At 37.9% G+C, this 72,089-nt stretch overlaps 1 protein-coding gene across 1 annotated transcript; it reads left to right on the top strand.

Annotated features, from left to right (window-relative positions):
* The first annotated feature begins 48,137 nt into the window (after positions 1-48,137).
* LOC6598133 (lachesin) lies at positions 48,138-59,892 on the top strand. The gene is made up of 9 exons (XM_026987547.1): positions 48,138-48,405; positions 49,882-50,000; positions 50,843-51,028; positions 51,231-51,426; positions 53,712-53,843; positions 57,073-57,192; positions 57,253-57,426; positions 58,566-58,829; positions 59,521-59,892. Exons 1-9 carry the CDS (start codon positions 48,300-48,302, stop codon positions 59,721-59,723), a joined length of 1,500 nt encoding a protein of 499 aa, XP_026843348.1. The 5' UTR covers positions 48,138-48,299; the 3' UTR covers positions 59,724-59,892.
* The last annotated feature ends 12,197 nt before the right edge of the window (positions 59,893-72,089 follow it).

Raw genomic sequence — 72,089 nt, 5'->3', positions numbered from 1 at the left:
AAAATTGTGGATGGCACAGATTTTCGCCCTTAGTGGGGGCGGAAGTGGGCGGGGCAAAGTTTTGAAATATTTTTGTAGCAGTGACATATCACAGAAGTCTGGATCCAAAACATCGTTGCTCTGGCTCTTATAGTCTTTGAGCATTAGGCGCTGAAGGGGACGGACAGACGGACAGACGGACGGACGGACAGACGGACAGACGGACGGACGGACAGACAGACATGGCTCAATCGACTCGGCTATTGATGCTGATCAAGAATATATATACTTTATGGGGTCGGAAACGATTCCTTCTGGACGTTACACACATCCACTTTTACCACAAATCTAATATACCCCAATACTCATTTTGAGTATCGGGTATAAAAATAAATGGTTGAGTGAGATGACCTTAACTACATAATTCAGAGCAGGATCATTGGAACAATGCATTCACTAAAATCTATTGACTTTGTTCTTTGTTCAAATCAAAACCTACTCAAAGGAGGATTCGAAGGTGAGGAAGTTCTCATTCCCAGGATTCCGAAAATCCCAACAGATACGCCGTTCGAGTTTAAAAGGCTTCAATTTCCGATACGTCTTGCATTCGCCATGACTTTTAACAAATCACAAGCCTATTTTCGAAAGTATGTGATCTAAATCTGGAAAATCAATGTTTTTCACATGGGATATTATATTTGGCATGTTCACGGGTCGGGAGATCATCTGCGTTGTTTATTTTGGCGTCTGATAAAAAAACAAAAAATGTTTTATATCACAAGGTGCTTGACTAAATAAAAAAAACGAGGGGGAACGTTTTGAGTTGCTGCGGACACCGCAACTCTACAGTTATACCCGATACTAAGTCAGCATGACTATCCTCCGGCAGACACCGCTAATATTAAACGACACGACAAAGAGTGCGTGCGAGAGAGACAGAAAATCAGTCTGAGCGTGACGTCGGGCGCTGCGTAGCCAGTGCAAATTGATTTGTTCCCTTTGGCTATAAAAATGAACTGATCTGATCCAGATTCAGCAATCTGATAGATATAGTCATTATCTATGATTCTGTGGTTCTATGATAGTGAGATCTAACAGGAGTGCGGATACCAAATTTGGTTACTCTAGCGTTAATAGTCCCTGAAATTTGTGAAAATCCCCAGATTTTCGTCCTTTGCGGGGGCGGACGGGAGTGTGGCGAAATTTTGAAACAAACTCGTCTCGGTCCGATATCTTAGGAGTGTGGATACCAAATTTGGTTGCTCTAGCTTTTATAGTCTCTGAGATCTAGGCGCTAATGTTTTACTCTAAGCAAAGCCGCCTATGCTACGTGTGTGTTAGAGTGAGACAGAGCGAGAAAGAGTGAAATTGTTTTCGTGATTCTGGCTGTAATAATTATACGATCTGGTTCAGATTTTGCACTCTAGAAGATATAGTCATCTTCTACGATTCTGCGTTTTTAGTTTTCTCGTATCGTCGAAATTGTGGATGCCACAGATTTTCGCCCTTTGTGGGGGCGGAAGTGGGCGGGGCAAAGTTTTGAAATATGTTTGGAGCAGTGACATATCACAGAAGTCTGGATCCAAAACATCGTTGCTCTAGCTCTTATAGTCTTTGAGCATTAGGCGCTGAAGGGGACGGACAGACGGACGGACGGACAGACAGACAGGGCTTAATCGACTCGGCTATTGATGCTGATCAAGAATATATATACTTTATAGGGTCGGAAACGATTCCTTCTGGACGTTACAAACATCCACTTTTACCACAAATCTAATATACCCCAATACTCATTTTGAGTATCGGGTATAAAAAGAAAAGGATAGCAACAATTTGTTTGAGACGGCAGACCATGCCAGCATAGAAAACATGGCAGAGAAAATCGAAGACACAGAACAAAGAAGACACGCTACAACATACAATCAAATAGTGGAGAGAGATATGACGCCGCGATTTGCGATCAGTTTTCGCGATGTGGAAGAGAGCATTCGAAGTTTCGACGGCACTAATACTATTCCAGTCGAAGTGTGGATAACAGAATACGAGGAACAGGCGACACTAATGAAATGGAATGATTTCCAAAGGTTTTTGTTCGCCAAAAAAGCTCTAAAAGGAATCGCGAACATTTTTTGTATTGAGTGAAAGACGTTTGAATTCATGGAATTCCCTCAAGCAGGCATTATTGTCAGAATTTAAGTCGAATGTAACCAGCAAGCAAATTCATGAGCAACTCGCGCAAACGAAACGAGGCAACAATGAGTGTGTATTCGAATATTTCTACAAAATGAAAGACATTGCATCACGAGGAAGTATTGCAGACGACACATTTATCCAATATTTAATTGACGGCATAGATGGAAAAGGTGTGAATAAGACAATTTTGTACGGTGCAACAAATATAAATCAGTTTAAAGACAAATTAAAGTGCTATAAAACAATTATGGAAAAAGAAAATCAAATGGAAAAAGAGAAGTCGAAGCGCAATGAAATCAATAGAAAAGAAACCGACAAAAAAGTCAGAGCATGAACAAAGATGATAAGAAAGAAGTGAAATGTTATAATGGCGGTGGTCGAAAGTGTTTCAAATGCAATCAATTCGGGCATATTTCTAAAGATTGTAGAATTGAAAATGTGGAGATAATGTTTTTTAATGCGTGACATCCAAATTGCAAGTGTGGCTTGCCTGCCCTTTACATTGCCGCTCCGATCGCTAAGCGCAGCTTCGCTCGGCCGACGTCGGTAGGCAGACGCAAAGCGGAGATAGCGAAGAGCGAGCTGGCAGAGAGCGTTTAGCAGGGCAAGCAAGCGCAAAGCTTTAACAAACAAATGAGTGACATAGACATAAGTAACAAACAAAATAAGCGGCTGAGGGCCAAGAATTAGGTGCTATTTGGCAAGCAGCTAATCGGCTGGGTTCTGCTCCGAACATTCACCCCCCGTTGGAAGGCAAAGGCTTTCAACAGATCCATCCTGAAGGGGCAGAACCGCTATTTTTCCAACGGCCCTCTTGAAGATGCTTGCTTGGGCGGCTACGCTGGGATGCTCGTCGAACGCACCAATCGGCGCTTCTTTACGAAGGCGGCTTGTCGTGATTACGTCTTGATCATCGGGAACCTCTGTAATTGCATAGAATGGCAGGTAATTTGGCAATGTAGAAATTGTTGAAAGTTGAATTTCATTTAGCGTGGATATGTAGGTTTTTAATATATCGAAAAGTTCGCGCTGCAGTTCCTGATTCTCCGATCGCAGTTTTTCCACTTGCACCTGGCACTCGAGCAGCTGCTTCCTGCATTGCTGCTCTAAGTTTTGGTACTCCAGCGTTGTGGCCCGAAAATCGTCATTAGAGATGGAGGAGGAATTTTCAAAAGCGGCTAAAACTGCACGCTTATTCTCCGAGCTACCAATGCTTCCTGACACTATCCAACCAAGTTTTGTCTCCTGCAATGTTGGCAATTGGTCTGATAGTCGAATCTGTCCGACGCACATTAAATCGAAGAACAAACCACAACCTATCAACAGATCGATACGTTGGGGCTTGGAGAAATTAGGATCAGCTAGTTTTAGATTATTCGGCATGGGCCAATCCTTTGCGTCTAGGCCGAAGTTAGGCTGCATTTCCGTAATTGAGTTGGTGACAATTGCAGCGAAGGCAGCTCGATAGCTTGCGTCCTGGGATTGTACAACTATATGTACAGACTTGCTCGAAAGTAGAATGGAATCTCCGATACCGGAGATGTTAACATGAGACGAGCGGTGATCCAACTGCAACTGATTAGCAAGTCTAGATGTTACAAAGTTTGCCTGTGATGCAGAATCCAAAATGGCACAACATGGGATAAGTGCTCCATAACGATCTGTTACATGGACGCGGGCAGTAGGTAGCAACACGTTCTGGCTAGGCTGAGACTTCTGGATCGAGGGGGGAGGGCTAGAACATCCGCTTGCTAGAAGCACAGTCGCGGCCTCTTGCTGGACCGATTCCTCGGCCGGTGAAGAGGAAGATGAAGCACCAGTTCCCGATGGAATGTGGAGTAGCGTGTGATGTTTGGCCTGGCAATGCCTGCAAAGTCCTGACCTGCACCTTTGCAATTCATGGCCTTTGTTGAGGCAGTTCAAACACAAGCGGCTCTTCTTTGCTTCTTTGTATCGCTCAAACGCAGAGAGATTCAGGAATGCCTGACATCTAGATATGTAATGTTCGGAGGAATTGCAATGGTTACATGTGGGGTTAGGATGGTTGTTACTGGAGGTGATGAGGGTGACAGGTTTACTTTCTCCCACCTGCTGGCTAGGAATTGTTACCATAGCCGATCCCAAATTTTCCAGCATCCGACATCTTGCTTCTAAGAATGAGGCCATGCTTGACCACCGAGGCAATCCTGACGTCGGCAAGTTCTCTTCCCATTTCTCCTTGGTCTTGTGGTCCAATTTCGTGCCTATGATGAAGATCAGCAACCCATCGGAAATCTCCTGCGGGGTCGCCAAGGTCTGAAGTGCACGCAAGTGCGAATTGATTTTGTCGCTGAGAGCGCGCAAGCCGATAGTTGAGCCCTTCTCCACCCCTTGCAGCCCGAAAATAGCCTTGACGTGTGCCTGAAAATGTAACAGTTTATTATCGAATCGCAACATTAGTAAATTCAACGCCTTGTCGTAATTCTCCTCAGAAAGTTCCAAGGAACGAATCGTATCCAGCGCAGCACCATCTAGACATCGACGAAGATATTGGAATTTTTCGATGATTTGGATACGATGGTCTTTGTGCACCATTGTCGAGAACATCGAGTGGAATTCTGGCCAATCCATGTAGTTCCCACCGAATAGCGGAAGCTGCAACTCGGGCATTCGAGAACGGCCTATACTATTATAGGCGAACAACGACGAATTCCCCTCGAGAGTATGCCGAGCCGTTGAATTGGCAACATTTACCGTGCGAGCAGCCATCAACTCCCGCGACAGCCTGGACCTAACCTTGACATAAACATTCGAAAAGTCCAGCCGGGCATCATGGGCTAACTGCAGGAAATCCAGCCTTTCAAGGCTCGTTTGAGCGGCATCGAAATCCGCATTCATTCGCTCGATTCGCTCTAAGCGAGCTTGAAGTTCTGCCTCATCTAACTCGGCAAGCTCTTCCTTGGTGAGAAAGAAAGAAAGTATAAACGTGGGAACCGAAAGCAAAGGGATTACAGCTAATGCCTTTAGCTGTGCGGCTGTGCGAGCTGTCCGATTCCGCTTTGTACTCTGTTTGTGTGCATTAGTGAGTTCGCTGCACTGCACTGACCGAATTGTCGCGACAGAGAAATTAATAGCAATGCGTGAAAGTAGGTGTATGTAAGTATGTTTTAGCACCGAATTGTGCTTAACCGCCGAAAATTTGTTAAGGCTAACGAATGTCGATCGCGAATGATTATTAATTAACACTGCAACTCAGAGATCACGTCGCGGTCACCAAATTTTATGTGGAGATAATGTTTTTTAATGCGTGACATCCAAATTGCAAGTGTGGCCTTCCTGCCCTTTACATTGCCGCTCCGATCGCTAAGCGCAGCTTCGCTCGGCCGACGTCGGTAGGCAGACGCAAAGCGGAGATAGCGAAGAGCGAGCTGGCAGAGAGCGTTTAGCAGGGCAAGCAAGCGCAAAGCTTTAACAAACAAATGAGTGACATAGATATAAGTAACAAACAAAATAAGCGTCTGAGGGCCAAGAATTAGGTGCTATTTGGCAAGCAGCTAATCGGCTGGGTTCTGCTCCGAACAGAAAAGTAGATTGCAGCCAAAACCCGATATGGCACACAAAGAAGTCGCATTTGAAAATAAAAAGTGTATCGCGCTATTTGATACGGGCAGCAAGTTCAACGTTATGCGGGAAGACTTTAATCGCGAGATTGGCAAGCCCAAATTGGAAAGCTTATCGTTCCTATTGGATTTTGCGATTTAACTCCAATAGGATAAAACCTGTTAGACATTTTAAGAACAAAATTCTAATTGACGATGACGAATTCTTGTTCGATTTTTATGTAGTACCAACCAGACTTATCGACGTGAAGCTAATTATTGGAGAAGAACTGTGTTTACTGGCGGAAATCGTTTTTAATAGAAACGGACTTAAAGTGCGCAATATGTCGACCGGTGACGAACTAAATATAATGAAAATTTGTACGGAAATTGACAATGACGTGATTGACATTAATGAAGCAGCAAGTGAATCTGCCAAAAAAGAAGTGATCTAATTGACAATTATGTGCCAAACAAATCAGAAACAAGAAATGTAGAGATGCGTATCGTATTAAATGATGAGTCTCCTATATTTTCGCGTCCGCGCAGATTGGAGTTTACGGAAACGCGTATCGTCGATGAACTGATTGAAGAGTGGCTTAAAAATTACATTATCGAAGAATCTACATCGGAGTTTACAAGTCCAATAGTCCTCATTAAAAAGCGAGACGGTTCGGCAAGGGTTTGTGTTGATTACAGAAGGATCAATAAGGTAACTGTCAAAGATAATTTTCCTTTGCCGCTTATTAAAGATCAACTAGACAGATTGCAAGAGGCCAAGATATTCAGCACGATTGATCTTAAGAATGCGTTTTTTCATGTGCCGGTTTCTGAATCTCGTCGGAAGTACACGTCGTTGGTAACTCAGCGAGGCCAATTTTTGAGAGTTCCGTTTGGATTTTCAAATTCACCAGGAGTTTTTCAGCGGCACGTCAAATCGATATTTCGACATCTGTCCAACAAAGGTATTGCTTTACCCTACGTTGATGACGTGATTATTCCAGCACAGACAGAACAAGAAGCTAGGAAGAATCTAAAGGAAGTTATCGAAACATGCAAAGATTTTGGCCTAGAATTGACCATAAAAAAATGCCACTTTCTGAAGACCCGTATTCAATTTCAACAGAAAAAAAAGATGCTGTATCAAAGTTTAAAATGCCAAAATCACTCAAACAAGTAGAGAGTTTCTTGGGACTGCCTGGGTATTTTAGAAAGTTTATCCCGAATTATACAGGCATTGCTAGACCTTTAACGGAGTTGACAAAGTACAAGACAAAATATAAATTTGATGTATATGAAGAGAATTCCGTTAATATCTTAAAAAAACTTCTGACGGAGAACCCAGTATTGAATATACATAATCAGACTTAAGATACAGAAGTACACACAGATGCATCAATTGATGGTTTTAGTGCAGTTCTATTACAGAAATAGTCGACGGCCAGTCGATGGACAGCTACACCCGGTCTATTATATGTCCAAAAAGACTACTGATGCACAGCGGAAATATAGCAGTTACGAATTAGAGATTTTGGCAGTATTAGAAGCGTTAACCAAGTTTAGAGTATATCTCTTAGGCATTCATTTTAAACTGATAACAGACTGCAATGCTTTTAAAAAGACGCTGGAGAAACAGAACTTATGCACTTTGGTGGCGCGATGGATTTTGTTTCTGCCGGAGTACCATTATGCTGTGGAACATCGGTCAGGAACTAGAATGAAGCATGTCGATGCTCTCAGCCGCTACCCAACAATGACATGGAGAAACAAATTATTAGCCGTACACATGATAGAGGTCATTTTGCAGCAAAGAAGACGAAGGATTTGATTTGCAGAGAATCCTACATACCAAATGTCGAAGAGAAGATCAATAAATATATTGAATGCTGCATTCTATGTATTTTGATGAACCGAAAGAGAGGCAAGCAGGAAGGGCTACTACACCCACTACAGAAAGAAGACGTTCCATTATACACTTATCATATTGACTTTTTGGGACCTCTGGAGTCGACGCACAAGAACTAAAACATATCTTTGCAGTTATAGACTCATTCACGAAGTATTGCTGGCTGTATCCCACGAAATTGACTACCGCAAATGAGGTCATTGCGAAGCTTAGCAGTTAAAGTATTACATTTGGTAATCCAGCGTTTATAATCTCGGATAAGGGCTCACCTTTTACCTCGCAAGACTTTGTTAAGTATTGTGACGACGAAGGGATTAAGCTTGTGAAAACGACGACAGGACTACCGAGAGTAAATGATCAAGTTGAGAGACTGAAGCAATCATAATTTCAGTGCTCTCAAAACTGAGTATCGACGACCCCACGAAATGGTACAGACATGTCAGCAAAGTTCAACAAGCTGTAAAGTCAACACTTACAAGAAGCATTGATACGAAACCCTTTGAAATGCTAGTTGGAGTTAAGATACGGACAAAAGAAGACCTCCAGATACGACAAATGATCAACAAAGAAGCAGCAACAATATTTAACGACGAACGCAGCGATCTAAGAGCAAAGGCAAAGGCTCAAATTGTGAAGCTTCAGAACGAAAATAAAAAGACGTATAATCTTCGACGAAAACCTGCAAGACGATATAATATTGGTGACTTGGTTGCCATCAAACGTACACAGTTTGGTAGTGGCCTGAAATTTAAAGCAAAGTTTTTGGGACCCTACCAAGTTGTTGGAATCAAACATAACAATGCGTATGATGTTCAGAAAGCCGGAAACTGCGATGGCCCAAAGAATACCTCATCGTGCGCGAAGTACATGAAGCCATGGTCCATTGGCAACGACGACGCATTCGGGTCGAATGCTTAATCAGAATGGCCGAATGTGGGTTGGTGTACCACACAAAATACCAAATGAAGATAAGATCCCTAGACGACGAGCAACGATGATCCCATCACTAACGAGGGGGAACGTTGTGAGTTGCTGCGGACACCGCAACTCTACAGTTATACCTGATACTAAGTCAGTATGGCTCTCCTCCGGCAGACGCCGCTAATATTAAACGACACGACAAAGAGTGCGTGCGAGAGAGACAGAAAATCAGTCTGAGCGTGACGTCGGGCGCTGCGTAGCCAGTGCAAATTGATTTATTCCTTTTGGCTATAAAAACGATCTGATCTGATCCAGACTCAGCAATCTGATAGATATGGTCATTCTCTATGATTCTGCGTTTTTAGTTTTCTCGAATCTGTAATATTGTGGATGCAACAGATTTTCGTCCTTTGTGGGGGCGGATGGGGGTGGGGCGGAATTCTGAGATATACGTTTTATAGTGACATCTTAAAGGAGTGTGTGTACCAAATTTGGTTACTCTAGCCTTAATAGTCTCTGAGATTTGTGGATGCCTCAGATTTTCGTCCTTTGCGGGGGCGGAAGGGGATGTGGCGAAATTTTGACACAAAACAGTCAAGGTCCGATATCACAGGAGTGTGGATACCAAATTTGGTTGCTCTGGCTCTTATAGGTTCTGAGATCCTTGAACTCATATTTTGCAATTGGCAAAACCGACAATGAAACCTGTGTGTTAGAGAGAGACAGAGCGAGAAAGAATGAAATTGTTTTATTGATTCTGGCTATAATAATTATAATAATTATATTCGCTTCTAGCTCTTGCTTAAGCCGGTTGTGTTTTTTTCTTGCTCCCGCATTCTCCGCCCTTTGCCTAAATATCATACAACATTATTGTGACTTTGTTTTGATATATTATCGCATCTCTTTAATTTGATTCTACTTTGTGTTAACCACCAGTGTTTTGTTTGTAAACAAGTGTTTAATATAAATTCAATATTGCAATCGTAACGCATCGGACTCGTGCAGGCAATTTGTTATTGTTTTTTTGCTCAGTCTGCTTTTCGTTATCGCTTCTTCGGTGTGCACTGTTCTCGCGCATCAGCGTTTGCATCGCCCACACTCTCTCGTGAGCATAAGCGGGCTGCTCGCATTGTTGCTATCACTCTCTCTGGATTGCCTATACTCTCCCTCACTGTGGACTTTTCTTTTGTGTCTCTAATTTGGTGAGTTTACTGCTCGTTTTCTGGACTTCGTTGGATCATCTGCTTTGAATTATTGCTGTTGTAGCTGATTGTCTGGCTCGCTCTGCTGTCTGCTCTCCTACTTTACCTGCGATCTCACTCCGTTCTTTTATTATTCGTGCACAGTGATTCTATTGCTGTCAATAATGGCAATCGTTTGTAGTGCAAAGAAATGTGAATTCGGTGGTGTTATCATTGGTGATTCATTTCTTAGCTGCTGGCTGTGCGACAATTTTGCCCACATAAAATGTGCTGGTGGTGGAAATTTTGGCCGGCTGAATGATCTGATCTCGAAACGCATGGGCCTGTCTTGGTCATGTCTGGCTTGTCGGGAGATTGAGGCCGAAATGCGCATATTTATGAGACAGACTCGAACTGTGTTTCTGGATGTCCGGAAACAATTTGTGGCTCTCAACGAGAATTTTCTTGCCCTTGAATCACAGTTTCTTGGGCTCAAACTCTTGAGCGAATCGCCTAGACGGAAAATTCCGCATCATGATACCAATCTCTTGCAACCTAATCCGGTTGGTACGCCTGCCTCCCACCTTCATCCATCGGCAGCATTTCCGTGTAGTCATGTCACGCCGTTGTCTGTAAATCCGCCAACGGTGGCTCCGGAGTTCTTTACACCGAGCAATGCGGCCGTCACTTCTGACGCGGTGAGTGCTCCTAGTGCGGGTGTGCTGGTTGCTGACGACGTCTTGCCAATTCCTGCTCCAATTCCTGCCCCATTTCCTACTCCGATTCCTGCTACAACCATTGCTGCCAATTCCTCTGCCCTTGGACCGAGATCTGTTTTAGGAGTGGCTCCACCATCTCGATCTCGCTCGGGACTTCAACTTAGAGCAGTGGTCCCTCGGAAAGCAATATTTGTTTCTCGTCTTATTCCTGAGGCTACAACAGAGGATGTTAAACAACATCTTTCCTCTAAACTTAACACTTCGCCTGTTGATATAGTTGTGACTAAATTTACATTTAAACATAAGCGCAACATATCATCATTTAAAATTCTTCTCCCTGATTCTTTACTATCCCGTTCTCTAGAACCGTCAATATGGCCTGAGCATACAATTGTGCATGAGTTCCTTCTCAAAGATTCAAACTCGAATCCAAGAATTACCGAACATGCTCCAAAAAACTGATGTACTATTTTTCCATGCACTATCAGAACGTTCGCAGTTTGCTGGGAAAATTGCGTCAAATTCATACTAATAGCGCGTCCTTTGATTTCGATGCCATCGCGTTTACCGAAACCTGGCTTAACTCCTCTGTCAATGATCATGAAATTTTCATTGATAGTTACACTATTTATAGAATGGACCGCCCATCTTTTGCAGGTGGGGTTCTGATTGCAGTTAAATCTGTTTTCTCATCTGAGTTATTCCCATTTAATAACATTCACGGAATTGAATTTGTTGCAGTCAAAGTTCGTGTTGGCTCCGCATTTTTCTATTTAACCTGCTCTTACATTCCTCCCAGGTCTGATGCTGAGCTTTACTTACACCACCTCTCAGCAATTAATATTGTTGTTTCTGCATTAGGGTGCAATGATCGAATTATTGTCATGGGGGACTTTAACCTCCCATTTCTTTCTTGGCTGCTTTGTGATGACGCTAACCTGTTGTTTCCCAATTGTCATAACGACTTTATCAATGGGCTAACGGATATTTCCCTTGTCCAAATTAATGCCGTTAAAAACATCAGGGACAGACTTCTTGACCTCGTTTTTGTTAACGATGGTTCTCTTGCTACGGTATCTAGAGCAAGCCCAATATCTCTCCCTGAAGATCCTTACCATCCAACTTTGTTGATATCACTGGAGTGTACACAATCTGGAGGTGCTGACAGTTCCATGGCTCCTTGTCACATAAAGTGTTTTCGCAAAACAAACTTTATCGATTTAGATCTACATCTCTCGCGTGTTGATTGGTCGTTTCTTTATTCATTACCGAACATAGATGCAACTGTTAACTCGTTTTATAGTTCTATTTACTCCGCCCTAAATACGTTTGTTCCAGATATCACTGTACCTGTATCGTCCAAGCCTCCCTGGTTCTCCAAGTATTTGTCATACTTAAAAAATAATAAATCCCGGCTCTATAAAAAGTACCATAAGTCGGGCTCCACGTTGACCTTAGCTCTATACTCCTCCGCTCGCTCTCTATTCCTTGCCGTCAATAGTCAGTGTTATAATCATTACCTTTCACAATGTGGTAGAAACTTTCGTAGTGATCCTAAAAAATTATATTCGTTCGTTAACTCTAAGCGCAAGTCAAATGGTTTTCCTCCGTCCCTTCATTACCAGAACAAAACAGAAGCTTCTGCTGTTGGTATTGCAAATTTATTCGCTAACTTTTTTCAAACAACGTACTCGTCTCATATTTACAACGCATCCACTCCGTATCCGTACCAGATACCTCAAGCTAACAGCATTTTTCTGCCCTTTTTCGAGGAAAGCGTTATTCTGGAAGGTTTGTCATCTATGGACATGTCGTTTTCTGCGGGTCCAGATAAGGTACCAAGTTGCATCTTAAAACACTGTGCCCAGTCCCTTTGCAAACCCTTGACCTTTCTCTTCAACCTCTCCTTGGAACAGTCTTGTCTCCCAGTAATTTGGAATGAGTCCTATATCATTCCGCTTCACAAAAAAGGTTCAATATCAAACATTGAAAACTATCGTGGTATCGCAAAGCTTTCCGCCATCCCGAAGCTTCTTGAGTTCCTAATCACCCGGCAACTGCAACATCTTTGTTGCAGCTTGATATCTCCGTCGCAACACGGTTTTTTCAGACATCGTTCAACATCGACTAACCTTCTTGAGTTTTCTAACCTAATCCACCGTGGTTTTCAAATTGGTTCGCAGACGGATGTAGTTTTTACTGACTTCAGCAAGGCATTCGATTCTGTGAACCATGCTCTGCTTATTCACAAGCTCTCTTTATTAGGGTTCCCAACGAATCTTCTAGATTGGATTTTGTCCTATCTCTCTAACCGTACTCAACGTGTTTTGTTTTCTAACGTGTTGTCAAATACTGTAAATGTTACTTCAGGTGTGCCACAGGGAAGTCATCTGGGCCCGCTTCTGTTCATTTTATTTGTGAATGACCTTCCTCAAGTTATAACATACTCTACTACACTAATGTATGCTGATGATGTCAAAATCTGTCTTTCTTACTCTGATTGGTATTTGCACACACGCCTTCAACTTGATCTAAGTGAACTACTATTGTGGTGTTCAACTAATCTTCTTTTTCTGAACCTTTCCAAATGCAAACTTATGACATTTTACCGTCGCGCTCCTCATTTTGTCCCATATGTTCTAGGAAATCATGTCCTTGAGCGAATTTCGAGTTCAAATGACCTTGGAGTCCTTTTTGATCATAAGATGTGTTTTAACACCCATATAGCTGCAACTGGAAATAAAGCTAAGGGTGTTTTAGCGTTCATCAAGCGTTGGTCCAAGGAGTTTGACGACCCGTACGTTACGAAACAACTGTACATCTCGTTAGTACGTCCTATATTGGAGTATTGTTCTTGTGTGTGGAGCCCGCAGTATAAAGTACAGCAGGCTGTTATTGAATCCGTGCAAAAGCAATTTTTATACCCGATACTCAAAATGAGTATTGGGGTATATTAGATTTGTGGTAAAAGTGGATGTGTGTAACGTCCAGAAGGAATCGTTTCCGACCCTATAAAGTATATATATTCTTGATCAGCATCAATAGCCGAGTCGATTGAGCCCTGTCTGTCTGTCCGTCCGTCCGTCTGTCCGTCTGTCCGTCCCCTTCAGCGCCTAATGCTCAAAGACTATAAGAGCTAGAGCAACGATGTTTTGGATCCAGACTTCTGTGATATGTCACTGCTCCAAAAATATTTCAAAACTTTGCCCCGCCCACTTCCGCCCCCACAAAGGGCGAAAATCTGTGGCATCCACAATTTCGACGATACGAGAAAACTAAAAACGCCGAATCGTAAATGATGACTATATCTTATAGAATGCAAAGTCTGAACCAGATCGTATAATTATTATAGCCAGAATCACGAAAACAATTTCACTCTTTCTCGTTCTGTCTCTCTCTAACACACAGGTTTCATGGTCGGTTTTGCCAATTGCAAAATATGAGTTCAAGGATCTCAGAACCTATAAAAGTCAGAGCAACCAAATTTGGTATCCACACTCCTGTGATATCGGACCTTGACCGTTTCCTGTCCAAATTTCGCCACACCCCCTTCCGCCCCCGCAAAGGACGAAAATCTGAGGCAACCACAAATCTCAGAGACTATTAAGGCTACAGTAACCAAATTTGGTGCACACACTCCTTTAAGATGTCACTATAAAACGTATATCTCAGAATTTCGCCCCACCCCCATCCGCCCCCACAAAGGACGAAAATCTGTTGCATCCACAATATTGCAGATTTGAGAAAACCAAAAACGGAGAATCATAGATAATGACCATATCTATTAGATTGCTGAATCTGGATCAGATCAGATCATTTTTATAGCCAAAGGAAACAAATCAATCTGCACTGGCTACGCAGCGCCCGACGTCACGCTCAGACTGATTTTCTGTCTCTCTCGCACGCACTCTTTGTCGTGTCGTTAAATATTAGCGGCGTCTGCCGAAGGAGAGCCATACTGACTTAGTATCGGGTATAACCGTAGAGTTGCGGTGTCCGCAGCAACTCACAACGTTCCCCCTCGTTAATTTTTGCACTTCGGAACTTTAACTGGGACTCAGGTAGAATCTTGCCACCCTACCGGTCTAGGCTAAATCTTATTGACCTGCCGTCGTTGCACCATCGCAGAATATACAATGGCGTAATGTTCGTGCACAAGCTCCTTCTTGGGACTGTTGACTCCCAAACTCTCTTAGGTCAGATTGACTTGGCCGTTCCATCTAGACCTACCCGTACTTTTAGGCCTATCCGTCTACCCATATGTAGGTCTAATTATGCTGATCATGAACCTTTTAGGGTTTTATGCCATAATTATAACTCCCTCTGTCAAACCCTATCCCCTGAACTGTCTCTTAAACTAATTGCATGCAATATTTATAATCATTTAAATTTAGTTAACTTTTAACTTATCTTTTTCGGCCTTTAGTAACTAAGTACCATTATTAACAGATAATTGTTAATTTAATAAATAAATAAATAAAATCTGGTTCAGATTTTGCACTCTAGAAGATATGGTCATCCTCTACGATTCTGCGTTTTTGGTTTTATCGTATCTTTAAAAATGTGGATGCCACAGATTTTCGTCCTTTGTGGGGGCGGAAGTGGGCGGGGCGAAGTTTTGAAATATTTTTGTAGCAGTGACATATCACAGAAGTCTGGATCCAAAACATCGTTGCTCTAGCTCTTATAATCTTTGAGCACTAGGCGCTGAAGGGGACGGACAGACGGACAGACAGACATGGCTCAATCGACTCGGCTATTGATGCTGATCAAGAATATATATACTTTATGGGGTCGGAAACGATTCCTTCTGGACGTTACACACATCCACTTTTACCACAAATCGCTGCGTAGCCACTGCAAATTGATTGTGTGTTTTTAGTTTTCTTGTATCTTTAATATTGTGAATGCCACAGATTGTCGTACTTTGTGTGGGCGGAAGGGGGTGGGGTATAATTTTGAAATACACTGAAATACAAAAATTTAAACTTTGAGTGCTTATATCTCCTAAACTAAAACTATCTTGAAAATTCGATTGGAAAATTCTCTATTAGATGCGTACATTAAATTTATCTAAAGCACTCATACAATATTTTGACTATTTCGGCTTAGTCCCCACTGTGCCGCGCCAAAGACATCAGCGACCACGCTGCCCTACGGTTTCGGCACGCAGACGATTCATATTTTGTTTTTGTATTCTTTCTCTCGAGACACACCGACTCGACGCTGACCGAGGCATTGACGAAGCCGAGTAGCATTTCGGAGGCGAAGGTAGCGTAAAAGAGAATTGAAGTAATAGCCCCGCGCGCCCGTACCATGAAGCGTCAAACGAAAATTGCAAAAATTTGTTCCTCATGCAACATCTTGGTATTGTATAGTCTTTGGAGATACAGAGCGAGAGAAAATTAAAATGTTTTCTTGATTCTGGCTATAATAATAACACGATCTGGGTCTGCAGATGCAGTCTGCAGTCTTAAAGGTCTCGTCATTTTCGACGATTCTGCATTTTTGGTTTTCTCTTATCTGTGAAATTGTGGATGCACAATTTTTGTTCTTTGTGGTGCCGGAAATGGGCTGGGCGATGTTTTAAAATATACTTGTAAGAGTGACGTATCACAGAAGTCTGGATACAAAATGTTGTTGCTCTAGCTCTTATAGTCCTTGAGAACTAGGCGCTCATATGGACAGACAGACGAAGAGACAGACATGACTCAATCGACTCGGCTATTGATCAAGAATATATATATTTTTTGGGGTCGGGGTTGCAGTACCGCGAACTCTACAAGCTCAAAGTGTTCTCAACTAATCAACAGACTGAGAGTCTGTACCCCGGCCACCCCAAAACTTACGATATGCCTGTGCTTCAATTTCAAAATACTGATGTGAATGCTTCTCAAAAATAGTGCGCTACCAAGTACATCAGTAGTAAGTACCAAGTATCAGTAGGCTAGTACATCATCTTAAATAAAGCTCTCTGGCGAATCATTGGTTTCCAAATTGATCAAACGATGTTCGTTTGCGTATCACATTTGGAAACACCATGTTTTTCCCACGGACACTTATTCTTGATATCTTCTTGCGTGGGCAAACCATCGCTTACAGGCAGACAGAGAAGGCGAGAGAGAGTGAGAGAGGGAGGATAGCATGCAGCAGTCAGCATGCCGCAGTCCTCGGGTTTGATACCAATTCCAGCGCTTAAATTAGTATCAGGTATAAAGATAGAGCCGCAGCTCACAACGTTCTAGCTCGTTTTTTCACAATTTTATAAGAATAGGCTCGTATAACTCTTATTTGGTATACTTATGGGTATATTAGAATTGAGTAGATGTAAATAAGTAACAGTCAGAAGAAAAGATTCTGAGCCCATAAATTTTTCATACTATTGATCAGCATTAATAGCCGAGTCGATATAGCCCCGTAACATATGTATGTCCGTCTTGTTTAACGTCCAGATCTCAGAGACTATACAATTACAGTAACCGTAAACATAATATATATACTCCTGCGATAACACACTGTTAGAAGTGTATTTAAAAATTCGAACGAGAACACAACCACAATATCTCTTCCACAGTTATATTATGACGAAAGGTCAACAGTTTGATTATGTATACATATTTATCAATCAATATATATAATGTGTCAAGAGTGGCGACCAAATACAAATTTTTCAATTTGTTATGCTCAAGACAAACCTCTGAGAGTCCGCCATATACACAAAAAATCTTTCTTTTTTAATTAATTAGAAAAAGTCGGTTTGGTTGGGAGCGTAAATAAAAAGTTATATTTTGTTGCCTAGTGTAATCAACTCAATAGTTCCTATTTTTGTAATTACACGTTTGTTCATAACCTACAAAAATTTGGTAGAAATCAGACCACTATATCATATAGCTGTCATAGTTAAGAAATATTGATGGTAGATATCAGCAATAATTTTTTTTCGCTCAGAAGTTATGATTTTGGCAAGCTGAAATGATTGAAGGCCGCACTGTCGTTACATTCGAACGCTTGCTCGTTATCTGAAAATATCATAGATCAGCTGCATATATCAACTCGCCAAAAATATTTACAGATAGTCGCTTCACCTCTTTTATCGTAAAATAAACATACATAAAATAAACATTAACCCTTCGTGTGCTTAATTGAAAATCCTCTCGCTTATATAACAGTTCCGAAAAAGTTTAATAGCTTCACAATGGGACCTATGTACTTCCCCTTCTTCTTGTTAAATACATTTGGATGAACATGCGCTTATAAAAGTTCTAAAGTCACGATTTCAAAAAACTTTCGAGTACTCAAAGCGGTCGCTGTCTACCTTAGGCTTATAACTTTACATTATGCCAAGAAAAGCCACTTAAAATTCAAAAAACGTTGAAAAATAAGTATTCTCTTTATGGGAACGCCTTTGCTTTGCACTTAAAGCAATCGGCTCGTAGTAGCTAAACTACATTCCGAGTGACTTCAATCATACAATCGACTACGAAGCTTTCCCTAATATTATTTCGGACTTTTCAGTGTCACTGTCACACATGCTGGCAGGAGACATAAATATTAATATTTTGAGAGAAAACAATTGGATTTTTTGTTAATGGATTTTATCTTATTATTAGGTTTCTTTACCAGCTTTTTCTAATCATGACGTTTAGAAACTATAAAATACTTACTTTAGAGAACTAAGTCTAAGTTGAGCTAGGATAATTTGTATAACAGAAGCCTGAATATAAAAAGAATTTCTGATCTATATTATTAACACAAGAAACGAGGGGGAACGTTGTGAGTTACTGCTGCGACAGCAACTCTACATTTATACCTGATACATAGTCGCAGATTACCCGCCCCCACAGATTTTCGTCCTTTGCGGGGGCGGAAGGGGATAGGGATTTTAATTGTAACGAGAGGGAACGTTGTGAGTTGCTACGGAGACCGCAACTCTACATTTATACCCGATACTTAGTCAGTATGGGTCTCCTCCTGATTTGTTCCTTTTGGCTATAAAAATGATCTGATGTGATCCAGATTCAGCAATCTGACAGATATGGTCATTATCTATGATTCTGCGTTTCTAGTTTTCTCGTATCCTCAATATTGTGGATGCAACAGATTTTCGTACTTTGTGGGGGCGGAAGTGGGCGGGGCAAAGTTTTGAAATATTCTTGTAGCAGTGACATATCACAGAAGTCTGGATCCAAAACATCGTTGCTCTAGCTCTTATAGTCTTTGAGCACTAGGAGCTAATAGGGAAGGACAGGCGGACAGACAGACAGGGCTCAATCGGTTCGGCTATTGATGCTGATCAAGAATATATATACTTCATGGGGTCGGAAACGATTCCTTCTGGACTTTACACACATCAATTTTCACCACAAATCTAATATACCCCAATACTCATTTTGAGTATCGGGTATAAAGACCCGATATAAGTTTTCCACCGCTCTGCCATGTTTTGATAGCCACTAAGACAAAAAATGAAATTAGAATGAGTTTGAATTTTACTATGGAACACTTTTATTGCCGAATGCAAATCTACTTCAATTCCGGGAAGAATGATAAAAACATGAAAGGGCTCCAGCTTTTATCTAAAAAAATATTAAATATTGCAGCCAGCTCGGCTACAAGCGAGAGGGTGTTTTCTAGTTCTGGACAAATATTATCTATATATAACGAGGGGGAACGTTGTGAGTTGCTGCGGAGACCGCAACTCTACATTTATACAAGATAAGATTTCTCCGTTGTTTTAATTTAGAGGCAATTTTTAGAGACCGTGGCTCTGAACCTCCAATTTCCAAATTCGAAGTATGCGATGCTCCGCTTTTGATGACTAGATAAGAACAAGTCGAAGCAATGGAATATAAGCAGTAAGAAAGTTACGTACATATGTGTGTACGCGTGTATGCACTGAGAGCGTAATTAGAAGAACGAGTTACAACACAATTTAAGAGAAGTCGGATGCAAGATATAAGAAAGATTATTGAAATTTCTTATAAGCTCTTGACGGCTGCTGCAACCGGCTGCGACCCAGAAACCTTATTTGCCACTTCAGGTACTGTAGATTGCACAAAATTCCGGCTTAGATCATCAAGACCGACGTCCACCTGCGGAGGTAAGTAATATTATATAGTTTCCATCTGTCGTAAGCGATATTTTGAGAATTCATTACCAATTGTATATTGTTGCAAAAACAGTCTTGTCATAGTCAATATTTTAAAAGTCCCTGTAGTATATATATTAGTATAAATATTAAGTCATGTCTAGAGAATATTGGCAAAGTTAGCCGAAAGTTGGTCATAAAATAAAATATTTTGACGATCACTAACAAAAACCAAAAGAAACTTCAAGCAGGGTAGTACTAGTACTTCGTGAAACATTATTTGGGTAATCAGAGTTGATAACGTGCGGCCTGCACTTCTTTTTTCTAGTTACATATAAGTACTCTATTAGCCTCTCATTGGTCAGGTTGGAACTAACATAAATTGCCAAAACATTCAAATTTGCAAAAATTTACCTAAAACCTTCCTAAAAGAATATTCCAGGGAATGTCCATTGAACATTAAAAATGTAATATGAAGCGGAAATCTACGGCTTGAAGATACGAGAATATGAAAAACGCAGAATCATTGGAAATTACTTAGATATGGTAGATTGCCCAATCTGTATCAGATCATATAACTGCTTATGGCCAGAATAAACCAAGAAAATGTGTGTGACTACGATGCCTCCATTCACACGCCTATTCTCTCTCTCTCTCTCTCTCTCACTTTTCCTCGTAAAGTGTGCGACTCAAGACAGATGATATCCAGTCTGGTGATGGTATTAATAAACTTATACAGTGGGAGCAAAAGTGAGTACATACTCATAATCACTGACTTTAGCCTCCCATAACAGGCAAACGAATAAAGCCAAACAAACCAAATTTGTTCCCCATATAAATACTTGTATTCTTAAAAAATAAACAATAATTACAAGAACGAGTAAAAATTTTTCAAAGAATGAAAAGTAAAAATCCAAAAGAACTCGCATGTACTCGGTTTTGCACTTTTTCATAAAAATTAAAGTAAATCATAATATTAACATTTTGCGCATAAACCCATATTAGATATTACTTTTTTAATACGGTTTGGAATGTTCTCTATCAAATTCCCAAACATATCTTTTGAAATTGGATTGCACTCCGCATCTATACATCCCCAGAGATCGCCTTGGTTAGATGGCGCTGATTCGTAGTGCTCAAGCCGTCGTTTCACGATTGACCGTAGGCTTTCAATCGGATTAAGGTCGGTTCTTTGAGATAACCACTCCAGCAATTTAAAATTTTGATCAACCAGTCATTCTCGAACATTTTTCGCAATTTGCTTCGGATTCCTGTCTTGTAAACAAGTTAGTTAAATTCAGGATAAATACATTTCTCCGGAAAATTAAGAAGTTAGGCTTGTAGAAGTTGTAAATAGTCCTCTCTGAACTGAATAACATAAATTTTTTGTAGAGGACCAACGTGCTACCATGTAAAGCAACTTCAGACCATAGTAATAAGGAATAATATGAAATATTGATTATGAAATGCAGAGAGGACTATTTACAACTTCTACAAGCCTAACTTCTTAATTTTCCGGAGAAATGTATTTATCCTGAATTTAACTAACTTGTTTACAAGACAGGAATCCGAAGCAAATTGCGAAAAATGTTCGAGAATGACTGGTTGATCAAAATTTTAAATTGCTGGAGTGGTTATCTCAAAGAACCGACCTTAATCCGATTGAAAGCCTACGGTCAATCGTGAAACGACGGCTTGAGCACTACGAATCAGCGCCATCTAACCAAGGCGATCTCTGGGGATGTATAGATGCGGAGTGCAATCCAATTTCAAAAGATATGTTTGGGAATTTGATAGAGAACATTCCAAACCGTATTAAAAAAGTAATATCTAATATGGGTTTATGCGCAAAATGTTAATATTATGATTTACTTTAATTTTTATGAAAAAGTGCAAAACCGAGTACATGCGAGTTCTTTTGGATTTTTACTTTTCATTCTTTGAAAAATTTTTACTCGTTCTTGTAATTATTGTTTATTTTTTAAGAATACAAGTATTTATATGGGGAACAAATTTGGTTTGTTTGGCTTTATTCGTTTGCCTGTTATGGGAGGCTAAAGTCAGTGATTATGAGTATGTACTCACTTTTGCTCCCCACTGTATAAACAAAGTGGAAACATGAAATATTTTATAATTCTGATCAAAAAGGTCATTAGATGGAAAGAATCTAATCGAATCTAGATGGCAGAATTTCTAGACATAAAAAAAAAATTTGAAAGAGCCTGGCACGCTGGGCTCACCTCAAAAATCCAAAAACATTTGTAGTTATTTAAGATCCTCAACTAAAAATATCCATGACAACGTCCCACAGAGCATTGTTCTTAGCCCTACACTCTAAAGCGTATTTCTTCTTATTCACACTCATTATGTTCATAAAACTAGTAATATCTGATGTAATGATAGGCACAGGGCAGCCATCTAGGCCCCTTACTTTTAACACTCTTCATTAATGACCTGCCTTAGGTATTAACAACACCACGAGTATTAATGTATTCGGATGATATCAAATATAAGGAAATTTAATTTCATTATCGGTTGCAATTCTATATCAATAACTTTCAGTCATGGTTTTGTGCAAATTTCCCACAAATAATGACACATAATTACCCCCTATGCGGTTAATATTAGACGCCAAGCTAAAGTTTTCTGAGTTTTCTTCCTATATAAGCAAGACTTTCCTATAAAAAGGCTTTATCATGGATGACGTAGATAGCTCTGGCTATATCCACCACTAATTATCTTCCTCTTATTAAATTACTAGTTTTACTTTTAGTAAAGTTTTAGTTTTAGTTTTCGTCGAATATTAGTCTAACGTCTATCTTTCCTACATGTTCGCGACCGATTCGGTTGTACGCGTCGCGCGTCATGCGGCAGTGCCCCTCTGTCGGTTGGGCGGGCGAAGGGTTGCGTTTCACATTGGCCACTTGATGGTGCAGTATTTACATATCAACATCCAATTTATAAAATGATCCCAAAGGACATACTCATTGCAGCATTTTTAGACGACACGGCATACGACCCAGAAACCAATGTGTATACAACGCAACAGATATACTCAACTCAACAACTCAATAAATCCTGACAAATGTGCCAAAAAACTAATAACAAACTTTCTCTCAAAAACAAAGTCCTCATGTACGAGACCATACGTGCTCTATCATAGTGTTATGGACTACAAATGTGTGTCATTGTAGCAAAATACGCATATTTTAAGCTTAGTAACTGAGACAAATTTCTGGTGCATAATGGTACGTTCTCAGGAACCTTGCAAAAGACCTGAAGGTACCCCTCGTCGAAAATGTAAACTTGATTCAGTCTGCTATTACAGTCAAACAGGATGGAAATACGGACAAACAGGCAGACAGCTATGTTACAAACATCCACTTCTATCACAACATTAATGTGGTGCTCTTTATTTATTTTAGGTTTAATAGTTAATTAAATTAAGGAAAGGTTTAATAAATTTGCGATAATTGTCTTCTTTTTTTTCGTCGTTAAGTTCTTAAGTGAACACACTCTTGCGTTCCCGTCGTTACAAATTTTAGAACGAGGAGGAACGTTGTGAGTTGCTGCTGCGACCGCAACTCTACATTTTTACCCGATACATAGTCAGTATGGCTACATTAAGTGACAAAGAGTGCGTGCGAGAGAGACAGAAAATCAGTCAGAACGTGTCGATGGGCGCTGCGTAGCCACTGCAAATTGATTTGTTACTTTTGGCTATAATAATAATCCGATTTGATTCGGATTCGGCAAGATTCGGCAATCTGGTAGATATGGTTATTCTCTATGATTGTGCATTTTAAATTTTCTCCTATCTTCAAAATTGTGGATGCCACAGATTTTCGTCCTTTGCGGGGGCGGAAGAGGTGGGGCGAAGTTTTCAAATATACTTGTGCAGGTTCGATATCATGGGATTGTGGATACAAAATTTGGTTGCTCCAGCTCTTATGGTCTCTGAGATCTAGGCGCTAGTGTTTTGCGCTAAGCAAAGCCGGCTATGATACGTGTGTGTAAGAGAGAGACAGGGCGAGAAAAAATGAAAGTCTTTTCTTCGGTCTGGCTATAATAATGATACGACCGAATTCAGATTCTGCAGTCTGGAAGATATGGTCATTCTCTACGATTCTGCGTTTTTTGTTTTCTCGTATCTCGTTAAAATTGTGGATGCCACAGATTTTCGTCCTTTTGAGGGCGGAAATGGGCCGGGGGAAGTATTGAAATATTCTTGTAACAGTGACATATCAAAGTAGTCTGGATACAAAATTCCGTTGCTCTAGCTCTTATAGTCTTTGACTGATAGGGACGGACAGACGGAGAGACAGACATGGTTCAGAAACGCTTCCTTCTGGACGTTGCACACATCCACTCTTACCACAAATCTAATATTACCACAAATCTATACTCATTTTGAGTATCGGGTATAAAAAGGCTAAAAAATAGGCGCCAAATAAAACAGCACATAGATACATATATAGATTTCTAATTGTGTCTTTATTTCATCGTATTTGCTTTTACTCGAATCGGTATATTTATCCCTGGAATGTATTAAATTGAAGTATATCCCGATAATTGGTAGTTTGCCATAACGGCGCAATCCATATCCGTTAAATTTAAAAAAAAAAAAAGTAGTCGCTTACAACAATTAAATATTCAATATTTCTAAAACAAAACTTGTATTTACTATTAAGTTAAAGGATTTAGCAGTCATTTTAATTCTTATGCATTCTTAAGTTTGGTCTTAACGATATTCATTTGACTGAATACCCGTTCAGACAGAATTTGACCACGATAGACTTTAAATTCTATTGGCAAATAAAGTGATTTCTTCAAAAGCTTTGTTTTTTTCCAGCTTTATAAGTCAGTATGTACTTCTGACCAAAGCTTTAGTGTCATCTATACTTTTCCAAGGGACTACGTGACATTTGTAGTGAAATTAAAAAAGGCTAGATTTAATGCTAATTAAGGCTTTTCATAATTTTTCAAGCATATCCGTTTTGGCTTGGTTAAATTGACGTAACAAATAAGGCGTGTAGTTTTACAGCATAGTTATGTATAGCTAAAGTTTTCAGTTTCAATTGCAGCCCATGCAGTGCCAAAGATTAAAGTGATCAAACGAATATTTTGCCAGAAAATCGTATACATAAATATATGTGTGTATATAATTTGTGGCAAATGCCTTTTTACAGGAATATACATATTGTAGTGTATTCTTATCGGTAAAGAAATTGTTAAGAAATTTATTAGGAACTTTAAAAAGAACGCTTTGAATTCGAGTATTAAACTGCTTAAAATAATGATGCACACTAGTCTCTGAGTTGCTAAGATACAAAACCTTAACTAAATGGAAACAAGTCGAAAAATCATAAAGAATGAGGGAAAAGTATTTGTGTCTGAATATGTGCACCAAAGCTATAAAATGCAATTATATGTACATACATATGTAGATACATATGTAACTAGCCCACAAATAATCACAAGTGATAAATTGTGGGCTTGTTTTTAAAGAAAATATAAGATTAAAAAGAACCATGTAATAGATACAAGCCGAAATGTTCGATCTTTAGGGGTATTAAAAGCTTCGTCCCCGAAGTTGGAGTTCCTTTCCAGCTCACTTTAATGTTGCTTACTGAAAAATGCCTTGTAATGTAAAACAGTAAAATAAAATATGTAGCCCCTTACACGAATTCTTTCGGTGGCATTTTCTGCTTTCAAATATTTGTCATGCACTCATCGTAGAAGGCTCACATTTCCCGAGTTTCCTCGTAGCTTGCCCTCTGCTTCGTGCTTCAGTTCAGGTAGCAACATTCATGCACACCTAGTATGCAGGATTAAATGTACATATGTATGGATGTGTAGCGGGGCTATGTAAGAGTGTGTATGTCATCATATTGAAAATATTCATAGGAAGTTGTCGCTACCTACTGAGGATAAGGGGTTGTGCTTTTGGTGTTGGTCACGCTGACAGCATATTGTTCTTGCCTTTGAGCGAGCTTAGAAACGTTCGTAAAATTTACTACCCGCAAGAATTCCTTTGTTCTCACAACATACTTAAAATTAGTACCAACATAATAGCTAATATAACCAACTACAAAAGATACCCATTCTTCGGAGACCAATACTGATATGTTCTGTTACTCAATGACTAAATGGGTATTTGTTTAAGTGCAAAAAGTTTAAACGAGCGTTTAGGGCACAATAAAATCTTTTTTTTATATTTCTGTCAATATCAAAAACCATCTGATGATGTTCGCCCGTGCTCCTGTATGTTTATAAACCAGTCCGAAAAACTGTAAATTTTGATCAAGCTAAGATTGCACGGTATTAGAGAATATAGTTATTCTGTGGTAACATTTATGAACTGATAAATAAACTTTCGATTTTATATATAATTTTATAATCTTATAACATATATAACAGTATATTTTACGTAATTTTGATACGTAAACGCCGATGATTCTCCGCAAGCTACACACCCACGTATACTTCATTACTTATCAGCTATTTATATGAAATAGAAGTAAGGAAAAAAGGAATGATATTGGTTGATTCACCATAGTTTTGTCAATAAATTGTTTCGTTTATCATAATTTTGTATAAAACTATCGTTGTTGTTAGCTATTTTCCACATTCCAATTTTTTCATTGGCTTATACATACATATGTATGAACGTTAATTTGTATTGCACGTCGCAAGAAGGCAAAGAAGGCAAGGAGGAGCTTTAAATACTATTAAGGCGCTTTGAAGTATTGGGAAATCCGAGCATAGGCCAATTCTAATTATAATTCTTAACAAGAGCACCAAATTTGTATTTATGCCAATAAAAGGTAATTTTTCGCCAAATGATTTGTCTATCTAAAAATTAAGACTATATCTACATAAATGTTGTTGATATACAATATATATTTATGTATGTATGTAGTCTGAGAACTGACAATCTTGCATACAAAAAGAAAACGGATAGACAGACGAACATCGCCACATCGAACAATGTGCCAGAAATATTCAGAATCGAATTGACTTTTTGTATATATTATACATATATGTATATGTGTGTACATATGTACATATGTATATATGCACAAGATTCATAGGATTTAAAAATAAGTAAGTCGGTTTACAGATTTGCCCAAAGGGTAAAATAAATTCCTTTTTTTCCTGGGCACACACACAAAAAGGACCTCCAGGACATTCAGTATCAATAGTGTCCATTAACACGCTGCTGGTCAACCAACTTTGCTATTGATGCCATAAATTAAAATTGCAATCGCAGACCATTGATGATAAATCACACGCTCGGATGAGTTTTCATCTAGCACATGAATTGTTGCCGGCGGCGACTACCCCTGCCACACCCACTCGGTTCTTATTGGGAGCTGATGTGACTGCTGCACGAGTGCCAGTACGGGTGAAACTTTAGTCGACGGTGGCCGTTGTATTGCGACGTGATGGGATTTTCAAAAACCGCGCTAAATCGTTTTTGGGTGGTGCCAAAGCTAACTTTGCCTGCTAACTTTGTTAGTGAAGAAATTTATGTTTTATTTGGTGTCAATTGGTGGCAGAAATCATTCTCTTTATTCATAACCCGCACACAATTTGATTATGCTCTATGATTTGATTGCTAAAAATTCAATTTGTAGGATATTGAAAGCAATTCAATTTATGAAAGAACGTGATGATCAAACATTAAACATGTATCGTATAGCTTTAATTGTATTGAAAGAAAGTAAATACATATATTCATCTAACTTAACTTCTTTTTCAACTGCATTCTCTTACATATTAAAAAGATGAAACTTAATTTTTACTATTTATGAATACAAGATTTCTTTATTTGTTTGCTATATTATTGTTGAACATATATCGATAGCTCGATCTTTCTACTTGCAAAATTGGCATTTCAAACAGAGTTATCCAATCAATAATTATCAATTATTTATATATATGTATGCACTCGTATTTTTTCGCATTTCAAAATAAATGCTTCCATTAATCTAAATAGTGCGTTTATAGTAGATTTTTATTGTTCTTACCTAACTTTATCTACGTTTCATTTAGTGTGGCTATAATCATGTCTATTACCGAAATATGTATGTACAATGTACACACGTTCAATCTTAGGAATAGTCAGAAAATATCGCCATGAATTAGCACACAAAACATACATTTATGCCCAACTTCCGACATTTGCCACTTAATAATATTGCGTTAAAATGTTAGAGCAAACATTGACAGCATTTTGACAGCAAAGCAGTGTGTAGCCTTGTCACATCCCCACCATTTTTCCTGCATGTCACCATCTCCTAGTCATCGTCAAGGCTCAATGTGAACACTACGTGTCAGACCCAGCTCTTTTCGGTATGTCATTTCGGGTTAGCATGGTTGCTGCTCTTACTTAATACGTACATACTCGGCAGTCGGCCCAGTTCCTTGCTGTGCCTTCACTTATCTGTAGCTTACCTCTCTCCCCTGTCAACATTAAATGATAAGACGCCTGTCACTATGAAAAAATGTTTGAACAGCGGAAAAAATCCTTGAGCTCCATTCAAATGCATTTGCGGTAGTTGTATCTTTTAGTTTCGTTTAGTTCTTAATATTTGTGTACCCATTAAGTACATTTTTCATAGGTCCATTTTAGTTTGACCAAATAGGAGAAAAAACCATCGTTTTTATTTCTGTTGGGTTACGCAGCTCGATAGCCTTAATACATATAATCATTGCTGCACAAGTGGAGTGAAATCCTATTATTTTTAGTTACTTGCACGGAGCACTGTACCAAACTGTAACCTAAATACATTATTTTGCCTTCTCTATCGCTCTCTCGATCTGTCGCGCTTTCGCTTCAGTAGCGCTAAAATTACACTCGGAAACAACATCGAACTTTTTTTTACTCAACGAGCTAAACAGAATTTTTCTGATAGATTTGGGGCTGGTTCTTGAAATTTTTGGTGAAACGAAATGTTGATCAAAGCGTACTCAGATCAGGTTTGTTAGTTTAATTAGTCAACTTATTGCTTTTTTTTAAAGAAAACAGATTATCAATTTCGATGAACTATCTAGTCTAAAATAAAATAACTAAAAATAATCCAGATGCGTCTATGGTTTCAAGCAACAGAACTATCTGCCTTCCAGGCGTTCTTTTTAAAAGCTTGGATTGATGATGAAGTTTCGTTGGAATCATTTTAATTAACTTTACTTTCTGATGGATCATACGCCTTTAGATTAAATCACTCCACTACAGACTGGACCAACGATGTAATTTAAGGATGTAGCGGCTGTTTTGGATATAACAAGGAGTTTGACACAGTCATTATATTGCTATGTCAAAAGCTGATTACTTTGGAGTTTGACACGGATTAAATTCGATTTATTGTTGGTTTTTTGCCGAATAGTGGCGAACAAAAAAAAAACACTTCATAAAATTGTGTGTCAAGGTAGCTGATTTATCCCAATGCTTTTACATCTGAATTTCACTCTATAAATTATGTTGCAAATATGTATTGACCAAGTCTTCGGCAAGGCTGGAAAAATTTTATAAGAGAAGATATTTTAACTGCGCACTTGCAACTCAATTTTATTAGAATTTCCTGTAATATAAAACGACGCCTATTAATTGTAGTATTTAAGAATGAAACAGTAAGAGAGGCAAAAAATATGAATTCTCTTGGTATTATAGTTGCTGCCAATAATTCCTCGATTCAACGCATAGAAGAAATTGTATCTAATCAGAAAAGACTAACATAATACGATTGCTTCCGAATAAATCCCCAAACCTTAATACAATTTTTGAACGCTCTATACTATAATACTCTTGTTCCTATTTGCTAACATATCAAATTTGGTATCAAACAAAATCAGAGTCCACATTAACTTCTAACTTAGACGATCTCTTGGCTTAGTAAAATGCATCCCGGTAAATAAAATATACAGAATAGCATCGGTACTCCCAGCTGAACACGGAGTGAAGCTTTTTTCGGCAAAAGTATTTACATACATACATACGCTCTGCAATTGTAACGATCACAGATGTTATTTGCTCGGACCGTAAAGTTACTAGAGACACAGATTTTCTTCAAGGGCTCCTGCCCCAAAAAAGGATCTACGAATGATGATTTAATAAATTCATAAGCTCAAGAAGGTACGTACGTAGGTTGTGCTTTTATCCATAAGGAATCAAGACTTGTAAAAATATTCTTTACAAACAAACGACGGGAACCGTTGTGAGTTGCTGCTGCGACCGCAACTCTACATTTTTACCCGATACATAGTCAGTATGGCTACATTAAGTGACAAAGAGTGCGTGCGAGAGAGACAGAAAATCAGTCAGAACGTGTCGATGGGCGCTGCGTAGCCACTGCAAATTGATTTGTTACTTTTGGCTATAATAATAATCCGATCTGATTCGGATTCGGCAAGATTCGGCAATCTGGTAGATATTCTCTATGATTGTGCGTTTTAAATTTTCTCCTATCTTTAAAATTGTGGTTGCCACAGATTTTCGTGTTTTGTGTGGGCGGAAGGGGGTGGGGCGAGGTTTCGAAATACACTTGTGCAGGTTCGATATCATAGGATTGTGGACGGACAGACAGACAGGGCTCAATCGACTAGGCTATTGATGCTGATCAAGAATATATATACTTTATGAGGTCGGAAACGATTCCTTCTGGACGTTAAACCCATGCATTTTTATCACAAATCTAATATACCCCAATACTCATTTTGAGTATCGGGTATAATGAAGGGACACACCATGGTTTAAAGACAAAAACTGCAACCTCAATTGCTTAGAAATCAAACAAATCAATGCACTGATAGTAACAAACAACTTATGCGATACCTCTAACATATGTCCCGATTACTTTGAAGAGCGAAATCGTTGTCCATCTCGTTTAATCATATACGATATCTATCGTTTCTTTAAGAAGGAACATATCGCTATAAAGTTAAGTAGCCAAGCTATTAAACAACACAAATAGGAGGTCAACACCTTCTAGACATACACGACGAGAGGCCAAATAATTCTTTCAACTGTGTAAACACGGTTGGAAGTAAATTAATCATCAAAAAAAGAAACAGTTCTTAATACGTATTTTTCATCACTACGATAATCTGAGCTCACACATCCCACCACTAAACTAATTCTTTGAGCATCATTGAATCTATGGGTCATCTGGCTTGCAGCCATGATTTGACACTTGATGCCTTATTGTTCCTCCAGCTATCATCAAAACATTGAGTGGTCAACGTTTTTCGATTCAAAAAGAGGCGGATTATCTTAAAATATATGAAAACGGTTGTATATAATAAACATAAACAAACAAGTTTGTCTCACAAAGACTTCTTATTCGACCGAGAGTTCCCATGCTGCCAATACATTTTCCCGAGTACCTTAGGAAAGTTTGAGCTGGTGAGCTTCAGAATTTAATTAAAAGGTTGCATAAAAACAGACAGTATGACGTCTGAAAAGACATGTATAGCTTTCGGATTCGAGATACTTCATTCTTATTTCCAATAAAGTTTCCTACGACTTCAATCTTTGATAAAACTACGGAGCGACCGGAGACAAATAAGCAATGAACATCTTATGTTTCCTTCTCGACTTTGCCATTTTCAGCTCAAAACAAATCTTATTTATTCCGACTTACGGTTGTGTAGAAATTCCTTGTCTAAAATTAGTTCCCTAACTTGAACATTCCCTTAAATTTACGATTGTTTCTGAAATTTAAACTTTATTAACTGGAATAAAATCCCATTTTATTTTAAATTTCTAGCCAGAGCGAGTGGAAGTTACGAGTACAGCATGAGAAGTTCTTAACTTATTCAAAGTCACATAAAAAATTATTTTTATTATTGTTTCGGTATGAGCTATAAAGTAGAAAGTCGAATTAAAGATTGAAATATCCAAAACTGCGTTATACACCATTTTCAATTAATTTGTAATTAAAATCCAAATGTTGAGCTAACTCACATTACGTATAATTTACTTCATCTGATAGGGGTCGTAGTGGGAGGAGGTGGGTGGTCTAGAGGTTGTGGGTGATATTGCCATTGCCTCATTATAAGGTACTCTTTTTCTCTTCTTAATTAAGCTATATTAGTTTTGTAGCCACGACTGCGCTATCTTAATTATCTTAGTTATGTACATAAATACTATGTTGACCGTTTTCCTCAATATACGAGTATGTAATCTTACAAACTTGAAAACTCTGTTTTCTGCCTATCACGAATTAATTGAATTATGCCGAAAGTTTTGATTTTACAGCCTTTTTATGTTTCGTTGAGTAAGTAGAAAGACAAACTTTTATCTGTTTTAATAAAGAATGCTGCCTTGAGGATTCCCCAAGGATAAACTTCGTACGGATCCAAACATTTTTTACAAACACATCTGGCCTTGAAAAATGTAATTCTCTAATAACCTTTTGAAATCAGTTTAAGTTTCAATTGGTTCATACGGAAACGGCTTTACCACAAAGGCGCCTGAAAATTGTATTCTATGCACATATAGATATACTATATACAACTGTGTCTACAAAACAGTAGTGCAGTTCAGATTTAGGAGTAAGGGATTAAATTAAATGATTAATAGAATATTCTAATACAAAGCTATGCAGACAACAATTTGTGTACGGGCTTTTCTATTTAAAGCTCCACCGAGACCAACAAATAAAAGGTTTCATTCATTCAATAAAAGCACATTTCCATATGATTTTGCACCGATATTTGGATTTTTTAACACAATGTTTTTCGGTTTTTCCATGCATTAAATATAATATATAGTGAAACAAGTTTTGTTTTTGCTCAGCCGTCGCTAAAAACTCTTCTATTTTTGTTCATTGCGAATGCCAGTTTTTTTGCTATTACCTTGAAAACGAAAATTATAGAGCTAATTAAGAGGTTTATATTAATCATAGGCTGTAAAAAAGAAGCACTACCTCTGAAAACAAAATTAAAACAGCGGGTTTCTTAAATAAAAAAAAAACCCCACTCCATGAAAGAGAAAAAAAGCCCCAAATCTATCAGAAAAAGTCGGTTTGGTTCGAAGCGTAAATATGGTGGGGCATAGTGTAACTGGTGCAGCGATTGACTACGAAAGAAAACACGAACACAGTGTTTGAACCTCATGTTCCATATTCCAAACGGCACAACATCCATTGGGCGCTATGGAATTATAACCGAAATTATAAATTGTGACACCGTTGGACACAAAAAAAAAAAAAAAAATGTTCTCAGGAGAAATAAGTTCGCCGTAAAAAGAAATGAAAAAGAAATTTACTATTGTCTATCAAGATAGTCCAGTATGTTCAGCTGTTGATACTGATCAGGATTAGATTGTTAGCTGTATGCCTTAGAAGCATTTTATTTATACTGATACCTCTTTAAATGTAAACAAATTATAAAGTATAAGTATAAACAATACTTCGTATGGGTTTTTTACTAAAGTAAACCTTACAACTTCAACAGATACTGTGAAAGCCCTTCCAACATCAATCTTTAACTAAAACTTTATTACCCTGGCAAAACCAGCGAAGTGTTCATTGAATGCAAAGCACTGAAGCAAGGACAACGTCAATGGAAGCAGCTAACAATAACTTTTAATCATTTCAAATAATAAAATCCAAGAAACACTTTGGGACTTACATTTTCTGAGTTTCTTGTTGGGATTAGCTCAATGAATTTTGTGCGGCTTAGGAAAATTCCATCAGCACTAGACATCTCGCGAGTCTGGTCGTCGTCAAACCGCTTTGAATTCAAGAATCTGAGTGTATCTGTATATATGTATGTGTATAGATATATATAGATGTATGTGTATGGGTGTGTATATGTATGTGTGTACTCACGATATGCGTGTGTTGTACGCTTTGTTAGAAAATCATTGACTGCTCCTTTATTTCCCCCAAGTTATACTACAGCAAAGTGTGGCTCTAGAGTTGTGCTGATGTTTGCTACTTCTGTCGCAATGAAGATAATCTATACTAATGAGGAATTAAAATTGGATTACTGAATTCTCTAATTAAAGGGACTTATGAAATAAAAAAGCCTCTTAATGCACCATTCAGGATCTCACAATTTCATGTGTTTCATTAATCCTAACAAAGCAAGGAGGATTCCATGTGTGGAACGCAGAAGTACTACAAAATTAATGTTAGTTAATGCATATACCCTTCCATCCCGACAACCAGTAACAGTTCAGGTGTACATATGCTTAAAGGCTGAATATGAAGCGTTTTTAGTTTTTAGATCACCCCACATACTATCAGCATACCTGAAGCAGGCAGTCCTCGCCACTTGCATCACTTGGGTCATAGTTTGACGCCACTTGAATAGAACACTTCACAGAGCTCTAATTTTTATCAATATAAAAATTAAACTTAATAAATAAAATTTAATAGTTGGTTGAGCTGCCTTTCTACCCAAATACTTGCCATCCTGCTTGGATGACCAAATAATTAAGCGAAATCGAGCTCCAAGATTATTCCATGCCATGGATTAATTCGGGTAAAGTTCAATATTGTTGGTCTGATCAACTATATACTTGACGCGTCAGCCCTCCCAAACATTTTTGATGACAATTTTGGGTCTGTATGTACGTCTTAACAACCCGAGCTGTAATTGCAACTGGAAGGTCCACCTTCCTTAATACGACATGGTCCACCTCACCCATACTTTACTATTGCGCTCTCAGCTTCTGTACTTGTACTTGTTCGTCATCCGAAGGAATACAAGCTTACAAGGACTATTTGCCTATTTGGACTATTTGGCTCCTATCAAATATATGACATAATCGTGGATGTATGTATATGTGCATCACTCGGCTGATGCTCTTATTTTCGCTGGTATTTGTATGGTCATATTTTCCATTACTAATTTCTCCTGTAAGAAAGATGAAGTGACTTATGGAAAAATGTGAGGTGAGAAAGTAATAAAAATATATGGTAAAATCGTACTTAATTCAATAACATTCAATAGACCAATTGAGATAATTTGGTGTTTAAATAATCGGTAGAAACATACAGTAATTCACTTAAAAAAAAAAAAATTGCTTTAGAATATGTTATTTCGTTCCGTTTCGCAGATATTTGCATTTTACTAGATTATGCCAGAGTCGACCTAGATTCGACATGTTTAATGCTCTTTTTCCTTAACATAGAGCTAACAAAATTCCATCGAATCGCAAAAAAACCGTGGTAAAATTCGGCTTTCTATCTTTTTGACCCCCCGGAAATGCGTATTTAAATATGTATCTATGTATACATGTATGTACATATATTCTCGTTCAGCATGCATATCCGAATCAAAGAGTACAGGGGCTACAGGGTTTGACTTCATAAAGTAAATTAATATGTATGTCGATATAGAGACTAAAAACTACACAGATCAATCGGATGTCGTGTCACACTGAATCACATTAGTTTCAATCAACTTCAGGAGTCGTTATTTATAAAAATAACCCTAGATGGGTTATAAGTATAAGAGTATACATAGGTATACAAATAGTACAGAGCAGTCATAGCCTGATTGAACTTTTAACTTTAAGTCTATTTATCTACAAATTACATTCTGGGTTTTGGTTTATAAAATGGAGACTTACCATCAATCATATTTGTTTGCGAACTAGTATGGAATAATGCTCAAGATTATTATCCACTCCACTGATTTGTTGTTCTATGAAGTCTTTTTCTTCATTGAAGTTCACGTTTCGTATCGTCTGGGTAGTCAGTCAACAAGGCTAATTGTTCTCTATGGGTAAAGAGTAAACACTGAAAATCATTGTAATCGCCACCATTAAAACACTGTCAATCCCTGTCCCTCAGCACACCAACCCTCCTGCAAATAGTATGCTACTCGCAGAGTAAACCGTGTGTGCGTATGTGTCTTTGTGTGCATGTGTATGTGTATTTATGTACTCGTACATATGCGTACATATATCTAGTATCCATTCAAGAGTGGCAGCAGAAACGGCAACAACAACAACAACAACAACAACAACAATAATTACATTCGCGATGCCGATGTCGACGAAACAGCAGAGATTATTGTCAGTCATTCAAGTGGGAGGCTGATGCTTTTTCAAAAAGACTTTGAACAATAAATGATGTGAAATCTCCCGAAAGAGTGTGTATTGTGATGTCCGCCAGAGTGAGTAACTTCTACGCTGGGTGTCTTGCCTAGGTTTAGTCTCGTCTCTGTGCTTCTGCTCTCTTCTCTGGCATTCTTTTTGCCAGCAAAACCGCTACCGTTGTCGTGTCTTATGCATGGATGCCTGGCCTGGCTGTTGTTTGCCGGCAACAACTTCCGTTGTTTTTCGGCACTGGTAAGCCCTACTCTTCTTTTACTTTCGTTGCAATCCCAAACGCAAACAATTTTTTCTGAGATACTCGACTTGTACAAAGTAAATCGGCTTTCGATTGTATTTGAAGTGGGAAGCACACACACAGAGTATGCTACTTGAACTCGTATAACTCATACGTAACTAATGCGCGCGTATTTTAGTGGAGGTACATATGTATGTACATACATACATACATACGTTTGTATGTACATATGTAGTACTTTGCGAACGATACGATACTACACATGTACATATTTAGACACATACATACATATGTACATACTCATGAGTATAGGTATGCTACATATTATCCATATTTTTAGATTGGACGATTAAGGACTCGTCATTACAACTCATCATCACAGCACCCAAAAGGATAAGCATTCAAATGTTTGTACCGCAAGGAAATATTGGTAAACTTTTGAGGTAACTTGTCCATTAGTCCAGTCTAATCGTTTTGTCAATTTTAAAACTCTCCGATCAAAAATACACATATGTATGTATGTATCTAGGAATGATTGAATGTACATACATATGTATATAGTCGCGTTTTATCAATAGGAATATCATTCGCGAAAATCGATATCGTCAGACAATGCAAGGATCAGATCAGATCGACCAATGACTGCAATACTTCTTTAAGCCGACGCACAGTGGAGCCTCAGCCGAAAGGAGGTAACGAAATTCACCTTTTGAGTGAGCGCTTTGTATACTTCAAATACATACCCCATCTAGTAGCGAATTTTCCACTTTCACTTTCAAAAATGGAAACTTAGTTTAGGAGACACATATTAGCTTTTTTTGCTTTATTAGTCTTCTTCATTTTGTTCCAGAAATCTTAAAATATGACAAAGTGCGGAACTTAGATATACTTACTGCGCTGATGAGATCTTGGCGCGGAAGGTATGAGAAGTTTATCTCTAATATGTAGTGTGTTAAGGAGTCGTCCAGAATTGGGTAAAGCCATACCAAAGCAGTCTGCTTTAATTTTATCAACGATTTTCCATTATATTAAGAAATAATTTGGCACACTCAGAAGGTGTTTCTGAAGGATTGCAAGTGTGCAGCCACGCTCATATGGTCATTGCATAGTCCAACCCTTTATAGAAATACAGTTTCAGACAAGTTTTAGTGTGGAAGTAATTTGGGCCCTGACTCCATGCAACCACAGAATATACAATACCAGGATATTGAATGAGGGTCCAAAAAGCTCTTCTATGGGGTTTTTTACATGACGCCCTGGAGAGAGAGTGTGTGCCCGGGGTTTCAAGTATCTTATTACCTATGCTCCGTCCCTGACCGCGGACGACTGCCTACTCGACTACCTACCTATGTCCAGCTCGTCTGTGCAGCTGAGTTGGTCCAAGAATCTTTTAACGTAGGATATTCTGGTTTGAAAATTGGCACCAATAAATACACAGAGAGGTAGTGTTTTTTAAAAGCGTACTTTCGATTGTACTTCTTATTACATATACACTTAAATGGTCGAAACATTAATTAAACTACTTTTGTTCATTTTATAGACAGCACTTACTAAGTACACCCCAGTCTCGCACTTATTCGGTTATTTAAATATTTATTTAAGTTTATAAACTGTAAATACAGAATACCTGTCCAGATAATTTAATACGTCTTTACATGCATATGGGTGCAGCAAACATTTACCACAATAAAAATTTTGCGCAAAATGAGTGCAAAGTAATTTATTTTATTTAATAAGCCGTTGTCCGATTTTGACCAACAAGCTATTAACATTCGTTACGGTTTATCTTACAAAGTAAATGGCTAAGGTAGGGGTTAGTTATTTTCTAACAATAAACGCCCACAAAAGTTTAGTATTCTTCCGGTTTTTTGTTTGCAACTTTCCCTGCTCTAATTAGGTATGTAATGTGTAATTGTTTAAGCGAGCTGGCCTGAGACGCTGGTGTTGTCTACCAATTACCTGTGGTTTTACAAGCCATCTCTTGGCTTTCGACTTTAAATATATAAAATAAACGTTTACTGCTCGTCGGTATGTACATATGTATGTATGTCTATGTATTCTCTATGCATTAAAACTGCCCAACAGCACCCCCTCAGTTTACGGCGCCTCATTATTGACGTGTGTGGACCAATGGCCAATGGAGTTCAGTATTCAGCCCTACAGCCCAGCTCCTGAGGATTAGTCAGTGGTTTTAGATTACAAGATTTCGTAGGTATATTGCCTACAATTTGTCTACAAATTTTTTAATCAGGATAACGCGTGGTGACGACGCTTCCGAATTGACGAACTATATTTGTTTCACTTTTCGTGCTGATCAGGAATATTTATTATGTCTTTTTTATATCGGAGATACATTTATATGAGACACCCGGTACTAAGTTTTAATTTTTATAAATATGCTTTTCTCTATAAAAACGAGCTGGAGCGTCGTGAGCTGAATTTGTAGCCGATAATCAGCCAGTATGTGTGTTGCTATCTCGTTTCCCTCCGCCAGAGCACGCACACTGCACAAGGAAGAGTGTCTGGGGGAGAGCACAGAATCGCGCCCCAAGATATTAGGGGAGCCGAAAGCACGTTAATTCTTAAAATGTATAGTACAACTTTTATTCTTTTTAGTCCTGACACTACTTTACAATAAATTAATTTTTTTAAATTTGAAACTACAAAAACTTTATTGTTTTAGTGAATTTGGAAAATGTCTGTCTACTGATCTTCAAGCAATAAACATAGACAATCATAGCTGTGGTATTTTTTTTTTTCATTTTAAAATTGATTTTATTGAATGTTCCAGAAATACGCTGTCACATTGAGTCAAACATAACTCAAAATTACTGGATAGGGTAAAAAACGTAATTGTCCAAGAGATTTTTCATTTCATTAGATTGCACGTCAGATACAGCTCATCAAGAACAGATGACACAGACACTCTTGAATGTTTTGACCGTTTCATTAAAAATATTGAGATACACGCTTGTCGCTTAAACTAAAGCTGTAATTCAGACCCACTTAGGACCTTCTCAGTTTATTGATGCCGTTTAATTATTGCACAACGGAATCTCCATATATAGAAAAAATAAAAGATGATTTTGCTTCTTTAAAAGATAGGAAAGTACAAAATTCCTTTATATAAAATATAATGAAATTTAGCTGTTCATTTTGAAACTGGAATTGTCATTTTTGTTATGTTTTAATTTTTGGGCTTGGGCTAATTTATGGGTTTGTGCGCCGCCTGAGTCTTTGGAAACATGTCTCGACACTGCGCTCCTCTTAGCAGGTCTGTATAAGGTCTACATAAGCAAAGCAATTTAACATAGGTTCCACAAACACGTGGTGGTATCTATTATTTTCTTGAAAAGTCCAGTCCACAGCTTACAAAGCGATATGCTCATGGTGCACTCTCTCCAACCCCTTTCCTTATATGCCACCAATGGGTGCGCAGCACTAACACTCCCCGGTCGTCGGAATGGTGCTACTGAGCGTCGTGCTTACGAAGGGACGAGCACGAGGGCCTTTATTCAAGCTTCCTTCAGCGACGCAACGCTATCACCGAGAGTTCTTTGCGATTTCGTTTCAGTCCCAAGCAGAGCTTGTAGCGCGACGGTCGAGCAAAATTCAGTAAATAGCTGCACGGGACCATATCAATAATTGTGAATATACCGCAAATTGCCGTCATTCTTCTTTCTTTCATAATTAGTTGACGGCAAACACGTATGCAGAACTTTTGTAAAGTTTAGTGCAAACTAATTCAATTCTGCATGGATTTACTGTTCAAGAAAGATTTTTTTAAATCAGTAAACAAATGCTTTAAATATTTTCATAAATGTCAAATAAAAAACAAAATAGACGATGAGCTAGATTATTTTTGTTAAAAAAAAAATTTCCTATTTATTATGGACCTAGACAAGCTGGACGTATATAAAGATATCAAATATCAAAAAAGGGGTAACGATTTCGCTTCTGGCAGACAAGCGAATATGAAAAAATTAAAGCCAACCAGCAGTAAAATTGCATTAACAACGCGTCAGTGTTTGAAATCGAACCATTAAATTAACTCCAGGGAGGTTTTAGGCTTATCTGTAAGCTGCCCAGCTCATTACCTTTTGAAAACATTGTTGCGGCTTAGTGAATCAAGTAATTATTGTCACTAAATATTTCAGTTTGCTATATTTTCCAACAAACATCTTTTGTACATATGTATGTATTTAGAAAATAAAATCGACCTTAGAAACATTGTAATAAGTGAGAAAGATAATAATTTGTGTATCTTAGATCAATATAATATTCTTCTTCAAGAACTAAATTTTAGTAAGCCCATGAAATTGTCAAGGTTTCGTACGACCTTATCATACTAAATAACAGAAATACAACAACTAAATGAAATATTCCAAATGCAAGTTGTGGTGAGTGAGAACCCATTGAATCTTCGGTGTTCGTTGAGTGAAGAATCATTCTAATTTTAATAAAGTTTACCTCAGGAAAATCGACCTTAGGGAATTCGTTTATGTGTATAAAAAAAAAAGACTATCATGTAAAAAAATGAAACCATCAGTCAAAAAAATGATTAAACTTTGAAAAAGAATAAGTTGACCCGAAGTTAATTCATAATTACATACACATGTATGTACAGTCGTGTCAGCAGTAGTGTTGTGTTGCTCATGAGTGAGTGAACAAAAAATAGTTGTTCACTTAAGTGAGCAACTGAACATGATCCTTCCAAGCTGTTCTTTCTTGTTCACTTGTTCTTTTTTGCTCACTTGTTCTTTGTTGTTCACTTGATAATTTTTGCTCACTTCTTCTTTACTCACTTTTTGCGCAATTTTACTCCTCAAAGGGCATTTTGCGTTCTGGCAGTTGTTGCTCATATTTGCTTTTACTTTACACTTTTTGTATTACCGGCAAAACTGTTTAGTCTTTTGAAAATTCAGTATGTCGTTAATTCGTAGTATATTCGATACTTCAAAAGTATAGTGAAATTTGGAATCATTTCAATTTTTTTTTTACTTTTAAATGTTTGATTAAAATTAAAATGTAACGTATTTTATTTGTGTCAAAATCTCTGGTGTTTAGTGATCTTTGCGTGAACAGTGAGCAAGTGAGCAACTGAGCAATCTAGGTGAGCAAGTGAGCAATATGAGTGAGTTGACTCACTAACTCACTTACTAAAAAAGAACAAGTGAACATGTTTCACAAAATGAGCAATGTTTACCCAACACTAGTCAGCTGTGTCAGCATCTTTGTTCCGCTTTGCAAACAGTTTCCTACATTTATTGATTTAATTCGATCACGTTTTTTTTCTACAGAAACCATTTACGATAAAAACCGTTGTAAGAAAGTCGTATAATTGAGAACAAGTCTTATTTCCAAAGTCACTTCTTCAAAATCTCAATATTGAATGACAATACCGACAAAGGACAGGGAATTACCCTATACATATCAAGTAAATTACAGTTCCTAAAGATATTCTAAACATTCCTTGTACGTTATACTGTTAAGTATCCGCCAACTACATTTATTTATCGTATAGTACTAACGATCCTACCGCATTGCCAGAGCTTGTTGCAGATGATGTTATTCTACAAAAGTAAAACGTAAAACTACATACATATTCTCTTTTTGAACCACACAAGTCGGTATTTCTTAAAAGAACGGCAGTATATGGTCAGCAAAACAAGTAAAATATATAGCCACAGACAAACTGACTTGTTTAACAGCCTAGAGCAATGGCATTCAACGCCTAGCTGAAATGTAATATAAAAAAGTTAATAAATATCTATCAATCTTTGAATGTCTTGGCCAGTCCGACCATTCATTTAAATAGTTAGAGTGATCGACAAAGAGAGCGGCCGAGCCCAGTAGGCCGAGTATTCCACCAGTCGAAACGTTGTGAGTCGCGGTACATGTGCTCAGTTAGGGTGTATGTAATCTAAATATGATATTTTTATTGGATCTGGTATCGGACCCGATGAGTGCCGATTGCTCTATATCTCTAAATCTGGATTTTTGGATGGATAATCTGGATGGATTTGTGGGCAATGCGGTTAAGATTGCAAAGCGGACTGCGCATCTCTCTCAATTTTTTTAGCTTGTCTGAGAGATGGAGAACCTTCTTATACCGGTCATGTTACGACCTGATCCACATTCTACAATCCGGTAGATATGAAAATACTATATGATACTGAATTTACGGTTTTCTCGAGAAAAAAAAAACACACACAATTTGGTTGCTTTACTTCTTATAGTCTCTGAGAAATAGGCGTTATGTTAGACGAACGGAATTCAATAATTTTAAGGTGAAGAAAGTAAAGAGCATGAATAGTTACGTTGTACCAAAGTACAAATCGACTCCACTACCCGTTTTTCTTATTACTGTACACATGTACGGCTGTGAATAATAATTCATAAGCACATAATATATACATAGGTATGTGTTTCTGAAAATTCATAAGTATTGATTGGTAGAAGGTACCGAAAAAATTACAGAAAATTTCGTAGCACAACGCTGTCATACTTCGAATTATTTGCCCTTAAGAGTTTTACAGCATTTAAGAAGAGCATTTTCCAATTGACCTTGGGCGATATTTTTAAATGGTTTGAACCTTTTACGTATTTCTCCGACTTAACAGTATGTAAACCCTTTTTAACAAGCGGCCTGGCCTCACTGCGAAAGCACATCTGAATATTCAAAATGAATTCAAAGGCGGAAATATGCAAATGGAACTGCTGCCAGCTATCAATTTCTTTATTGTAGTGGCGTGGCAAACACAAGGTGGTGCTCAGCTGTCGTCTAGCCGCAGACTCGTTCATTCCCACCCCAGCCAAGTATGCCTTTCTTCTCTGTACTGATGGCAGAACTCGACTCATCCTCAAATTTGTTCGTGATTGCTAATGTAATTGAATTAAGTGGCGACTTGTTGATAAGGAGTAAAGTCAACAGGCACGCTCCACAACTCAATTGGCCCGGACGTGACGAAGAATTGCTTGGTGCGGGCTCTATTTATAGGAGGGCATTGCGAATACGTTTGCCTGGCCTGGCCTATATTTCGCAGTCCAGCCGCATGGTGCTTTCAGATGACAAAAGAAATGCAGTCTGTCAGGTATACACAATATAAATTCACATGTTTTTCACATTTCACGGGGCAATAAACAAAAATGTTGAATGTTTGAATTATATATGCATAAGAATGCTGAATATTACCATATGAATGAAGGCCGTATAGTACTTATTACTCAACTACGATATCCAACTGCAGGTAATTTCGTGTAATACTCCTGCATAAGGAACTGACAATGTCTGTCTCAGACATGCAAGGGGCTGGAAAAGTTGTAGACACAATTGTGAAGAATGCCCGTCTGTCCCTGTGCAACCAAGCACCACCAGATAGGTAATCTCAATGCCCATCTAAGTAAAACTCTTTATCTTTTAGTTTTGTGCGGTAACTTGCACGGCACAACTTTCTGCACCCATTACCCGTGGAGTAAGAGGGAATATTGTGTTCGAGCAGATACGAGTACGCACGGATATAAATAACAGGAAAAAGGAAGTAAAGTGTGCATTCACATGTGTACATATGTACATATGTACATATGTATGTACAAATGTGCATACAAACATATATTCTTGATCAACAGCAGTCGAACATAAGTGCAGTCGAACGCGTCTTTATGAACTGAAGACAATTACAGAAATCGTTATTCCCCATCTTTTTCCACCCTTCTACTTATACTTATGTATATATTGCAAGTTACGGACACCCTTGAGTTATATTATATTATAAAGGGGGCAATGAAAGTAACTTCTTCCTCGAACTTTCCAATCACGTCCTGTAAATGTCCTCATCCTAGGGTGATATCTGTCAAAATTTCGCTTCTTTTTCTCGTAAATATATACATTTAAGGGTTTTCGAAATGGTTAACGTATAAATATCATGTTGTCTAAACATTGTTTCTGGTTGGCTGCAGTTTTCTACGATTTTACAAGATTCTGTTACAATAAGTTACAATAGTTTTCGAAAAGCCTGAAAATGTACTATATACGAAAAGTGCCGTTATCCTTTTTTCTATGCTCTAATGATATGTTTTCATCTTAAAATCTCCTCGGCTATTAAAATTGAGTCCAAAATACTAGTCTGCCAATTCTAAGCAAGTGACTGTACTATTTGTGGAGACTGGTATGTCCATGGAGTCTATGCCTAGACCCTTCCATTTGCTGGCGTAGTATATAAGCTTAGACTTTATAGCATATCTATTAAAGACTTATTAAGAAAAAACATTTGTTTTTTCTACATACATATTAATTAAACAAAACGAATTAACGAATTAAACAAACCTCTAGCAAGGTTTGCTAATGATACTCGTATATGTTGTACTTATGCATACTCGTAGGCGCTGTTCTTGATCAGTCGAATTCAGATGGACTGTTTCGTACAGCTCGTCACATAGCTGACAGATCGATCTGAGCGATCGATCTGTTAGGGTATCAATAGCTTCGGCTTCGCAAGCCGCAAGCCGAGACTAGTCCCGCTTTCTTTTGAACTTGGCTGCAGCATAAAAAAAGCCTTGTCGAAAGCAATTTCGATTCAATGCAAATTTGCGGAATGCTGACTTTCCCACAGACCCGCTATCTAACAGTATGGAATGCTTGAAAGTGTTTTTTGGTGTAACTAGTGATGCGTCGACAAGCTGGGTAACATGGAAAGTTTTTGCTCAGCAGGCCAAACTTTTATTTTATTTTCTATAAATCTCATTAGTACATCAGGCAATACTAGAAAGGTGACGAGGTTGCAGGTTGTACATACATAGGTAGATACATACATTGATTGGCAGAAGACTTAATTTTCCACTGAAATAAGATTCAAACTGCGTATTAACGATTGTACTATCTGCATATATTTCTAAAATCTTATACGGACAACGCCAACTATCCACTAAGTTTTCAGATAACATTTATACTTAGATATATGTACCTATGTATGTGCATATATTGTACGCTGAAGTACATACACATGCACATGTACATACATACATATGTATGTAGTACGAGCAATAATGGTGCCTGCTTGGTTCCAAATGATACATTTTGTGCGCTGGTGCGTTATGTGTTTCATTCTTCCATCAGAATTAATTCGCCAATACAAAGAGATATAGTGTGGCGTCTGCATTTTACTGCCACACAACTGCAATCAAAGAATTTGACTACTGTTCAACTCAACTGGGTGCAGACTGCAGACTGCTGACTGCAACGGATGTGATTGTTTAAAATGTTCAAATATCGTTAAATTTCCCAGAAATAAAGCCCATACATTTGTACATAAGTACGATAAGTATATATATATAACATATACATATATAGTATGTGAATATGTACTCGCAGTTGCTTAAAGGATTTACTCCATACTTGTAACGTACATAGTATATATGGGCATATGTGCATGTATGTATGTAAATTCTACGATATTTAGACATTATGCAAGTGAATCAACAGAACAGAATGGTTGGTAAGCCCACAAGGACATACAGCTAACCGCTGGTTGATACGCATGTGGAATTTCGAAATCGCTCGCCGTCGAAATTCGTTCACCACAATTTTTAATCAGAAGTAACTGGTGTAGTACAGCATATCCGACAACCTAAAATAAAATTCAAATAAAAAGATTTCAGTCCGAAATCTCATTAAAAACAATTTCGTTTGTAAAAACAAACAAACAAACGAGCGACCAAGTAAAGGCACTGGAACATGAACATACACACGCATGGGCCGTGAGCACAATTGTTTGCTTCTGCTTGTGTTGAAGCGTAATCCCTATAGTAGCTGCGCCGACACCAGGGCCAGTTCTGCCAGTTCTGCCACATCGAACGCCCCGACCAGCACCAGCACCAGCACCAGCACCATCTATCCCATCCACCCAGCCCCGCATGCACCACTGCCTTGAACTTGTCAGTTCGTTCGTCCGACTGAAGCCCTGGCGGCAGCCAGCCGGCCTGTTTGTCCTCCTCCTCCTGCTCCTCCCCCCCTCCTCATGTGCGCCTGCTTGTCCATTTGATGGCGAAGAGCTACCATCAATTTGCAACACTGCCTCCACTACCGACTCTCACACCAGTCGTGGGGTTCTTTATCCAGGCCTTTTGGCCCCACCCATTTTGAGTGTAAACACATAATCCATTTAAATTGTTTGTGGTTTTTCTTATTGTTTGTTTCTCGTCTTATTTTCATTGTTCTTGGTATTTTTGCTTTTTCCGCTGTCATTTCTGTAGAATCGATGTAAAAAGCTAAAGGCAATTGGGTTCATTTCGGAAAGCTCGAATACTCGACTGCTCGACTGCTCGACGTGCAATATACATATCTTCAAAAGATATTTCTTTGGAAAATGGCATGTATTCTTAGAATTGGTAATGTTCACTAATCTGGCTATCTTCACCCAGATGAATATTAATGAGTGAATATTAATTACTCTACTCAATAGTTAAGTAATTTTTGAAAGAAAGTAGCTACCAATAAAATGAGTTCATTCGATAGTTCAGTTCAATTGCAATAATATACATATCAACGTGTGTACATACATATGTACATATGTATGTACATACATATATACCAAGAATTATTAAACCTGAACGACAACAATTAGTTCAAAGCACTCGATGAAATGGGAGACCATTTGCTGCATGCCTATATACATACATACGATAAATGTTATGTTAATGTGTTAATAGTATGGGTCCCGAAACAATGTTTTTTCGAAAATATTTCATGAATTTCTGAATTTTATTTTCACTGTTTTATTTTGTCCAGCTACTAACCTTTTGATATACGAGCATGTACACATTGAAATGTAAAGAACATTTTAACAGAAAGAACATTCCGCGAAGCATACCACAGAAGGTATTTTGGGCTTTTGTATGCTTGCTTTTGCTTTAAATTTGTAAAAATATTCCGTTTTTGTTGCTCTGACTTCTTCAGCGTGAACGTTGACCCTTCTAAAAGAATCTTATCGCAGTGCATCGGAGAAGGTCAGGTCCAATTGAATTTCACGAAAATTCGACTTTTTCATAAAAAAATAGCAATGTTATATATAAATAGTTGTAAAATATGTATGTAAGGTTTTACCTATTTGAATGTTGAAAATTAATATGAAATTTCCCAAGCTTCCCAGATGTCAAGTTTATGTTAATGCATCAATAAGTCATCTATATTTTTCCTTTTGCAATTAAGGCTTGTTTTGTTGTATAAAAAGCCGTTTACTTTTCATTTCCCCAATGAAAATGTTTTCGTTTTGAAAACGAAGAAATCTTGCGGAATGTGAAAACGTGAGCCCCAATTTATGTGATTTCAAAAGTAAATCAGAAAACTTTTGTGATAGTGAAAAACGGAGACTAGCCGAATGTTGGTTATTTTCGATGATTTTTTTATTTATAAATAATTGTCGTTTGTTTCTTAATTGGTACCCTTAACGGACTCCAACGAATTCTTGGTATTTGACTTCATTATGTTATAAATGATGGTAGACATTTTCATATATATAATTATTTAATGATATTATTATATAAATTTGCATACATAACAAAAATGGCAAAGTTTAAGAAGCATTAAAAATATCTTCAGGTGTAGGCATTGTATCGACACGAATAAGTAAATACCATGATTAAATGTTTTGGATATCGGCGACTCCATAAAGCATATATTCTTGATCATCATCAATAGCTGAGCCATATCTAAATTTTGTATCCAGACCCCTGTGATAGCCCCGTCCCCAAAAACGACGAAAATCTGTGGCATCCACAAATTTGAAGAAAAACTAAAAACGCAGAATCCGTCGGTACCCAGTTGCGTATGCGTAATCTTAAAATTTTTGTAGCCTATAAAACTTTATTCGTAAATCTTTTGCTCACCTGCTTCAGAGGGCGCACACTGAATATACATATATCTAGATACATATGCATATATTTGTATACATATACCAGAAGGCAAGCCCCCCCGCACACCTGCTTCGCTCGTGCAACGAAAAAATACACTCGTGGGACCGCAATCTATCGAGAATTTGCGTTCAGAAAGTATTTGGCGGCCGGACTGATCAGACATTTCATCTTTGCCCACATTTGTTTGAATAAATGAAATGCTTTGTTTTATTCCTCATTTCTCATCCATTCCATCACAATGAATGCTGAACGTGGCAGGGTTCAGCCATGTTTATTTTTATGTATTATACCATTTATCATTACAGAAAATATTTTTAGATCAATATTATCGAAAAATTATACAAGGAATGCAAGCGCACGACAATAAACGTGGATGGCGATGCCGTATGAAGATATAGAGAGCAAGGGATCAACTCGAGTAGCGAGTATTTTATACATACTGCATTGAAAAGTATATACTGTACCTGAAGATCCATCGAACATCAAACGTTCAAATATTAAGACTGTTGCAATGATTCAATTAAAGTTGAGCACAAAAGCCATAGCTTTTGGCATAGTTTTGTTACTTATCAAAGGGCAAGGCGAAATCGGAGGTCATTCGTTGCCACACACACAAGGTAAATATGCATATACATACATACATACATATATTCGTATTAAATATTCATTTAAGCCGTACAATATTTGCATAACATAGTATTATTCTAGTATTATTACCAGCGACCCTAAATATTGATTATTAATTTTTCTTAATAATAAAATCACCGACTTATAATGGACCTAGTAATATGGTTTTCAGTAAAATATTCTGTAACCCACTGAAAGATGCATATGCGAGCCAATAAATTATACACTGCATCCGGATTTGTATGCATTTCACGTCACTCGAATCAGTCGAAGAGTTTAGGGATATATGTCTTCGTTTTTTGTATACCCGATACTCAAAGAGGATAGGGGTATATAATATTTGTGGTGAAAATGGATGTGTGTAAGCGTTTCTCATAATATAATATATATTCTTGATTTGCATCAATGGACGAGTCGATATAGCAATAGCCATAGTGTGTCTGTCCGGCTGTTCGTCCGTCCTGCTCGAGGCCTAGTTCTCAGAGACTATACAAGCTAGAGCACACAATTTTTGTGTGTGACTCCTGTGATATTACACTGAATCACATTTATTTTATTTTTTATTTAATTAACAATTATCTGCTAATAATGGGCTTAGATACTAAAAGAACTAATGATAAATAAAGAAGAGGACGAAAGAAAAGAATTTACAAGTTTTCTAAGTTCAGATGATTAAAAATATTAAGTCGTAAAATGTAAAGAGGTAGTCCCAGCGATAAAAGGCCTGCGGCCCCGCAAAGTGCGAAAATCCACTATTTCAAGACACTAGAAACCCGAAAACCCAAGTCGTGTAAAATGACCTGGTTGGAAATGGATCATTATCATAGCCAGAAGACGCTAATTAAATTGCTTGGCTACACAACCCATCCACGCGCTTACTCATTCCGTCTCTCCCGGCTCTTCCTCGAGCAGTGTGTGCCCTCTGGCGAAGGCGAGCGTTCCCGCTCTTTTTGCCTTCAATCCGCTGTGGTATATAACGTACATTACTGATTTTACGATACCAAATTGCAGGATAATATAGGTTGAAAAATATACCCCTTTCCTTAAAGTTAGAATATATATGATATTCGGACAAATGTACAAACATACATAATCTGTTATTATCGACATATAAATCTTTGGCATGGTGGATATTCTATCCGATATGCCCATATTTAGATAGATGTATTTAATATGCATATACATACATATGTGTGCATATGTGCTTATACCTTAAAGTTACCGTGAATAAATCGACTCGCCTATTGCCGCTGATCAAGATAGAAATAATTTGAGAGGTCGAAGACGGCTCCTGTGGATTCAACTTCTACTTACCCACTTAAGCCCTTTTAAAGTATAATTGATATGGAAGGGTAAAAATTATATTTAAAAAACTTAACATTTATTTCCGCACAATTTCCCAGAGTAGAGAAATTAATATCTAAAAAAACCTGCCCTTAACATTTATTTCTGTTCTAAAATTAAAGGACATAGCGAACCAGATGAAATCGTCCCTGAGTTTTTGGCGCAATTGACAAATATTACGGTACCCCAAGGACGAGACATTTCCTTCACATGTGTTGTTGACAATTTGGGCCAATATCGGGTATGTATAATGTTTTTCATTAAGTCGATAAGTATATGTATGTATACATACATATATCCATTAATAAATAGCTGAAAGATTCGTCAATTCAAATAAATATATCAATTATTGTAAAATAATATTAAGAGGAGCATTAAAGATATCATATTTTATGGCGTCAGATGGCGTGAAGACTAGAAAAGAAGTGGTAGTACTAATAGTGAATTAAGCTGAGGGGGCGGTGATCGAGAGGCATGTCAAAGGATTCTTCATACAGAAACAAGGGGCTTTAGCATTTTTCTGTTCAATGCTACATGAGCATGGGTCATAGTAGAAGTGTTACCCTAAAGCGAATTATGATCATTTTTATGTTTGGATCGAAATTCGAATAGAACTGCTAATGGACGCAGAAAATGCAAAACCTGTTTTTTAATTGAGGTTTAAATATTTGAATACATGTTTTTGCTTTGTTTTTGCAACAATCTAAACTAAATTTGAGAGCTTACAAAGAAGTTCGTATTGACGAAAAAAACCTTATGCATTCCCGTACGTACAATAAAGTACAATGTACAGACTCATCGATTGCTTAGAGTTGTGAGCTAGTAAATACCTGTTGTATGTTTGCCTGCTTATTTGGTGTGTGACCTTTGCTAATGCAATAATAACACGAAAATCGCCTCGCCATACACATGCATTTAAGCCTTATGTACTCTGGTTATATTATATTCAGATCCACAGGCTCTGCGCTCAGCTTAAGACTGTTTGAGCAAGGGGGTGCTGTGCTGGAAATATGCTGCCCCATATCGAAAACGACGTCGTGGCAGTGGCCGTGTGTGTATCTGTCTATGTTCTTACAATTTCAGGTGGCATGGATTAAATCTGATTCAAAAGCAATACTTGGTATACACACACACATGGTCTCACTAAATCCCAGATTATCTGTGACACACAACGGCCACAACACCTGGAAACTTCACATATCTCGCGTACAGATAAATGACTCCGGCAGCTACATGTGCCAAGTGAATACGGATCCCATGAAGAGCCTTGTAAGTGCATGTCTGTCCCACTATGTTCCCATAGGGCTTATCCTTAGTCCTTAGTCCAAAGGTGTCCTTACCCTCAGTGCCTGTGTGCTATGTGCCAGGGAGAGAGTCCACCTGGGCAGTCATACTCTGCAGCATTAAACAGCTCAGACGGTGTACAGCTTTTCCATTCGCTTATTACGAATCATACTTTGTTTTTTCGCAGTCAGGCTATTTAGATGTTGTTGTGCCACCGGATATTCTAAATCACCCAGACCATAATCTCGAGGAAGGCGTCAGCACTGAGGGTGGCAGTATTGTACTCGTGTGTAGTGCGACTGGCGTACCCGAGCCGAAGGTGCAGTGGCGGCGTGAAACAGGAAAGGATATTATACTTCGAGCGGAGAGCAGAGATAAACAAGGTGTGTACACATGCATACGTATCTCAGGGATATTTAGCTTCTTGGCTTCACTATTTCTTAACTTCACAGAGCAGTAGTATAGAAAACTATTTGAATACCCGTTAGTTCGATTAGACAATTACTTGTGACTAAGTAAGTATGACTCATATAATTTGGTTGAGGTCACCCTTTTGAGTTTGGGAGTGGTCCAACAATAACAAAATCAGCGCGTCGAGTGGTCTAGTCGAGCAGTGATCATACATGAATGTGATCAGTGAACATGAATGAAACTTCGTAAAGAGAAATTAAAGTGGGCGGGACGGTAAAATGGACGTAATAAGCGGGAAATCTTAAATGTTCGAAAATTTCACCCCGTTGTAAGCTGCGGCAAAAGCCGCGACTCTACTTGTATGCCCGCTACTCAGCCAGTATATATTTGAGCTTATGATTTGTGTAATTTATACAATATATTTTATGTATCGTTTGGTATCGCTGTACGCAAACACACAAATTCATTTTTTGCAAAAATGTAATTTTTTAGAAATAGCTCTATTTTGTTTGTTTTTATTTTTTTTTTTTTTTTGCATTTTGCATTTTGCCTTTGTTGGTGCCTTAGAAAATAAAACATAATTCATTAAAAAATGGTCAAGCCGCAAATCTATCAGAAAACATCGGTCCGGTTCGAGGCGTAAAAATTGGTTGTCATAAAGTTTGGAGGTTTTACAACAATCAATTGTATCGAACCATGTAAAAGAGCCAAGCGGTGCTAGTCTCGTAAAGCAGGATACTGTAGCGGAATATACATCCATATGTAGAAGAAAACTCCACACAAATAAGAGCATATTTCAAATGTATCACGCATGCGGGTTTCACTGGCACAAAAATTGTTGCTCCCGTTTTCAAATAACGCCGCTATATCGCCAGAAAGGGGAATCGAAAAGAAAGGGGAAAAAAATAGATGACTAATTTATGCTTTAACAAAGATTTGACACCTTCACAAGGCAATTCAGCTTATTCAACCTGAAATTTGCGTTTGAATAATTGGTCAGGGAAACGAGACTTTCCGTTTCCGTTCTTTCCATTGTATACAGCAACCCATTAGATCGAGTCCCTCTGCCGATCGCATAAACTTCTCAATCTAATCACCCATGTCTTAGCCTAAGCGACAATTACAATTCTGATAAAATTCGGGTCTAAGAAAGCAACGAAACTTCGCGGTCTTTCTTATTGTGATCCGTTATATATATATGAAACAAGTTATTTTCGTTGGCTAAAATCGCAGCAAGGTATTTTTGAAGAAGTAGATTTGTGCAAGCCCAGAAATGCCATACTGAGAGGCAGAGACAGGCCTGAAGTGCCAATTTATAAGTCCTCGCAATATTCATAATAGAGAATGCTTTCAGAGCGGAAGGACAAAAAGTGCTATTGTATTGACGCCGATCAGTGTTAAATTTAAGGACTCACAATGTATGCAGTTTTAAAGAGGATCTGGAACTTTTGTAGACTTTTGGTTAAAGGGAAGAGTATTCAAGCAACGGTACAGCAATTCGTTGATCAGAAGAGGCGCAAGAGTAGCAAAATTAAAAATATACAAATTATAGATATACCTGTAAATACCGAAAATTACTGAGCAATATTACTTAAAAATTGTTTTCGGGGAAAATAATTACTTTTTTTGAGCAACTCGAATTTTAAATTTGTCCATTAAACCAAGGAAAACATGAAGACCTAACTTATTCATACTCTCACGACGACCCAAAACTATTTTATATCACAGAGAGATATTTGTATCAAACTGTCTCAGACAGATGCCCACCCTAGTTATAAGTTATGATTTTGCAACGTGGATTGAGAAAACGCGCCACTGTGTCAAATGGCACACATCCATGACATCCAACATTTTCGAAGATACGAAGATACAAGATTGGAGAATTTGAATCAGATCGAATCAGTTTTATAGCAAGAATAAAACGACGCATACATACACTCTTTGAAGTTTTCTGATTACTAAAGCCTATTCTATACTACTATACTAAAGATATTTGTATCAAACTGTCTTAGACAGATGCTCACCCTAGTTAGAAGTTATGATTTTGCAACGTGGATTGGGAAAACGCGCCACTGTGTCAAATGGCACACATCCATGACATCCAACATTTTCGAAGATACGAAGAGACAAGATTGGAGAATTTGAATCAGATCGAATCAGTTTTATAGCAAGAATAAAACGACGCATACATACACTCTTTGAAGTTGTTGGATTACTAAAGCCTATTCGAATACATTTTTATCTTTTATTGTAACAGCACTGAAATCCGTGGACGGAGAAAGACTCACTTTGACAAATGTCCAACGTACAGATATGGGTGGCTACAATTGCATTGCTTCCAACGGTGTGCCGCCTTCAGTGAGCAAGAGATTTGACGTACACGTAAACTGTAAGTTGATATTAAAAATAATTATAGGTAATCTAATATAAAAAGATCTCATGTCCCTGTGTGTCGTTATACACGGATTTTGAAACAGACCTACGAAAAATACTATGTTACAGACCTATTGTTGACCTAGTGTTGTCTAGGACATGGGCATTTCCATCGGAGGGTCCACCGGAACAAGAACATTAAAAGTCAATAAAACCCGATTAAAATATCATTTCATTGACTCTCATGTGAAAAGAAAATACAATCCGAGCATTCATTTTGAGGTGTTTGTTAGTCACGTTTTTGTGCAATGTTATCTCATCGTTTTTGGAAATAATCAAAAGCATTTTAAAGAGACTTTGATGCACAATATTCCAAAAAAGAACCGCGCCACGAATTATAGGGACGGCAAGAGGTGGAATAGTCCAATGAGAGATCCATTTTATTTTGATTTTTTGTACTTTAAAGCCCCAGTGTAAGAGCGTACATATTTATGCATGTGTGTATGGTTTTTGCATTAAAACATTTGCATAAATTATTACAGACTCTAACTATAGAATATGATACAAATTAAGTACTTTACATTATCATAGATTATTAAATATTTTTTAATTGTTGCACTACGTGTTTTAAAGTCTGCTCCATAAACTCTAATATTCGTGCAAGTGTAAAAGACATGCGTTTGTGTTGCACCCACTTGATTCTGCTCCACAAAAATAGATATAGAGGGCCAACTTCAAATGAAACTGCTGCAATAGCATCCCTGGGGGTGATGACTGAACATGGCGATGGTGTGCCACAAGAACACAAATCAACACAATGACATCGTAAAGTCAAATTCAGAATTCCAATGGTGAAAACTTTTGATAGTTGGATTTCAGCCGAGAGCTGGGTCCAATTCCATCGAAACGAATGATTCAATCATACGATTTATGTACTTACCGCAATATATGTACATACCATACCCCTCATAGTACATAATCGTATCCAACTAAAACGCAAAGATAGTTTTAAAAAAACGTAACTTTATATTTCCAAGAGCTGTTGATTCCGCATGATATTTGGAATAGTTGGTACATAGTAATCGTACATGCATACAGTCGTGCATTTAATGCGTGCCTATATACTCGTATTAACACTAGTGCAACTGTTGGTGTACTATGACTGGCGTGCATACATACTTACATACACACACACACACACACACACAAATGCATGCTTACTAAACTTTGCCTATGTGTGGGTGTGTCAGTGCCTAGTGGCATATGCAATCTGAAGGACCGTGATTGTGCGAAACTAAGCCGAACAGAACAGGCAGAGAGGGTTTGAATAGTTTGTGTGCTGTAAGGCATACAAGGCAAACATAACAACTACGACTACAGATACAACTACAGCTACAACTACAAATACAACTACAACTACAACTACAACAGCACAATTTTTTGGCCATGTGTCTACGTCAAAATCAGTAAAATGCAAATTCAATGTTAACAATTGTAGAAATGTCCAAGCCATCCGCCGTCCGAAATAACCAATCTGCTGTCTCCGAACTGTCGTGTCATTTCTAGATCTTAAAAGCTGGCATTCACCACTGCAATTTGCAAACAATGCAGGCAACGCCGGTTTGTGTGTTGGTGGCGAAATTTTCTGGGAACTGTGTACTCGGTGTACTCCGTGTACCCGGTATACCCGGTATACCCGGTACCAGCAGAATAGAGTACAGTACAAAAAATTGAAAAATCTCCAGCTAATATTTATTAACTAATAGCGGAGAAGCGGCTGGATATTCATTTATATTATTACGTTTTATTGTTGATACAAGAAGACAGTATAAATTCTTAATGTTGATAACTTGGAAAATTGTCACTCGATATTCAAGTTGACGTAATGACAGAATATAAGATGGTAAGAAACCCCGCTGCGTTCAATATTACAGGCGTATTTCCTTACGAGCAAACATAAGCCATTGCTTCAATAGAGAGGCTTTAAAAATCGTTCATTGCCAAGTTCCAAGAGGACCACATTTATTTTGATGTACGGATCATTGAGCTTTAATCCATTTTATTTATGACTTTAAATTATTCTTTGGTAAGGCACACACCACTGTAGCGCAACGGCGACCAACAGCAGAAAAAAGCACACTCGTAATCCTTTGTCCGCATCGGAGCAGATTTAACAATCGTCACAGTCATACACGATACACACAGACACTAGCGCAGTACGAAGTTGCGAAAACAGCAGCCCGCCCCAGCAAGCTTTGACTGCGACCACGCCGCCGATGCTCTCGGTCCCGCGCGTCCTTAGCCTGTCGGTGTAATCTGCCGGGAAAATTACATAAAACTCATCAAACGCCTTACCAAACCCACTGATTACCGCCAAGCGGAGCACCACCGCACTACCAATAATATTTTGGAAGGCAAGCTTATCAGGCGCTGTAAAGCAAGTGCCACCATCGCTGAACGCGACATTGTTACAGATCTGAAGCATCGAAGGGTGGGGTGAAGTACATACATACATACATATGTATACATACATACGTGTGTATGTATTATTAGGGGCATGTCGCATCGTATTCAAATTCATTATTTTTGAAAAGTTTTTTATTGAAATTAATGGAACAGAATAATTTGTTTTCCCGCGTGTTATCAATTTCGTATTATTTTCGGGCTTAATACAAAATTAAGAACAAATTAGAATTATTGAATTGAAATCTGAATGCATTGGAAAATCACGCTGCCATAATTATTGAGTTTTCCACGATTATAATATAAATTTGATATACATGATACACATTTATAAATGTAATAAATAATCAGTCAAGACTAGGATAATTCTGCATGATTCTGCATTTGCGGTTTTCACGTGTCTTCCTTATTTTGGATATCCGGATCCGGATATCATTCTGCGAGGGGGACAAGTGGGAAGTGGACAATTTTCAGGACACACTTACATACATAAGTACATAAGTACACAGATCCGACCACGGGCGGACGGACAGACATGGCTATCTCGACTCGGCTCCTGATGATGATCAAGATTATATGCATGTACATAGATATGTATTTTTATTGCTTTTCTGCCATAGCCTAGTCGGTCAGTCGCGTCCCCTAATTAAAGGAACTACTTCTCATAGTACACATATACTTATTTCACAAAGAATAATTGATTTTTGGATTAATGATAATGTTATACATAACGTACATGAATAAGAATATACTGGTTATTAACAAAAACAACATACGTTTAGTTCCACCTACAATCAAAGCCGTCAACCAGCTGGTCGGCGCACCTGTCGAAAGGGAGGTAACATTGGAGTGCATTGTAGAAGTATATCCCAAGCCCCTGAATGGATGGTACCGCAATGAAGGTAACTATAGAATTGTCGGGCTCATGTTCTGGTACCCATTAAAATCGAAACACATTTTAGGTAATGTCAAACTGCATAACGGGAACAAGTACAACATATCTGAAGAAATGATTAACCTATACACATGGCATCTTAACCTAACCATCCGGCACCTGACTAAATCCGATTTCGGCGCCTACAGTTGCTCCAGTGTTAATGCCCTTGGAAAGAGTGAAACTCGCATTAGACTGCAAGGTAATAAGGGAAAGACCTTTAACTTTTCAACAGCATCGAATGCTGAAGCATCATATCATAGCACAAAAGCTTGCAGGGGAATGTATTACATGCTTTCTTATATGCTAGTCTGGACGCGGGCAGGGGTAAGCCCAATAGTTCTTAAAATTCGAAGCTATCAATTCATTTGAGAACTAAATAAGTGGGAGAATACATACGTACGTATAGAGAGCAACGCACATATGTGTCTGCGTCGTGTGTATAATTCGTTCGGTTTCCGTGCAATAAATCAACTAGGATTTCCGTCGCTCCATTATTTTTATCGAACTCATTTAAAGACGACTGTAGCCTTTTCTTTATCTTCCATCTACGTAGTTCGTCCTCGTCTTCCATTCCAACGTCAGCCAGCAAGAGATGGAGAAGAGAATATAAGCATGAATTATAGCACAATCAGCGCACCCTATCTCCCTCACACCAGAGCTGCATCAGCATTGCCGGCGCAATTTCAATTTCCAGTTTTAGTTTAAGATAGACGATAGACAGCAGCCAAGGATAAGCTTAAAGGTTTTCAGTTAGATCTTTCTAAGAATATTTCACTTTTGCAGCGGAAACGCAGACACTCAATGATAGCCACCCCCCAGAATTCTTATTCGCCTCACTAAATCACTCATGAATTTAAAACAAGGATAATTGTCATTGACAGTAACCAAGCATCCAATCTTGTTCATTACCATTCACGTTTGAACTGACTAGAACAAAAAAGCTTCATATAGTAAGTAGACTTTTTAGATAACATCAAATTGTTATGGTACCTAAATTATGGATATTAGCCTGATCTGGCACATTTCGGTGAATGATCTGGCCCATTTGATGAATTATTATTATGCTATGTGCAAAATGTCGCCCTAAAATGGGTAGGATGGCTTGTTCTTCTAGTAAATGAAACTTTCGCAAAGATTCAACGCATACATTTGTAAGAAGCAGTTCTTAGCCTCCAGCGAAATTTAAATTTCTGGTCTGCTTTAAACAATGATATAGAAAACTACCAACCCCGTGCGCCTTGGCATGGCCCTCTGATACTCCGCGGGCTTATTTTTCCCTTTAGTTCCATGAAGAAGAAGAAGCAGTCGGTATTTCATAATTGGTGCAATTTCTTCCAGAATTACGATTACCGCCCAAGTCGACAACGACGCCAACACCTCACGTGCACACAACGGCTAAACCGCGTCGGAAGCAGCAACCCGGCCACAACAAGGGACTGAACGAAGTGGTGCGTGCCAAGGAAACCCATTTCTCAAATCAAATGCAGCAGGAGAACGACGTATTCGGCGGTGGGATTGGTGTGCCCCAGAGCGCCAACAGTGGTAATGCTGGTAGCGTAGTTGAGAGTGGAAACGTCAACGGCATGATAAACGGAGCGGAAGGTAAGTTACGATTTAGAAAATTCCACAAGTACATACTGCAGCAGCAGGACCAGAAGCAGTCGAGAATGTAGTCAGGCATAATCGGCAGTTACAAACACACACATTCAATCCCCCCCACCGGACCAGCCGACAGAAGTCTTCATACATGCATACATACATATATACATACATACATACATCGTACTTACGTACATACTTACATATACTCGTACTATCCCAGCAGCGCCCACATGTCTTTGCTCAGCTGTGGGACTATGACTTGGGGCAAATATACGAGTAATGTGGCTACGCTCCTGTTACCGATTTCTTCGTAAGGAGCTCTTGGTGGTTTTCACTAACTTTTCGATCTTCTCTTGCGTCAGGAGCAAGTGCAACGAACAGGAAACCACAACATGCCCAATCTTATAAGAAACTGAGTATGGGAAGTGAACGAAAGGGGCTTTCTAAATCTCTTTCTATGTAGTAGCTCCCTTTCAATACTACGAATACTACTCGGGGTTTCATACATTTGTACAGAATACCTTAAGATCAACTGTTAAAGTTTCAGTTTCAGAGCAATAACCATTAAAACTAGACCACTTAATGCTTCTGTGTTACTTGATTAAATACAACACTTTCAGAGCTGCACTATTAGTCAACTCGCTCATTTAAAATTTAGTCGTCTGAGTGTGTTTTATATATTCATTTTCAGTACACACACAACTACCTGCACGTAACGGATATGAAAAGACGCATAAGTCGCCTGGCGTTGTACCATCACCCCGTTCACCCTGGAACTTTGCGAGTGCGGGGTCGCAGCTGCTTGCCAGCACTACGATAGCGACAAACTCTCTGGTGTTTTTTCTTCCCTGCGTGTTGTCTGTGTGTACGAGTATGTACTATATAGTAATTTAAAAGCACGCTACCCAAGAAATCTCCGATACGATGCTACAAATGGAAGGGGACAGGACAGCTCTGCAGCTCTGCAGCTATGCAGCTGCTCAAAAACCGCCGATGCAACTTCTGCTTTTAAGTTACGAATAGTTCTGGGTCTGTCGTTGTTGGTCAGTGTAGATCCGGTGGTTGTGCAGTACGTAGTTATCAATTGACTCGTCTGCCACAAACTTAGTTTGTCTTATTAGCTAGACAAAGAAAATCGAATATACATACCTACATACATACAATATATTGTACGTAATGTAAGTTGGAAGCATTGCTACAGGTTTTCTAACATTAACGTAGTACACGCACACTAAGAGAATCTACTAAAGAATCCACATACTACATACATATTTACATTTTATTTCGTGTTTACCAAACTTATAGTAATGTGTACTGAGGTACTTCCACGCAGCAATTCCAACTTTTCCATTTCAAAATAGTACAACAAATTTGAAAAATTTTAAGAATTGGGTGAGCTTTGTTTGAGTTTTCTTATCAAGTACAAGAAAATTTCCAAATAGATGCAAACATATTTCTGGTAAGCCAGTATCCATTTTACTGCATTTCCGTTTGGCTTAAATGTAATAAATACGGGTCTAAAGACCACAAAGCGTGGAAAAATCCTTTAATGGACCGCGGTTTATCAAGAATTTATGTGCAGAAATTATTTGTCGGTCAGACCTTTTTCGACTTACCCACTGGAATGTTATTAATAGGCGCGATCACCAGCACAATGTATTATGCATCATGTCTAAGGTGTCATCTATCATGTTTTGGGTGCTGGTGAACGCCTATTATTCATTCCTTACTATCTCGCAGTCGTAAATAAAATCGGATCTGAACCTATCGACATTAGCTTCGCGACTCGACCCAAAAAACAATCACGCCAAATTGCAGTCATTTTTCGTAAGTTCTAAGTGTTGACATTGATTCATGATTTTGTATTATTCTGGCGATTATGATTCTTCACGATGTAGTGCGTATTTTATTTGATATGTCAATTCTCGATAAAGACCAACAGCAATGCATCATGCATCAAAATGGAACGTAATCTTTTCAAGCTCCAGTTCTGAAAATCTGGTACATGGTACATGGTTTATGCATAGTAATCGCTAATCATGCGCGTTCAAAACTTCCGAAACTGAATCTTTTACACTAGAGTTAATAGTTTCACCAATTGCCACATATTTTGTCGTTGCCGTGTATTAAATTAACTTGTTTAAATGAAAATTAGCCATTATTTTATATATTACATTTTTTTAACCCTACTCCTTATGGAAATGGTATGTTCAAGATTAGCGGACCCGCTAAAAGATGTACAATGAAACTATCTTCTCTATCGTCTCTATACTTCACTGATATTGCTACTAATAATACTACTACTAAAAGCGATTTGTTTCACCAAATTCGGCACGGTATGAATTCAAAAGCCTTAAGCGAAAATTCCTGAAAAACACAACTTGTTCAATATGTGAGATCCCTAGGCAGGGATGAAAAAGTTACTGTTTTTATACAACTATAAAAACTAATAGGCGTCTGATATTCATTATAGTTATTATTATTACAACAATAGTTCTATTCGTTCTATTTTGTGCATAGTACATAGTACATTACATTATATTATTTTCTGTGACCACAATTTTTTTATGATTAATGTCAACCTATTTAACCAACTGCACAATTAATGTTCTCTTATTGTTATTTGGTGTTATTGTTTTCTATATGTCGGCGAATAGTGAATTCATTAACTTCTTCGGAATACCCAATGTTTATCCTGCGGAAAAATTGACAAGTAATTCAGTTTTCAGCAATTTTTCTCGTTTGACTTGGGATTGTTTGCAAGTGCAGAAAATGGAAAACAATTTTTTTAAATTTCAGTCAATAATAAATATAATAAAATGTTATTGGATAAAACAAGACTTTATAATAGGCTACCTAAGCTAATAACGGAACAATAATAACTTACAAATTTATGTAACAATGGTGAGCTTATTTGCTCACATTAGATAATGTACAGTAATCCAATAATACATACCACACAATGCAATGCAGAAATGTCTTCCGATACAAATGAACAATATGCATATAATAGAACATAAGCCCTATGAATAATACTAGGTACTAAAAAAACAAATATCAAAATTACATGATTAATGTTGGAAAATGTATATTTAAGCAAATCGTTATTTTCCCTTAGTCATTGTAAATATGGTTATAAACAATAAGCATTGCATGTAACATACAAACATATGTGCCGGCTCATTTTCATCTCATTCAAACATATTGAGACAAACTTAGTAAGTACATAAACACGATTATATTAAACCCTGCTTAAGAGCAATGACAACAAAGCGATTCCGGATACGGGTCCGGAAAAACTTGTCGAAGATATTTCAACGGTGCCCGCGCCCATGGGTCGATGGGCTGGTTTTGTACCAGGATCCGCTCGTTACGTGTTGTCGCTCCAGTAAGATCTTCTTAACAGGAGTGTCAGAAAGATTTCAATCATTTTTTTCATGCAAAATTAATTGATTATGTTACAGCAACTGGCCGTTACAAAAAATGACTGCAAATACCTCGATTAAATTTATGGACACTTGTGAACGATCAAACTTCTATTTGAGTATACTTAAACGCTCCATTTAGGCCGTGCAGGACCGTCAAGCTTCACGGTTAGGTTTGGTTTCGAGTACGTACTCGATTCGCAGCTCGGCGTCAATATTTCAGCACAGTACAGTGCCATAGCCATAGCGAGCCTATACACATGAATGTAAATACGAATATGTGTTTATGTGCACATGTGTCTGTACGCTATAAACTGCGGTGGCCATGTTTCTGTGATGAAGTTGGCTTTGAATTTACATAAATGTATGCAATCGAGAACGCCACGCCAAAGTGGCTGCAGGAGCATCGGCATCGGCAGTGCCATTGCCACTGCCACTGCCACTGCCATTGCAAAGCTAGCTGTAGTCGCCAGTGGCCCATGAACACAATGAAACGGTGATGTGATGGTTCGCCTGGACTGGACTGCAGGACAGGGAACTGCCAGTCGTACGATTATTGGGAAGGTGGGGCTCGTGAGTTTGTTGCATATCAGCAGCCATGCCTAATAGGAAAGACTAGAATCGTAGGTGGGTGATACGCATTTGTGCAAATGACGTGGAGTGCAGGATTCTCTCCGTTACTTGCCCGTCTACTGTTATTTACCGAGTCCGTATGGACAATGGGCGATAAGAATTAAACCTTCAAGTATATTTGATACAGGGGTTCTGTGGTGACGCCAAAAACTGGGATGGGAGACAAGGGGAAGCCCTGGAAAGCAATGAGATGTCATGGGATGGAGCCACGGAGGCACATTACCGAATTTTGTGCATGGCCCGATGCTTGGCTACTGTCATTGTCACTAATTTAGCAAGAGGAACAGAAACAGAACGGAGCTTAAGCCAGACAGTTGGTTGCACGGCACTTGCGTCCTCCATTTGCGGTCGACGCTTAGTATTCTGCGTTGGAAACAAAAAATTTGCTGATTCGGCTATTGTCAGATGCCCACGCATCCCACGCTCCCACGCACCCACCCACATATGAGGATACGCTTACTCGTGTCCACCTATTTGGCTGGGAGTGTGCGTCCGTTTGTTTGTCGAATGCGCACTTTGCAAGCGCAAGTGCACTAGCCCTCCAGGACTGGGGCTGATAATGTTTTCGACATTAAATTGCCATTAAATTCTGTTTTATTGCACTTGGGACTGTATGCATAATTTACTCTGTGTCTGCCACCCTACGCTGGATGCAGGAAAGTGCATCTTCTTCCTCTGATTTAGCTAGTAATCTACTACAGCCACCGCAGCATTTTCTCCACTCTTTGTTAAAGAACCTGAATAATCTTGCAGCTATTCGGTCCGCACAGAATTTTACTCTTAAAAGCATCAAGGCCCATATAGTATGTACATATGTATGTACATACCTACATATGTACATATGTATTCATATGCGTATAAATCCGATTTGTGTCAAATTCTTTCTGTGTATACTCGTACACACATGTTAGTGCTACAGTTCAGAAGGTAGATGTTGTCAGAATGTAGATGAACTATCTGTATCTGCAAAATTTCCAATCTCACAGAGATGTAACAGATTGTTTTAAATTTAGTGTTTTTAACAGTTTTAACATCCAAAAAAACGAAATCAAAAATCATATGTATGTTCATACATACGGACATATGTACATACATATGTATGTCTATTGGAAAATACGAGTACACACACACTGACAACTTCTGGCTATCCCAGCCAATACAAACCCACAAAACACGGCACAATTTCAATGCAGTCGTAATAAATTTGGGATCTCATAATATTCTTGACAAAGGGCCTGGCTGAAACAATGTACACGGTACGCATTGTTGCAGCAAGATATACGATAATATACAAATACGGTAACGTGCTGCATACTCATTGATACTCATTGGGACGGATGTTTTTAGCTAGTTGCACTTCTTTATGAATACGTATGTGCAATATGTCTCGTGTGCTCACGCATATTTATTTTGTTGCAGAAACCATCAGGAGTTTACATTGCCAGCCGTTTAGCTTAACTTACGGTAAAAATAAGTACTCTATTGCTTACAATAATATTCGCAGAGTAGATATCAGATAATGGACAATAAAATAATTAAATCTGTATTGACGATTTACAACGGTTTAACTGTTTATATCGATTTTACCAATTACTAACAAGCCAAACCATGAAAAAGTTTAAGTTCCAACAAATAAGCTTCAGTTTCGAAATATATATAAAAAAAAAAATGAAGAATAAATACTCAACCAAGAAACACGTTTAACGAATTTAAAGTATAATCAATATACCATTTTTAATGACTGCATGACCTTATAAACAAACCAAAATTGAACACGGCATAAACATACATATAAATATATATATTTAAATATTTTTCAACTGAAATACATACATACATATGTATGTACATATATGTACGTACATATATGTAACAACACACATTCAAAAATAATGAAACAATAAGCAGATACGATACTCGTATTTATGTTATGATAAATTTTATTAATGTAAATTTTATTTACATAAATAACACATACATTAATATTATTTGCATATGCGCGTACTATAGTAAAAGCATTGCAAATATAAAATCTAACATTTTAAATGTAATGATGGCCGTAATGATATTACGCACAAATTTACGTAAATTCCACCATTCACAAAACATTATTTAATTCGTTTGTATTTCATATTTTTCCTTGACAATAAATTATGTGTTAAATTTGAATAGTTGCAAAATAGAAACTTTCACGTGCTAATACATACATTATCTACCTAAATATATGAGACATTATTGGTTTAACATTGAAATAAAATTGTAATCTATAAAGCTTCTATGCTGTATTGATAAGAACGCTAAACGAATATGTACATGTATCTGTATCTTATGATAAATTGTATTGGAATAGGAGGAGTATCAAGTATAAAGTTCAACATATGCATTGGCGTTAAGTTAAAGAATTGTATTTAATATACCAACAACACATACATATAACACAGGTATACAAATATACAGTCAAATACTAAAAATTGAAATACAGGACAATAAAACTACGTACTTACTTACATACATATACACAATAATAAAAAAAAAATCAAAAAAATAAACTCAGAATTGTACTTATATAATAAAAATCGAAATAAAATGGTACATGGGAAGCTCTTTTTCATCATTTCAATTTTTTTTTAATATAAAAATGTAAGTAATTATGTATGTACAAACATATTTATGTACATATGTATGTATATATAATGTTGTTGGTATTTATTTCGAATAAAAGATGGGAAATTTTGTTTTAAACCATTCATTCCCGATCTCAAGGTATCTGAGTTACATAGTTGCACTTTAATTAAACTTTAGTATGAATGCATCGAATTTTTTGGCCGTATATACAAAAGTAAATGAGTTTTGAGTAAATACTTATCGTAAAGATTTCTTGAATAACTTTTTTATAAGTTTATTTTTAAGTTTTCATCAAAGCGAGGTCCGATTTTGTACATTGCGGGTACCATATACATATATGTATATAATAGTTCCATCTTTCCTACTTATGTTCCTTTAGTTTCCCTTGAGAAATCTTTCTAGCCCGATTTTGTTCAATACGCAATATTAAACCTCGTTAAAATATCCGGTTTGCTCGATTGTGCCCCTTCATTGATTATATTAGCCTAAGTATTAGCTAATTTAAAATCGTGTACATTTTCATTTTGTACCGTATCAGATATATGGTTCCTAGTGTAGATCTCAAACTTGTGCTGATTATATTTGCTTGACCTTCTTAAAACTGTTTAACTGTGATTTTCCCACCGTCTGGAAAAAATCATATTTAATTTCCATACACAGAAAGGGGTCTACATAGGATGTTTCAAATTACCATAGTATTTCCAACCTACATTCCATTTCTAATTTCTTTGAAAAAATTATTACGTCTCAGATCCAACACTTCCGTAGTTTCTTGTTTTCGCAATCTCAGCACGGACTAGTGAAACGTAGCTCTGTCTCTACTAAACTGCTTGAGTTTTCCACCCGTGTAACTGGCGGATTCCTAAAACAGTGTCAAACTGATGTAACATAGTTTATAGTGATTTAAGTGAAGCTTTTGATTCAGCAAATCATAATTGATTTATCCATTACCTATCTCTTCGCGGGATTAATGCATATCTTTGAAATCGTTCTCAGCGTTTCTTCACTAATTCCTCTCTCTTGATCCGGTGTTTGTCTCCTCGGCTGTGCCTCAATGTAGCCATCTCGGTCCCTTGTTGCTTAATTTGTTTATTTATATTCTTCCCCAAATCTCAACTTATTTCCGAGTCCTAATGTGTTCTGATAATGTCAAGCTATTTTTTCCTATAGTGGACCCGAGTCATCGTTATATATTCAATTGGATATTGACGCTTTAATAATTGGTGTTTAATAATCCTTCTAACTCTTAACATTTCCAAATGTACATAATGTCATAACATTCGCTACAAGCTATACCTTTCCGAGTACTCAACCGATACTATTTCCTAACAACGTCTGCATAAAGTTAATGACTTGGGCATTGTCTTTGTACCCAATTTATGATTTAATTCCCATAAATGCACTATTTCCAATAAAGCCAAAGGGGTCCTTCGTTTTATCGAAAGATGGTCTAAGGCATTCACTGACCCTTATACCACAAAACCACTTTGTGTTTCTCATGTCCGGCCTATCTTGGGGTGTGGTTCCTGTGTCTGGTCTCCTACTACCATCTTTGCGCTCCGTGAAAATAATTGAAAATAATTTGTTTCCAGTACATAACTATGATATATGTAAAAAAAAAATTATTTAGCGACATAAAATTCCAGGTATTTCAGGCTATAGGAAACATGTTTAAAGGTAGAAAATAAACTGTAAGTTCTGAGGAATTACGCCGCAGGCAAGCATAATTTGTTGTTTTAAGGCGAAGGAGGAGGATGGTAAAAAGGAGCTGAAGGGAGATAGGGTGGGGGAAGTGTTATTAAGCTTTCCTTTTTTTATGGGCAAAAAATTAAACTTCAAAAATGTATTAAAAAAGAAGCATCTCCGACCGAAAAATATTTTCATTACTTAAAGTCTTAATAAACTGCGGTTTTTGGTTTTTTTTTTTTAGCATAAGCCCATATATTGAACAGTGCCCTTCCCTTCAAGTGAACGTTTGCATATTTTAGACTTGCATTGTTTTTTTAGTCCTAAGATAATATACAAATTTGATTTATTTATCAATTTGTTAACTCAATTAAGCTATAGTCCATCAATAAATAAATTCAGAATTATATACATATTAGTATTTACATATGGGAAATATTTATTTGTACATCAATACATATGTACATACTATGTGTCTTTTTTTTGAGAAAACCTAGCGCTGAAACTAAGGAAATTGAGGACCCGTAAAATAAAAATGACACAGAATTGGGTATTTTCATTGAAGCGAAAACTTCCATATCAATTTTCAATTTCAATTGTCACCATATGCTATCATCAAACCAATTGGAAAAAGATAAGTCCATAACTACTGGACAAAGAGGAAAATGAAAAACCAATTTCGGCAGCAATAGAAAGAGAAGTAAACAATTCAGAACCCCACATCGTCTGCATTCTGTCTGCACACCAAGGCGATTAGGATGGTTACGGGCCACGGCCACCTTGCCAAAGGAAAAAATACTGAGCTCGCATGGATAAGCTTTCGGATGGTAGCCTCAAAAACAAAAAAAAAAACACTTGTCTACGACACGCACCGTGTTTATTCATTATACAAAATACATTTGTAAACAAAACTTCGTATAGAAATTAAAAACGTACAAAGCAAAAATTAAAGCAGCTTTATTTAACAAAATATTGTTATTACTATCCATCTTTACCCTTTATCTTTTTTCAATACATCTACATATCTCACCTACATATACATTTTCTCCCACAATTTACAGCCGTTAACCTCAGCAGTTCCGTTGTACACTTACATATACACAAGCTAGTCTATATCAGTTTAAATGTTATCATAATTGTAATAAGGATTTTAATAATAAACCAGGGCTGTGTGCTTTAATGCAAAATGTAAGTATAGAAAAATGTATGTGAAACTGTTTGCATCTGTATACGTTTGCATACGTTTGATATCGTATAAATGTAATGGTATCTTTCATTTCATGGAGTCTGGATCCAGTGAAACAAACGAAGCATTTACGATTTTGTGTCCCAGCTGCTGCCGCGAGGCTTCGTAAAAAGGGCCACGACCGCTAAACCAACAGAACACTCGTTCCGCCCCATATTTAAGACTTTTTGCGCGATTTTCCTGACGCTGCAATATTTTGGTCACAACTGGTCAGCAAGGACAGTGGACAGCGTAGCGACCGTCTGGCAAACAATTTACGAAATCGAACGGTGACGCATGCCAAAAAGTGTCGAAGAAAAAAATACATACATATGTACATATGTGGGAATGGCATTGAAAAGTAGGAAGAACGCAAAGATCGGGAGTGTCGAATGCAGGATACCCGCAAATTAAAATTTATACATTTCGAGATACATAGTATATGTACATATGTGTGTATTTATAGGCAAAACGGCGTAAAAAAGACTATCGTTAAAGGCATCATCTCAATACGTCTTTTGTACGTACACATATGTACATATGTACGTCAAATACTGAGTATAACAAAAGGCATATCATATCCATGGAAAATTCGCACTTTCGTATATGAATATGTATGCATATTAAATTCATGTGTACTTTTATATTTTTTAACATATGTACATATGTATGTATGTACTGTGTACTCAAGTGAACATTCATTTTTTATATTGCGCTGTATTATGTGAAAATTTAGTATGTACGCACATATGTATGTATATATGTATGTATAAAATGTATGTACTTATAAAATATACAATTTTATTTTATATGTTGGTTTATATGAAGAGTGGATAGTAAAGAATAATTTTCCTAATTTTAACTGTATTATGTAAAATTTACAAGAAGGTAGAAAAAATAAATTATTTTTAATTGCTGCAGTACTATGGTATTGCATCCTAAGATACATACATACATACATATGTAATTCATCTGAATTGGGGTATATTGGACTTGTGGTAAAATGGGATGTGTGTAACGTCTAGAAGGAACCGTTTCCGACCCCATAAAGTATATATATTCTTGATCAGCATCAATAGCCGAGTCGATTGACCAATGCCTGTCTGTCCGTCCGTCCCTATGAACGACTAGTGCTCAAAGAGTATAAAAGCTAGAGCAACAAAATGTTGTATCCAGACTTCTTTGATATGTCACTGCTTCAAAACTTCGCCTCGCCCACTTCCGCCCCCCAAAAGACGAAAAGGAGAATAACCATATCTTCTAGACTGCAGAATCTGAATTTGATCGTATTATTATAGCCGGAACGAAGAAAACAATTTAATTTTTTCTCGCCCTGTCTCTCTCTAACACACACGTATCATGGCCGGCTTTGCTTCGCGCAAAACATTAGCGCCTAGATCTCAGAGACCATAAGAATCTTGCCGAATCCGAATCAGATCGGATCATTATTATAGCCAAAAGTAACAAATCAATTTGCAGTGGCTACGCAGTGCCCGTCGACACGTTCTGAATGATTTTCTGTCTCTCTCGCACGCAATCTTTGTCGTTTAATGTAGCCATACTGACTATGTATCGGGTAAAAATGTAGAGTTGCGGTCGCAGCAGCAACTCACAGCGTTCTCCCTCGTTTTTACTTTCACCAATGAAGAAGCTTTAGATCTTGGGGATGAGCTCCCTAGAGTTTAGCACTATGTACGAGCCCACAGAGCTCTGGCATCAAAAGCACTTTTACTGATAGACTTGAACTTAGGGCTCAAACATTGTACAAATAATGAATTCGATTTTTATTCGTTAAGTTTTTTCACTAGCCATACTGGCCTTTTCGCTAAGCTGCAAAATGTGTTCAGGAAGTTAACAATTCTGCAAAGCTAATGAACGCCAGTAAAACAGTAATGTGGATGGGAAATGTAACTGCTTCACTAAGCAGTAGGCCAAATTAGTGGTCAGAACGGATTGGCAGCCGACCTACAGCACGACCTGTGCTGGCAACGTATGGTCCAGGAACAGAGTAAACTTCGGTAATAAAGTTTCAGGTGAAATGTCTCGACAACTGTTCGTTATGTCTTCTCCCAGGGTTATCTTCTCGAGAAACATAGGCTATTTTAACATATGCTCGTATGTATACGTCTTTATACTTGTACTTATACACGAGTAATGTATTATATTATTTACAGATCGACCATATATCATTACGATCATATAGTTACTTTAGCCATCCTCCAACCATTTTTCCAAAAATACTAACATTCAATTATTATTAAATAAAAATAAATTAAATTACTTAACATTGCTGGAAAATAGGATGGATTTAAGTGCTCCGATATTTGCCGCCGGTTTTTTTTAGTCAGTGTTGCTTATCGCTACTAGATAAGTATGTACATATATTGAGATATGGCAAAAATGGCTTTAAAAAAACCGTAAATAACTGGCATCAGCTTGAAAGATTGCACCGTCTGCTATAATTTTTATAATGGCGTATATATGTATGAATGAAAAGAATAGGTTTTTGCAGCAATTAACGTTTGTTAGATTTACTTAGCCTACGGTGTTCTTTTTGTGCTCAATCTTGCCAACACTCGAAATCAAGCCAAGCGTTGGGGGTCGGTTGCTTTTGACTGCTTCCTGTCAGTTGAATACTGTGCACCATTATGCTGCGCCCAATTATAATTATAATTGCACCATTTTAATTGCATTTTGTTAACTATTTTGCCAGCCATTTGCAGCATTCAAATGGCAAAGTTCATTTAACGTAAAAACGAAGAAAACTGTGCATATTCATATTAATGGGCTTATTAAATATATTTTAAAGTGCTGAAAATTACTAGAAAACTCGAGGAGAATCGAAAGCTTTGAATTTCAGAATATGCGGAAGCATAAAACAGTTTGTCCATCTTGATACATATAAACATTTTTAAATACATATTTTTTTTTTACATTTGTATCTATTATTAGCAAAGGAATTCTTTTTTTTTTTTAGATTTACGTTTTATAGTGATATCTAACAGGAGTGTGGATACCAAATTTGGTTACTCTAGCCTTAATAGTCTCTGAGATTTGTGGATGCCTCAGATTTTCGTCCTTTGCGGGGGCGGAAGGGGGTGTGGCGAAATTTTGACACAAAATAGTCAAGGTCCGATACCACATGTGTGTGGATACCAAATTTGGCTGCTCTGGCTCTTATTGGTTCTGAGATCCTTGAACTCATATTTTGCAATTGGCAAAACCGACCATGAAACCTGTGTGTTAGAGAGAGACAGAGCGAGAAAGAATGAAATTGTCTTATTGATTCTGGCTATGATAATTATACGATCTGGTTCAGATTTTACACTCTAGAACATATAGTCATCCTCTACGGTTCTGCGTTTTCAGTTTTCTCGTATCTTTGAATTTGTAGATGCCACAGATTTTCGCCCTTTGTGGGGGCGGAAGTGGGCGGGGCAAAGTTTTGAAATATTCTTGTAGCAGTGACATATCACAGAAGTCTGGATCCAAAACATCGTTGCTCTAGCTCTTATAGTCTTTGAGCACTTGGCGCTGAAGGGGACGGACAGACGGACGGACGGACAGACGGACAGACAGACATGGCTCAATCAACTCGGCTATTGATGCTGATCAAGAATATATACTTTATGGGGTCGGAAACGATTCCTTTTGGACGTTACACAC

This window comes from Drosophila persimilis, unplaced genomic scaffold, assembly GCF_003286085.1.
Source record: "Drosophila persimilis strain 14011-0111.01,24,50 unplaced genomic scaffold, DperRS2 tig00000124-arrow-pilon, whole genome shotgun sequence".
Lineage (NCBI taxonomy): Eukaryota > Metazoa > Arthropoda > Insecta > Diptera > Drosophilidae > Drosophila > Drosophila persimilis.
This window is presented reverse-complemented; position numbering and strand designations above follow the sequence as displayed.

What these genes read in the sequence shown, in the direction of transcription:
- LOC6598133 (XM_026987547.1), top strand. Translation starts at nt 48,300, where the DNA reads ATGATTCAATTAAAGTTGAGCACAAAAGCCATAGCTTTTGGCATAGTT. An exon ending in GGAGAGCAGAGATAAACAAG is followed by an intron (nt 51,427 to 53,711) that starts GTGTGTACACAT and finishes TTATTGTAACAG; the next exon opens with CACTGAAATCCGTGGACGGA. An exon ending in TGGATGGTACCGCAATGAAG is followed by an intron (nt 57,193 to 57,252) that starts GTAACTATAGAA and finishes AACACATTTTAG; the next exon opens with GTAATGTCAAACTGCATAAC.